Source organism: Spinacia oleracea, chromosome 1 (genome assembly GCF_020520425.1).
Source record: "Spinacia oleracea cultivar Varoflay chromosome 1, BTI_SOV_V1, whole genome shotgun sequence".
Lineage (NCBI taxonomy): Eukaryota > Viridiplantae > Streptophyta > Magnoliopsida > Caryophyllales > Amaranthaceae > Spinacia > Spinacia oleracea.
This window is the reverse complement of record NC_079487.1, coordinates 62,955,600-63,027,688: the sequence shown is the minus strand read 5'-3', so window position 1 is coordinate 63,027,688 and position 72,089 is coordinate 62,955,600. Positions and strand designations below refer to the sequence as shown.

General features: G+C 38.3%; 2 protein-coding genes and 1 long non-coding RNA gene across 3 annotated transcripts; 1 reads left to right on the top strand and 2 right to left on the bottom strand.

Moving 5' to 3' along the window:
• Positions 1-35,873: 35,873 nt before the first annotated feature.
• On the bottom strand, positions 35,874-37,497 carry LOC130465907 (uncharacterized). Its single transcript, XR_008925925.1, has 3 exons — positions 37,206-37,497; positions 36,830-36,891; positions 35,874-36,195 (listed from the first exon to the last, which is right to left on the bottom strand). It is a non-coding gene; the product is annotated as an uncharacterized lncRNA (long non-coding RNA).
• A 1,607-nt stretch (positions 37,498-39,104) lies between these two features.
• LOC130465399 (uncharacterized) lies at positions 39,105-40,283 on the bottom strand. Its single transcript, XM_056834142.1, has one exon. It carries the CDS (start codon positions 40,281-40,283, stop codon positions 39,105-39,107), a length of 1,179 nt encoding a protein of 392 aa, XP_056690120.1.
• A 19,408-nt stretch (positions 40,284-59,691) lies between these two features.
• Positions 59,692-62,430, top strand: LOC110804981 (cytokinin dehydrogenase 6). The gene is made up of 5 exons (XM_022010576.2): positions 59,692-60,460; positions 60,762-60,889; positions 61,105-61,365; positions 61,480-61,742; positions 61,862-62,430. The coding sequence occupies exons 1-5, from the start codon at positions 59,863-59,865 to the stop codon at positions 62,181-62,183; spliced, it is 1,572 nt and encodes a 523-aa protein (XP_021866268.1). The 5' UTR covers positions 59,692-59,862; the 3' UTR covers positions 62,184-62,430.
• Positions 62,431-72,089: the final 9,659 nt, after the last annotated feature.

Below are 72,089 nucleotides of genomic sequence, written 5' to 3'. Positions count from 1 at the left end.
TTGAATCAAAAGAATCGTCACACCCACGAGGGACAAGGTCACGCATTAGCCTCGCGCTTTTTCGACCCCCCTCACACCAGGCCCAGCAATGAATAGGCGCGCGCGGGCTTATGCTCTTGGGCTGCGAGGTAGCGCCTGCTTGTGTGGGCCGCAAGGCCTGCGCGGGTGCGTGCGTTCCTCGTGGTCGTGCAACACTCGTGTTCGTAACAAATCCTAATCCTATTGGAATTCGTGCATTGATTAAATCCTAATCCTAAAAGATTAAATTTATTATTTAGAGTTCTAATAGGATTCTAATTAATAAATCCATATCCTAGTAGGATTATAATTCCTTTCCATAAACTTTATAAATAGGTGCCTAGGGTCACATATTTACATAGATATTTGAATTATTCAAAAGGTAAGATTTTCAAGCAAAAATCAGCCAAACACTTGCAACCCAAATAGCCGAAAATCCTAGTAACCTTAAGGGTGATTCTAGTTGGTCAAGCTTAAGGCGGATCCGGACGTGCTGTGGACTATCTACGGAGGGACGACACTTGGAGTCCTAAAGACTTGTTCTTGTTCGGTTCGGGCGCAGCTAGGGAGGGCACGCTACAAAGTGTATGCATCTGAATTATGCTAAATGATTATGTGTAAATAATATGTTTCCTGGCTTAATGGTTTTTCCGCATGATTTATGTTTATTCATATGTATCATAACCTAACACTAGTCCTATTCACTGATAGTCCCTGAGGGTATGATCGCCCAAAACCAGCTGAGGCGGAAAAGTAAGAAGTATTTGAAGAAGGCACGAACCGGATGGTCCGAGTAGGCACTGGCATTGAAGGGACCCTATGCAAGAAAAATTTGGGCGTCTTACGAGAATTTAAAGACGTCTTCGCCTACACGGTGGAGGAAATTCCGGGAATAGACCCATCCATCATGACCCACCACCTGCACATCAAGCCGGAGTATAAACCCATCAAACAGAAACTAAGGCACCAAGGGGTTGAACGCAATGCCGCAGCCGCAACTGAGGTAAACAAGCTCCTAGAAGTTGGGTTTATCAAAGAACGCCAATACTCAGAGTGGTTGGCAAATGTGGTGCGGGTAAAGAAGCCAACATGCGCATGGAGGATGTGCGTCGACTTCACCGACCTCAACAAAGCCTGCCCAAAGGATGACCTTCCCCTTCTCAAGATTGATAGGTTGGTCGACTCAACAGCCGGCCACGCCTTATTCAGTTTCATGGATGCCAATGCAGGATACCACCAGATTCTTATGGCTGAAGAAGACCAGCCCCATACGACCTTCATCACTAGCCAGGGCGTCCATTGCTACAAAGTCATGCCCTTCGGGTTGAAAAACGCCGGAGCCACATATCAAAGATTCATCAACAAAATCTTCGAAGGGCAGCTAGGTAGAAACGTCGAAGCCTATGTCGATGATATGATCGTGAAATCAAAAGCCAAGGCGGACCATGTCACAGATTTGAGAGAGACCCTTTCAACACTTAGAAAATATGGCATGAAGCTCAACCCGCAAAAGTGTGTTTTTGGAGTCAAAGGGGGGAAATGCCTAGGCTTCTTGGTGGATGAACGAGGCATCGAAGCCAACCCCGATAAAATCCAAGCTATACTAGACATGCAATCCCCTCAAAACGTGAAACAAGTCCAAAGGCTAACTGGATGCATAGCAGCCCTGGGGCGTTTTCTCTCAAGGTCAGCAGACAAGGGCTTGTCATTTTTCAAAACTCTCAAGGGGAGTTCATTCCAATGGGATGCAGAAGCCTAGGTGGCCTTCTAGCAACTCAAGGATCATCTATCCGGCCTGCCAAAGCTTGTGTCCCCCCTACCAGGAGAGCCCCTATACTTGTACTTGGTCGTGTCTGAATATTCATTAAGTGCTATTTTGGAAGCTGAGTGAGAAAAGACCCAACACCCAGTGTACTTTGTCAGCCACGCCTACATAGGAGCCGAGTCCAGGTATTCTAACATGGAGACACTTGTGTTCGCCCTCGTAATGGCTAGCAGAAAGCTCAAACCCTACTTCTAAGCACACCCCATCAAGGTCCTCACAAGTAAGCCAACTCGGAAGATCATAGAGGGGAGAAATCACTCAAGCAGAATGACTGACTGGGATGATCAACTCGTCGACTTCGGATTAGAATACGAGCCAAGAAGGGCAATCAAAGGTCAAGCCCTGGCGGATTCACAACTCATTGTGTGGCAGATGACGGGGGAGTATGAGGCCAAGGAAGATAGCATGCAGATGTATCTAAACAAGGCCAAGAACATGAGCACCACACTTGCTGAGTTCAAAATTCAACATGTCCCAAGGGGAGAGAATACCCAGGCTGATGCCTTGGCAAGAATGGCTTGCTCGGCCGAAGGGCTCGCCCCTAGAACCATTATGCGGGAAGTGCTAAAGGAGCCAAGCATCAACGGGCCATCGGTCAATTACCTCGACCGATCCAACACTTGGATGGATCAGATAGTAGCCTACAAGAGAAGCCAGCAGCTGCCCGAAGATGAAAAAGAAGTAGCCCAAATAAAGAAACGTGCTGAATGGTTCGTATGGTATGAGCATAACCTATATAAGAATTCCTACATACACCCACTTCTCAAATGCATTACACCCGAGGATGGTGATTATGTGCTAAGGGAAATACACCAAGGGGCATGTGGAAGTTATTAAGGATCTCGAACCACCGCCAGAAAGACACTCAGAGCCGGATTCTACTGGCCTACTCTCCAAGCAGATGCGGAGAAGCTAGTACGTCATTGTGAAAAATGCCAGAAATACGCCCAAGTCCAGCATCTACCTTCCAACAAACTAACAGCCATCATTGCCACATTACCCTTCGATCAATGGGACATGGACCTCCTAGGCCCTTTCCCTGCTGCTACAGGACAAAGAATTTTTTTTTTGGTCGCCATTGACTACTTCACCAAATGGATTGAAGCCGAACCCCTTGCCTCAATCACAGACAAGCAAATTCAGAAGTTCATTTGGAGAAACATAATCACTCGCTTTGGTGTTCCCAGAGCCTTGAAATCTGACAATGGGAGGCAATTGCAAGCAGTTTGCCATACACACCTACTTCAGTGTTGTATCTCGACCATAGACAAATGGCCAAGCAGAGGCCGCAAACAAGATCATAGTCCATGGACTCAAGACTATGCTTGAGGGATCCAAAGGGACTTGGGTAGATGATCTTCCCGGAGTGCTCTGGTCTGCCCGAACCACAAACAACAACGCCACTGGCGATCCCCCTTCGAGCTGGTGTATGGAAGTGAAGCTGTCTTCCCTGTAGAAGTAGGTATTCCAAGTCCGAGAGTAACGTTCTATGACTACGAGGAGAACGAAATAAAGAAGAACCATAGCCTGGACTTCCTTTCTGAAATGAGGGGTGATGCCCTACTCAGGTCCATCGCCTAGAAAAGAAAGATGACAAGGCACTTCAATAGAAGGGTCAAGCATAAGCCCATCAGCCAAGGAGACTGGGTGCTGAGGAACATTGAATCAACAGGTAAACAATCCAACATGGGGAAGCTGGCTTCTAACTGGGAAGGAACCTACAAGGTAACCGAGCAAGTGAGGCCAGGAACATTTCGCCTCAAAACTCCTTAAGGCAAGGCCCTACCTCGTCCATGGAACGCCGACAACCTCAGATAGTTTAAAATATGTTTGATTTCCTAAGTATTTTTTCGCTTTTTCAAAAGTACTTAGCTTTCTTTATAGCTCGTAGCCACCGTTTTCAATGATGAGTATGGGGGCAAGATGCATGTAAGCTTGCCATAGAATAAATAAACATCCCATCATTGTAAACAAGTTTTCGAATTTTCAAGGCAATAGTAAAGAGCTCGGCTGATAAAATTACTTAGGAGATTTTTCATCTTTTCATAAGTGTTGTAAGTAGAAGCCAAACATTGGCAAGGCAAGCTCAGCGCACGTCAAAAAGAGAAGACAAGCCAGGTTCAAACAGATGAATTCACTCCTATTCTTAGAAATTTAATCTAATTCATTTCCAAGAATGGTGCATCATCGTTCGCCCAAGGATGGGGCTCATTAGTGAAGGAAATAATGCCCTTGGTCCAAGTATGCATTTAATGCTAAGTTTAATAAATGCGGTTCAGTATTAATTAATTATACAAGTTAATAATTCAGTGAGATCAAGTGAACTGTATGCCTAGCTAGAGGCAGCTTCAGTTCAAGTGGAATTAATAATATTAATCCACAGCTTACTCTTGACTGAACCCGTAGGGTCACACAAATAGTACGTAAACGGATCAAGTATTTAAGTGAATTAAATACTCCATTTATGGATATTCGGAATCGACGGAACTCGGTTCCAGTGGGAGCTGAAATTGTCAAAAGGAAAATTATGAATACTCCGGAAACGATGATATTGTGGGAAACGGAAATATGGATCGTATCGGAAATATAAATATTATCCAAGTCGTAGATGTTGCCGGAAATGGAAACATGGTACGTATCGGAAAATATTATCGGAAATGGAAATATTGTCGGAATCTGAAATATTGCCGGAAACGGAAATATTGTCGGAATTGGAAATAAATTCCTGAATCGGAAATATTAAATATTTGTTCGAAAAGGAAATTAATTCCGGAATCGAAAATATTAAATATTGTTCGAATCGGAAATGAATTCCGGAATCGGAAAATAAATCGGAAGGGCGGCATACGAAATAAACATCGGACGAGCTTGCTAGACGCAAGGCTCAGCACGAAGCCAGGCCCGCACCTAGCAAAGCCCGCGCAAGCGCAGCAAGCGAGCAGCAGAGCCCGCCAAGCAAGCAAGGCCCAGCCGAGCAATGAAGCAAGGCCAGGCCTAGAAAGCTCGGCAAGGCCAGCAGGCTGGCGCGCCCTTCGTGGGCCGCATACCAGCTGCTGGGCCGAGCCAACCAATCGCGCGCGGGCACACCCCTTGCGGGCTGTTCGTGCGTGTTGTTGTGTTCGTGCATGTTTCGAATCCTTAGGCATTTAGGATTTTTCCGATTAACAATTTTCCTGAAACTACTAGAATTAATTGTTAAGTTAAACACTAAAATTAATAGATTTAATTTAAGTCTAATTCTAATTAAATTAGATAAATTGAATCCTAATAGGTTTCTAGTTCCGATAATCCTACCCTATAAATAGGTGATGGAACTCACAATTTATATACATCAATTCTCAAGTATTCATATAGTTTTAAGGTTAAAACTAAGCTTAATAATTTGCCAAAAATTAAGTACGAATAACATAATACCTTAGGCTAAATTCTAGTTAATTGAATCTAAGGCGGATCCGAACGTGCTGTGGACTATTTACGGAGGGACGACACTTGGAGTCCTAAACTTGTTCTTGTTTGGTTCGTGAGCAGCTAGGGAAGGCACGCTACACATGTATGTATCCTAAATTATGCTAATTGGTTATGTAGAAATTAATTTGGATTCCTGGCTTTATGGTTTTTCCGCATGAAATATATGTTTTATATTTGTCATAACCAAACAGTGGTATCACGAGCATCTAATTAATTCCATAATCAATTATAGTTAACATGGTTAAATTTTATAAATTTGCAATGAATTAAAGGGGTGATTAATTTCGTTGATGATAATTAATTGCAAATTCGTGCGATTATTTAATTATATGTTCGCAGGATTTTCGCCAGTTTAGTCAATAATGGTCGGAATCTTTTAATTTTATAGTGAATTTCGCATGTAAACGATGTTTTAAACTTTTGACTAAAATCAAAGATTTGATGCCGAACCCAGATTCCCAAATTCGAAGCCTAACTATGACTTTTCGGAGGTTTCAGTTTTTCGAACGCAAAATTTATAATTTTTTGGATATTAAATTAAATATTTGCGAACCTTGCTTGTAAATCTTGAATCTATGATTGACCTACTGTATACGTTTAACAATTTTAATGCCTAAACTTGTTAATTATACAACCTAATTTGTAATTGTAATTAATTTGTTGAAATTCGAAAATTTAGAATTTGATTTGATTTTCATAATTAATTAGCAATTTAATTAGGAACCTATGATAACCCACCATAAAATTTGTTAAAATTGAAAAGTTTTAAAATTTTATGCCCTAGATTTGAATCCATGAAAATAAATATAATCGGAAATCAATTTGAATAATAAATTTTTGATTTTTTCCCAAATTTAATGAAATTAATATGATTTATTAATTCGTCAATTAAATTACAGTATAAAAATTATTATTTTTTATAAAACCGACCACCAATGTTGCACGCACGAAGCAAAGGAAGCTAAGTGTTACCCTTAAGGGTGTTGCATTGTGCGGGCATGCGACGACGAGCAAGGGAGCTCGTCGCCCATGCAGTACGAGGCGACGAGCAACAAGGCATGCGCCGCAGCAAGGTTGTTGTGCCGTGTGTGGCGTGTGGGCGTCGAGAACCAAAGGGCATCGATGCTACGAAGCGCCAGGCACGAGGCAAGGTAGCAGCATACGAGCAAGGGAGCTCGCATGCGCTGCGCATGCCACTGCTCAGCGCTGGCAGCATCCGCGAGCAAGCAAGCAGCCACAAGGGCAGCGAGCACAGCCTGCATCACTCGGCCACACGCAAGCAGGCCTGGGCGCTGCTTCGTGCACGCGGCCCATAGCGTTGCGGCAGGCTAGTGCTTGGGCGAGGCTTGGGCTTCGGCCTAAGGCCTTGCCTTAGTACGCAGGGGCCATTTTAATTTTGATTTTCGGTTGAGAAACGATTTTAATAAAATTTAAATTCGTAATTTAATTTTTTCTCGGAATTTAATTTTGAACAATTTAATTATTATGAATTTTATTTATACTAATTATTTTACTAAAATTAAAACCTTGATTAAATTTAAATTAATTAATTTAATTCAACTGAAAATAAATTAAAGGATTTAAATAATAATTTATATGAGCTTTAAATTTTAATTAAATTTGTAAGTTTCCTGTTAGACTAGGAAATACAATTTTATGTTTATAATTCGTAAAGCATGTAAATATTCTTGGTTTTAGTGGGAGCGTTTTAGTCATAAACTCTTGATTAGGTCTACACACCTTTAAGGTTAAACCAACTCGATTAGAATTAATAAGGATTGAATAATTCTTAGATTATTGGAATCCTTGATTAATTGATGCAAATATTTATGTGATGTATAATATGTTTTACTAACCAGCTATGTGGGCCATTCATTGATAAATGAATGTGTGAATGGTATATTGTAAATGTACTGTTATGCAGGTTACGGAAAGTGACTAGTATGGCCCAAATATGATAGAAAATATGGTATGCGTACCATTAATTTGAATGTAAAATTGGTTTAATGCACCAAAGTTTTTATTTAAATATGGTCTGCGTACCATCAAATAGTTGTAATTAGTTTAAATTACAGCATATCCTATTTGAAGAAAATGGCGTCTCCCATGGTGAAATTCAAGACGGAGTTTCCAATCCATTTTCAAGACGGACTTTGAAGTTGAAGCTTCAAGATGAAGTCGGGCCATACTAGATCACATTTATATCTTATGCATGTTTTAAGTTATTTATTTCTTTAAATATGTCTTAATTATGCATGAGATTATGGCTTGATTACGTTGCATGATTAAGGATTTTAGTTCACTTAAAATCTAACCAACATAGTTAGAGCCGTAAGTTCCAAACTTTAAAAATTGAGTTAAAAGATGTCATGCCAATAACACTTACTTTGATAACCTTTACATCAATCTTAGTAAAAGTTTTCCGCCATAGCGAGGTGTTACTTATTGATCCTAAAGGGGTAAGGTACACAAATACTTGTGAGTACATGTTAGTTTTGGTGAAACTCAACGATATAAGTAAGGAGTCCTTTTATGTCGTGGCAAATGAGATAGGTTTACCTAATAAGTTCTTAGACGTACCTATCAACCAAGAGTAGTTTCTAGACTATTAGCAAAGGCTTTGATTACCTAAAATATTTTAGAATTGAGTCTAAATACATAATGTGCTTAATTCTTCAATGATTTAAGGGTCTTAGAATCATTTTATTCACACCTGCCGAAACACATAACTTGAATAAAATGCTTAATAAATGATAAATTATGCATGTATGCTAGAATTTAAGTTTATTAAGAGAAAATGTGAATGGTTATTTATTTGTTTATTCTTTTTCAATTGTAGTTTTACTATGGTAAACAACAATTCATTCAACATCCGCTTAATTCTCGAAAAGGAGAAGTTGAACGGGAAAAACTTCCTTGACTGGTAAAGCAACGTGCAAATTGTTCATATGCAGGAAGAAAAGGAGTATGTCCTGGAAGAGGCGATGCCCAAAGCCGCTGGCGACGGGGTCACTCAGGCAGCCCTCAATCGTTGGATTGATGCCAACAAGGATGTAAAGTGTCTAATGCTTGCAACCATGAGTGCAGATCTACAGAAAGTGTTCATCAACTCAAACGCTTTCACGATCATCAGTGAGTTAAAGAACATGTTCCAAGATCTGGCACGAGTCGAAAGATTCGAGACTCATAGGCAAATTCTTGAGACCAAGCTTAAGAAAGCGAGCCCGTAAGTCCACATGTTCTCAAAATGATTGGACTCATTGAGAATATGAGTCGGCTGGATCAACAATTCTCTCAAGAAATGGCTATAGACACCATCCTCCATTCTCTCCATAGCGGGTATGATCAGTTCAAGCTGAACTACAGTATGAATAGTCTAGACAAAACGCTCACTGAGCTTCATGGTATGCTGAAGACCGCTGAAAAGACGCTCAAAAGTGATAAGCAAGATGTGCTTATGGTGCGTGGGGGCAAGTTCAAGAAATCTGGTAAGAAGAGGAATGTTAAGAAAGGTGGCAAGAAGGCCAGCCCAACTAAGCAAGTAGGAGGAACCAAGTCTGAAAAGAAGAAGGTGAGCCAACCCACTTCTGAATCTGAATGCTTCTACTGCAAGAAGAAGGGGCATTGGAAGAGAGATTGCTTGAAGCTTAAGGAAGATCAGAAGAACGGAACAATCGTTCCATCTTTAGGTATTTTCGTTATAGACTGTGTACTTGCTATTTCAACTTCTTGGGTATTAGATACAGGTTGTGGCTCACACTTATGTTCCAATTCACAGGGACTAAGAAGAAGTAGAAGGTTAAGCAAGGGTGACGTCGACCTACGAGTGGGAAATGGAGCACGGATTGCTGCATTTAGCTATAGGAACTTATTATTTGTCGTTGCCCTCTGGGCTAGTTTTGGAACTGGAAGAATGTTTCCATGTTCCAAGTCTTACTAAAAACATCATTTCTGTTTCTTGCTTAGATGCTAAGGGATTTTCCTTTTTAATAAAAGACAATAGTTGTTCGTTTTATTTTAAAGAGATGTTTTATGGATCGGCTAGATTAGTCAATGGACTATATTTATTAGATCACGACAAACAAGTTTATAACATAAATACCAAAAAGGCCAAAGAGAATGATTCAGATCTCACCTATATGTGGCATTGTCACTTAGGCCATATTAACATGAAGCGCATAGAAAGACTTCAATAGGAAGGAATTCTAGAACCATTTGACTTAGAGGATTATGGTAAGTGTGAATCATGTTTACTTGGCAAAATGACAAAACAACCTTTCTCTAATGTTGGAGAAAGAGCAACTGAACTATTGGGTTTAACCCATACAGATGTATGTGGACCAATGAGTACAAATGCTAGAGGTGGTTTCAGCTACTTTATCACTTTCACTGATGACTTCAGTAGATATTGTTATGTCTACCTAATGAAGCATAAGTCTGAATCCTTTGACAAATTCAAGGAATTTCAGAGTGAAGTAGAGAATCAATTAGGCAAGAAGATTAAAGCACTGCGGTCTGATAGAGGCGATCAATATCTGAGCTATGAATTTGATGACCATCTGAAAGAATGTGGAATTCTATCAGAATTGACTCCTCCTGGAACACCTCAATGGAACGGTGTGTCAAAACGGAGGAATAGAACCTTGCTAGACATTGTTAGATTAATGATGGGTCAGGCCGAACTTCCAATAGAATTTTGGGGACATGCACTAAACACAGCTGCACTCACTATAAATAGAGCTCCGTCTAAAGCTGTCGAAAAGACTCCATATGAGTTATGGTTTGGAAAGCCTCCAAATGTATATTTTTCTTAAGATTTGGGGTTGTGAAGTATACGTCAAACGATTAATTTCAGGCAAACTTCAACCAAAATCTGACATGTATCCTTGTGGGTCCAAAGGAAACAAAGGGGTATTACTTCTACAATACATCTGAGAACAAGGTGTTTGTTGCTCGAGATGGTATCTTTTTGGAAAGAGATCACATTTCCAAAATGATAAGTGGGAGAAAAGTATTCGAGATCCGAGTCGAACAACAACCTCTAGAGAATGCTCAAGATGACATTCATGTTGAAACTCAGAGATCTTTAGAAGTATCTGGTGAGAATCAGGAACCATCTAGAAATGTATCCCCGCGTAGATCACAGAGATATAGGTCTCAACCGGAAAGGTACTTAGGTATTTATTATTTATTATTTATTATTTATTACTCCCTCCATCCCAGAATACTTGACCTGTTTTCCTTATCGGGCCGTCCCTTAATACTTGACCTGTTTCTAAAAATGGAAATATTCTAACAATATTATATTATTTCTCACTCCACCCCTATTAACCCACCTACCCCCTACTCCATACAAAAAATAATTAAAAATTCAACCCCTACTCTCCCCCAACCCCACCTCTTAACCCATCTCCCACTAACTACATTAAAATAATACCCCACTATCAACTATTACCTATTAAATTAAATAAGTCAATTCAAGTCCCTTAAACTCTGTGCCGGTCAAACCGGGTCGAGTATTCCGGGACGGAGGGAGTATTTATTATTTATTATTTATTATTTATTATTTATTATTTATTATCTATTATCTATTATCTATTATCTATTATCTATTATCTATTATCTATTATCTATTATCTATTATCTATTATCTATTATCTATTATCTATTATCTATTATCTATTATCTATTATCTATTATCTATTATCTATTATCTATTATCTATTATCTATTATCTATTATCTATTATCTATTATCTATTATCTATTATCTATTATCTATTATCTATTATCTATTATCTATTATCTATTATCTATTATCTATTATCTATTATCTATTATCTATTATCTATTATCTATTATCTATTATCTATTATCTATTATCTATTATCTATTATCTATTATCTATTATCTATTATCTATTATCTATTATCTATTATCTATTATCTATTATCTATTATCTATTATCTATTATCTATTATCTATTATCTATTATCTATTATCTATTATTTATTATTTATTATTTAGGAAATAGCTGCTGGCCTTAAACGTTGCTTGGCCCATGGCGCCAAGCTTGCTTGGGCCTCAAGGCATCTGGCCGGTTGGCTTGCCTTGCAAGATGCCGGCCATCCCTGGCTTTTTAGGAATATTTGTTTTTGGTAAATTTTCTAGACTTTCCTAAAACCGTGCTAGGGTTTTGGCTCCTAGGGTTTTTCCCATTTCCTATAAATACATGGCCTATATTCATGAATAAACACATCAATTAAAATACAATTCAATACACTTTTCCTATCACCTAAAAGTGAGATCCCGAAATCATAAACCTTATATATATTATATCCTAGTTGGTACGATCTAAGGCGGATGCGAACGTACTGTGGAATTTCTACGGAGGAACGACGTTTGGCGTTCTAACTTGTTCTTGTTCGGTTCGGGAGCAGCTAGGGAAGGCACGCATCACAAAGTGTGTTCACTAATTATGGTAAATGATTATGTGCATTTAATTTCGATTCTGGCATATATGGTTTTTCCGCATGACATTGGATTGTTCATAACCTAACAGTGGTATCACGAGCCTTTAATTAATTGCATAATAATTTAAATTAATATGGATTAATCTTATAAATTTGCAAAGAATTAAAGGGTTGAATTAATCTGGTATAATTTATTGCAAATTCATGCGATTATTAATTAATTAATAAGTTCGCAGGATTTTCGGCAGTTTTGTCAATAATGATCGGAATCTTATGATTTTACAGTGAATTCCGCTTGTAAACGGCGTTTTAAAATTTTGACAAAAATATTAATTTTCAGCTGAACCCATAATTCTCAAAATCGAAGCCTAACTATTACTTTTCGGAGGTTTTAGTTTTTCGGATGCATAATTATAACTTTAATGATATTAAAAGTTAATATTTGCGAATCTTGTTTAATAATCTTGAGTTAATAAAAGACCTTGATTGGTATGTTTGAAAATTTTGATGGCATATTTGTATCTTGAAATATTGGAATGTTGATGGTAGTAGGTGCTAAGCCTTTTGAATTTGCATTGAAAATTGTTTGGTAGCCTCCTTGAACTTGAATTGTTCGAACTTGTAGAGCTTTTATAATTGGAACTTTGAATTTTATATTTGAATTTTGTACTAGGAATTGTTAATGTCTTGCTTGGCATAACCTTGCTCGGTCAGAGATTGTAGAAAATTAAATTTTGCATGCGGAGCCCTGAGTGGTTGCTTCACGAATATAGGCCTTGAGTGGTCTTTCTGAGAAATAGTACGCTTGGATAGCCTAGGCATTCATTTAGACTTGAATAACTGCCCAGGCATGGATAGCCTAGGCGTTGGTGTAGACTTGAACAAATGCTTATTCATGGATAACCTAGGTATTGGTGTAGACTCTGAGTAGTCCTTTGAATAGGGATCCGTAGTCTTAAGGCGGGCTTGGGCTAGCCGAGTTTGTCTGACCACTAAGGATATTATAAGTGCTTTGTATAGACTTAGGATAGTCTAGATTGAATTGAATTTCCTAGTCAGTCTTGTATATGAACCACCTTCCCCTAGGGATGTCGGGGTTTGAAACTGAGTGAGCTAGTATAAGATAGCCCCCGTATTGATTTTGGATGTTGACCTTGTACTTTTGAACATTTAGCATGACTCTTCGCCGTACAGGGAGGAAGATTGTTGACATCTCGGCCCTTCGAGCTACTGAGGAGGATGCCTATGACGGGGAGGTAGAGGAGGCTTTAGTTGAGGGGTTCGACTCTCGTATGAAGACTCGTTTTAACAACTAGGGCTGGAGATGGAGGACTTGGTCTTTAACCGGCCACACCACTTGATTGATTTTTGTACTGGACATGGACTTGATTGATTTTTGTACTGGACACCACTTGACATGGAATAAGAGCAAAATTAACCAATGAATTGCAAGATTCGAATTTGTACTTTGAAAATTGATTTGAACATTGATTGATTTTTAGATTGCATTGATTTTTATAATGCCTTAATTGAGGAGACTTGAATTTTTTAAATATTAAAGTGGTCGGGCCTCGGAATGAGGTTGGATACGTATCCCGTTAAGGAATCAGGCCGTACGTAGCTCTTGATATAAAGCTTCTTGAAATGCATTTGAATTAAACATAGAATTTCTTGAGTTGGTCCAAGTTCGTCAGAGAACAAAACTCGGACTCATTCTGTTATCTAAACTTCTCCCCTGGAGATGATCTTATTGACAATATACTGTCAAACCTAGTTGGGGTTGAATTTTTCCCTTGATCCATGACATTTTTGCGAAGGGATTTCAGGACAAGCTCGCATTCTTTGATGCTGCGAGTTTTGACTTTCTTGTTGAAGTGTCTGGAAACTCGGCGCTGATATACTTGAACATGATGAATGGCCTGGAGTCGGCGTTCATCTAGAAGGATTAGCTCATCGTATCTGGCTTGTACCCATGTAGCTTTTTTTTCTTTCAATAACTATTCTCTGAGAAGGTAGCTCAAGCTCAATAGGTTGTACGACTTCCAAGCACTGAATCCCCAGAGGTCTTCATCATTGTCATCATGCTTGATGAGGATTAGAGCTTTGTCAGCTCTCTTGGTTCTTGGATGGGATGCATTTAGGGGAATGATGTTTCCCTTGAATTCAATTCTAACCTTCTGATAAAGTGAATAGGGAATCGCTTTTAGATTATGAATCCAAGGTCGTCTGAGAAGGAGATTAAAGCTAACTTTGATGTTGAGCACTTGGAAGCTCACTTTGCGCTCAATAGGGTCGGTTCGTAATAGCAGAGTGAGGGTTCCCATGGCCTCACCACGATTATTATCTTATGCATGGACACCTTGAGATGAGCTAGAAAAGTCACTTTGAGTGAACCCCTGTAGACGCCTACATTTGTCCCCTAGGCCCGAAGCGGTGAGTTCAATGATGAAACTATAACCCTCTCGTCAATAAACCATTCTGATTAACTGAAGAATGACCTATTAGGTTTTGAATAATACAATAATATAATTCATGCGGAAAAACCATAAAGCCAGAATCCAAATTAATTGCCACATAGTCAATTAGCATAATTTAGGTTACATACAATGTGATGCGTGCCTTCCCTAGCTGCTCCCGGACCGAACAAGAACAAGTCTTTAGAGCCCCAAATGTTGCCCCTCCGTAGAAAGTCCACATCACAATAGGATCCGCCTTAGGTTCAACCAACTAGGATTTTACTTAAGGTTTTATGTATTCGGGTTAGGCTATTATGTTCTCCCTTGATCACAATATAAGTAAAGAATATTGTTTTTGATGTATATAATTATGAGGGCCTAGCCTCATATTTATAGGGTAGGAAATAAGGAGTTTGAGTCTTACTAGGAAAAGAAGTACCAACCCCACTAGGATTGAAATTCTTATCCAATTAGAATTGTAACAATAATTAAACTCATAAATAATCCAATTCTAGTAGGACTAGGAAAACTAATACTTAATCCCAAACTTACTTGCCAACTAAGTAATCAGACTTTTGTTGGATCCCAAAACAAAGAAATCAACGCAGCCACAATGGGCCACGCTGGCGCGCATGCCTGTCTAGGCCAAACCGTAGCCGCAGCTGGCCAAAGGCCCACCGCGCTGCAGTCTGGCCTTGGCGGGCTGCTGCTGCCTTGGCTTGCTGCTCGTGGCTTGGCGGGCTGCTCGCTGCTCGCTACAAATGCCTTGCCTTGATGCTCGTGGCCCACACCGCTCCAGGCCCATCGGCTGGGCGCTGGCGCTGGGCTTCGTGCTCAGTGCTATGTGCTTGGCCTTTTGCTAGACGAGCGATGGACCGGCTCGCTTGCCGGCTTGCTGCTCATCGAGCTTACGATTTGTTTTCGGAATCCGGAATCCATTTCCGTTTCGAAAAAAAATTACCTTACTGTTAATATTTCCGATTCCGTAAATAATTTCCTTTTTCGACAATATTTTCGATTCCGGTAATATTTCCATTTCCAGCAATATTTCTATTTCCGATAATATTTTCCAATACGAACCATGTTTCCGTTTCTGGCAACACCTACGACTTGGATAATATTTATATTTCTGTTATGAACCATATTTCCGTTTCCGGCAATATCTTCATTTCCAGAGTATTTCTTTACTTTGCCTTTTGATGATTTCATCTCCCACTGGAACCAAGATCCGTCATTTCCGAATGATCATAAATGGAGTACTTAATAAATAATATATTCACTTAAATACTTAATCCGTTCACGTACTATTTTGTGACCCTACAGGTTTAGTCAAGAGTAAGTTGTGGATTAATATTATTAATTCCGCTTGAACTGAAGCGGCCTCTAGCTAGGCATTCAGTTCACTTGATCTCACTGAATTTATTAATTTGTAAATTAAAACTGAACCGCATTTATTAGACTTAGCATTAAATGCAGACTTGGACCAAGGGCATTATTTCCTCCAGTCTCCCACTTGTCCTTAGGGACAAGTGTGCATTTCTTAATTCCTTTGTCGCTTGATGCCTGCTCATGAACATAAGGTAAGAGTAGTCATATTATGTACAGAGGTATTTCTCGGTTTCAGAGTTCAACTGATCAAATAAATAGATAATCATAGCCTATGATTTATCTGAGCACGGCCATGCATTTTTTAGTTTCTAGCTCTCCGAGTGGCCTTGTACAACTTTTGGCATCTCATCCCTATTTATGGGAGGACAATCCCAATCTTGTGATCTTGAGGTTAGACTTCGTTTGATAGGTGATTACCTGAGCGTTGCTGTTATATTCTCCTTTACGGTGCGATGCTTGACAACGTCAAAGTAACCAGTTCACAAACAAGTAATCTCAAATCACTCAGGTATTGAGGATTAGTGTCTAATAATGTAATGAAATTTACTTATGACAGATTTTCATCTCTTACAGTAAAGTTTCATAGGTCTGTCCGATACTAATCTTCTCAACTATGTATCTATGCAAATGATTGTGACATTGCCATGTCCACATAGTTCAAGAAACAGAACTACTAGTCATCTTGCATTCTAGTCGTCTAGAGTTCTCTATGCGTCCACCTTTATAGAAAACTTCCGACCAGGGACCATTTTTCAACTTTTGACATTCAAGTTCACTTGATAGACATTTCTTAGTCACAAGCCTGGTCCTGACAGTTTATCTTGAATATATTGTCAAATTGAAATGACTCATCATTTAATACTAAACCAAGATTAAATGAAATATGAAATTACATTTCATATATGATAGATGTTCAACCTAAATGTTTTACAACCTTGGGCCTCGAACCCATCTTTAAAATAATTAATGAAATTCAAAACTATGTTTAACTTCTAGTGCCACAATGTGAGTGTTGTATTTAACTTGTTTCATAGGTTTATTTATCATGCTTTGCCGATCTTAATATAATTTTCATCGAATGCCTTTCCAGATAGGATGATCAGATCTTTTAAGTATGTTTATTTTGTGATCTAATCTTTCTTGCTTCAAGAGTGGTTCTACGCATTTTGCAATTAAGAACCATCAAGCCAGCAGACATGTGATATACGAACTCTTTAACATAAACAACTCTGTTTCATTGCTTCTTAGGAAATAATTACTTTTACTTCCAGTGTATAAGTTGCTAGTGATGCTTTGTTTGGATTTATTTATCCAATCAGTTCATGGATATGTGGAAGACTTTCCATCTGTATCTCTGAACATAGAAATTAATGTTTAATTTCCCACGCAACAACTCATGGTCTTAAATCCATGTTGCCATTTCAAAACAATATGCACTGTAGCTCGTCCTTGCCAATGGTTAACTCCAAAGGGATCTTGCTTGATCCTTTGCCAGTATTTATGCGTGTAGCATCAAATTAGGCTAATCGATCTTAAAATAATTGAATGAATGAGTACTAATATGATATGTAATATTTTAATAATTAGAAATAGAACATAAAGGAATTGGATTATTTCCTTTATGAAATCCATGTAAGCTATGTTGGAGTGATAGGGTGATTCTTATTGAATGAGGAAATGACATGGAACTCTCTTGTGAGCGGGGAAATGACGCACCATTATTATAAAATTTCATCTTATGCCACTACTATAAAGAATCTTTTTTGTAAATTGTGTCATTTCGTAAGGGATTGGGACAATGTAACCACTGACTATGGACGGGGATAATATATGTTATCTTGTTTGTTATATGCTCCATTTTGTTGCATTTCATTGATAATCGGAAATAGATTCACCTAATTGTTTGGTTGTTTTCCAGGGCCTTTTCAACTCAATAGCGTATGGTCTTCACTCTTCTGTGAGGCGGGCTATTTATGAGAGACTGGATCTGTAAGTCAAGGACTTCTAGGGTGACTTTTTGTCATAAAGTTACTTCTCTTGCCCACCTGCTTCTGATGTCAGCAAGTCATTGCAGTGCAATGGCTTGTATAAATAATGGCTGGAGATTATATTTCAGTTGATATATTCCCACATTAAAGGGGTGTCTATTTTAGAGGGAAATGTGCAACTCCAGTACTCATAGAACTTATTTTACACACCTGTTTACTGCAGTCAGAGAGTGCTCAAGGAGATGTTGCTGCTATGGGAGGTAGAGGACGAGTAGCAGGTGGCCGCGGGTGGGGAATGAGAAGGCGATGAGCGTAATGAGAATTGAAGTCACTTGGGAGTTAGCTGAAGTTTTGATGGTGATGCTATCCTGTTTGTGCTATGTCGAGTTACATGTGGAAGGGAAATGTTTCAAGCGTATCCTGCTGAATGGAAGACAATCGTATGTATGCTCAACAAATTGGTGCTCTAGATAAAGTATTTTAATGAAGTTGTGCTTGCCTATATGTGTATTGTGCTTCCGATCTGGGCCATAATTAGATTTTGATTAGTCTGCATGATTTGAATATAATGATGAAGGGTTTGTACTGTGTTTGGGGAAGCTGTTTAGGAAGTGTTACGGGGTTTTGTCGTGAAGTAGTTTTGAAAATTTTGGTTTGTGTACGGATTAGTTGATGATTTATCATTATAAACACTCTTTATGTTCTTTTGGGCCTATGTTTATATACTTTAACTATTGCAACATAACAATAATTAGTAATCAAGAACTTGCCAACATTTCTGATTTTTTTTTGAAAAAGTACTGCTTATTTGAGGCGTTTTTAAGAAGTTAACTTTGCAAATACCATATTCATTTGAGGCGTCTTTAGGAAGAAATTATACTAAATACAATATTTCTTTGAGGTGTTTAATCAAAAAACGCCTCCAATAAATTATTGTTTTGAGGCGTTTTTTGGCGCCGCAAATGAATACCTATTCATTTGCTGCCATCCCATTTGCTGCTACGCTAAATACGCCGCTAATCTATAAAAGTGACGCCTCTATTAAATGTTTTTCTACTAGTGTACTGAGGATGAGCCTGAAGCTAATGATGAAGTGAATAGTGTGCTACAAAAAATTGATGAATATATGGAGTATGATTCTGATCCTAAAGAAGACATAGATGATCCTGAAGATCAAGATTTCACCCCAGAGCACTACAACGAAAGGAATGATCGTCGTAATGCCTTTAGCATTTGAGTATTGTAATAGTTAGTATTCATTTATTTTTGATTGAATAATAAAGTAGCAAAGCTACTATCTATGGTTTTAGTAATTCATTATACTATGGTTTAGCGAATAAAGTATGATCCAAAGGATGTAGAATTCTTTCATTGAAATAATAAAAGCTTTAGATTTCTCTTCGTTATCCTTAATTCTATGTTGCGTATTTAAGTTTAATGATTATCGCAAAGGGATTTAATGTTATTTCTTCAATGAAATTTTACATGTAGTGTAACACCCTAAAAATTCCTTGCTTTTTATAAAACATTTTCCAACTTAAAACGAAGGAATTACCATGATATTACCGCCACCGTGATAACGGTTAAGGCACCAGAATTACGCAGCGGAATTTAACTAACTTTCAAAACGGATTAAATAGTTAATGGTCATTAAAACAACTTGGAACCATCAAGGCCCAAAACAAAGTATTAAATAATTTAAAATCCATTAACTATAGTCTAAATAAATTAAGTAGTAGTCATGACTAGAAATTAAATAGAGTTTATAAAATACGGAAGAGAAAATAAACTCTCAAACACGAATCCCATGATAACTTCTCCCGCAAGTTATCTCTACAAACCTTTTTTATTAGAATCTACTCCCCAACAACGCAAATGCAATGATGGATCATCATAGGGTCATTAAGGCGAAGTACGGGGGCCACTGTGCGAATCACGACTCACTAGAAATCACACCCCGCTTGTTAACTGGCAATGTCAGGTTATCTCAATAGTATATTGAGAAGGAACAATGGGAGTAATATCACTTGAGTCCTATGCTTGATCACATGTCCTAAAGGATTAAAATGAAGTGTCATTGTTTGGTTGCTTGTATTTTGTGACTTGTTGTTGTGTCTTGAGCTCACCTTGTGCATAAAATACTAATTAACGTAAAGTGCAACCATAACGAGCTTCAAAACTCTTGGATATACCTTGAGTATGAACAATGGGGGAGTCTTGCCGGAAAACTTGTACTCCTTGAATAATACAAGACGTTGTTTCATTCTTTTTTTTAAGCGCGGGAATTCCGTCGGTATGGTCCGACAGTCGGTATGGCCCGATATTTATTAATTTGGTGTGTGGTTTTCTCCCAACACCTTTTCTTTTCCTTTTATGGATATTTTCTTTTACCCGTTCGTAGCTAATTCTTAATTAATCTGCGAGTCAAGAGTCGTGTCAAGTGTCGAGTCTTGTCTCCATGATTACTTGTTTATTTAATGGCTTTTGCATGTGTATTATTATATTGTTGAGTGAAGCATGATAGAATAGGATTTCATTCTAGCTTGTTCGTACTCAGGTTTCGCTGACTTCGTGCTTCATGTTTCCTTCAGTTATGGCCTTTGCCTTAATGACCCTTTGATGACCCATCATTGCACTTGGGTTGTTGTAGAGTCGATTTTGAATAACTGGTTTGAAGAGATAACTTGCGGGAGAAGTTATCATGGTATTGAGTTTGAGAAATTATTTTTTCTACCGCATTTATAAACTCTATATTTATTTTCAAGTCATAACTTCAGTTCTCCGAAACTAGAGGGAGGGTTCGGCCGAACATGGGGGAAGGTTCGATTGAACATCAACAAGATCAGGGGCTCCTCCAAACATGGGGTTCGACCGAAATTTTAGGCATGTTCGGCCGAACCTGAGGGAGTTCAGCCGAACCTTCAGCTTGGTTCGGCCGAACTTCTGGGCTTCGTTGCTTCACTGAGTCTGCTTTGTTTCGTCCGAACTTCTTTAAGGGTTCGACCGAACATCTTGAGCTCTTGACTTCATGACTCCTTTTTTCACTTCGAATTTCCTTGGTGGGATGCAAACTTCTGTAGAATTTCTCGTTTGCTTTACCTATATTATCCTACACATTAACACACCCGTGAAAAGAAAAAGCTTGCTGAAAAAGGAGAAAACCAAGGAAAAGGGACCTTTGTTGGGAGTAGCCGAGTCAACCAAGCAAGGAAAGGCGAGGGGAAGTAAAACGAACACAAAAGGGAGAAAAACAAACAAAATCAAGAAGAAAAAGAAGCAAAAATACTACCCTATGAGTGACATTAATGTTACTCATCAAACTCCCCCAAGCTAGGTTTTTTCTTGCCCTAAAGCAAAATAAAGAGAAATATGGGAGACAAAATGAGGCTTTATCCAAACAAACAAAAATGAGGAAGATCAAGGATGAGAATATACACTAACTCACTTTCGTAAGAATTAAAATTGCATTTAAGCACATGCAATAAGCTCTTTAAACCCCTAAGTCATTCTAGAGGGCGAATGAGATCTCGCAAGGGTTTTGTTCGAGTTTCACCCATAACTCAAATGAAAAGAGAAATAAATACAATTAAATTACACGATCGTGCCCAAGTCAACCCATCACGGAAATGGTCCACAAATTAAGACAATTGAGTGAATTTTCGGAAAATTTTCTCCAAACGTATGCCAAGATTAGGGGTAGAGGTGAGAATTAATCTTGATTCCTAGAGAAAACTACTATCGGCACTTTAACTTGGTACATTAGAGCACATCTAGCCATTGAAAAGGTTTTATAAGCTCTTCTTAGGCTAAAAGAATTCAAAATAATGGCCCACCTCCCCTAAATGCACGAATAAACCCCTTTTCCTTCCCTCATCTTAAGACATTTACCATTACAAGCTAAGCGTGGGAGGCATCCACAAATTGACCTCTTATTGGACTTTCTCTCTTTTTTTTTCTTTTTTTCTTTTCTTTCACGCCTTTTTTAACTGTTTTTGGCTCTTTTTTTTCCTTATTATGGGAATTTTTTTTCTCCTTACAATAGAAAACTTTATTTGAGCAAATAAAATGAATAGTGCACTTGTGGCTTATGATGCCACTTATTGAATAAAACAAAGATAGAACTAAAGTCACTTATGGAGTTTCACTTTGGCGGGAAAGATGAGTACCGTTAGGGGCTTACAGGACCACAAAAGGATTACTCTTATCCAATTATGAGCGAATTAGACCATTTTTAGGCTAGATAGTAATTGCATGTTTGAAGGCTAACTTTAGTGGAACAAGAAGCAATAGAGATTAAGAAACTCCTAAAGCACACTAACTCTAGCATACGTTTCTCCGAGAACGACTCCTACTAATTCCCACAAAGGTCTAGAAAGGGAACCACATTATATTTCATCATTGAGCGCCGTCCTTAGGCAATTTGACCGTTTATTCAGTAATAATAAAAGACCTTTATTTATTTATTTATTTATTTTTATATAGAAAAACTACGGAAGTTAAATAAGAAAAAGAAATCAACAAAAATTAAAAACCAAAATATTTTGTAATATTTTAAAAATTTTGATAAAGGAAATTGGAAAAAATTAAGAATAAAAATTAGGAAAGGAAACTAATGGTGAAAAATTGGTAGTCGATTTGGATTTTTAGAATTGGGAACGATCACCCACCAAGGGATATTAATGAAGCATATACCAACACAATCAAGCATGCACCAATCATATTCACATCAAGACAAAAACAAGCGAAAAATAACAACCAACACCAACCATCAAGGGCACCAACAACAAGCAATATCAACTACCAACAAAAGCTACCCCTTCCAACCCTACCACTTGCACCCAAATCAATCTTCCCCCGAGCTAACGCTTTGCTCTTCCTCGAGCAACATAGTCTAATCAAGATATAAATTTGGGGGAGGGGGGGGGGGGGGGGAAGGCTCAAGCATCATCTATATCGTTTTCACCATCCTCTTGTGAAGTAGGTTGGTAAGGATAATAGATGCCCGAAGGATCATAGGAACTAGCATAATTAGACGGGGTCGAGTTGAAATTATATTGGCCATCTACATCGGGGCCAAAGGCGGTGGTGTAAGGTGGCCAATAATATCTTGGGGAGGTGGGACACACCGGCATAGATGGTGCTTGGTATGTTCCCCAACATGTCCCCCAATTTTCAGATCGGGGCATGTAAGCATCGGGGCATGCTGGATCATACGCAAAGTCGGCACCGCCCGGCCTAGCCCAGTCATAGGGAGGGAGAGATGGAAATCTCTCCTAGGAGGGGACACGGCCACTATAATAAGGATATTTAAGTGGTGCGCCATCTTCCCCCCCCCCCAACGAGCTAGGAATGGGCCCTTCTTGGGGCGGGTGGTTGGGGTAGTTCAACTACGACTCAATGAGGTTGTTCCTCACGTTCACATCATAATTAGCCCTTGCATAGTACCCCCAATGATCTTGCCCGTGAAGGATAAAGGGAAAAACTAGGTCGCTGCTAGTCTTACCTAAATCAATCTAAATACCTAAATTAACCACTAGAAACAAGTAGAGTGGCAAGCAAGGGTCGATATCCACGGAGAATTACGGGTTTCGTAGCTAAAAGTGCTAACATAAGCTAGTTCGAAGAGGGGTTGTTTGTTGAAAAAAAGAATGCAAACTAAATGATTAAAACGGGAAACAATGATTAGAGGCACTAGGGGTTTGGGGTTCACCAAGGGGTACGTGCAATAGGGGATTAAGGATTTAAGAACTAACTAGACTTGCAAAGACAAATTGAAAAGGGAATCGATGTTTTAAAATACTCACAAGATAATGAATCATGCTCCTGCACTAACCCAAAACTAGAGAGTCAACCAAAAGAAATTCAACAGAAATCATGCAACGCAAGGATTTACATTTCCTTGCCTAGTCAATGCATCGTATTCCATTGACCAAGCAAAGTTACGTCTAACCAAGCAAGAAACGAGTAAACCCCACAACTAATGCGTTTAATTGCAAGAACTAATAAACTCTACCTTAAACCCCCAAACATGGAAACCCTAAGCTACACCGAAACCCCTAGATAGGAAACTACTCACTCATGGAGATGACCATAAGTTTCAACATGATGTATTAAATAGTATCATGTTTTAATTTCCAAATAGTCAAAGAATTTTACAATGAAGCTTCAATCTAAGATTAGGGAGAATCCTAATCACAAATGAGCAATCAATGAGTTCCTTACTTTCTCTCTCCAAAATAAATTATGACTATTTTTGTTCAAAACTAAGATAATAAAATTTTTTCCTAAAAAACTTTAAATAGTCCCGTGGAAAGAAGCCAGCGCTTGCAGTAGGTTCGCCAGAACTATGAAGGAGTTTGGCCAAACCTACCCTTCGGTTCGGCCAAACCTGTAGCATGTTCGTCCGAACTCGGCAAGGATCAGGAACTCTTCATAACTTCAGTTCTCCCACACTTGAGGTAGGGTTCGGCCAAACATGGGGGTAGGTTCGGCCGAATCTAAGGTGGGATCGACCAAACATCAACAAGATCAGGGGCTCCTCCAAGCTTGTGGTTCGACCGAAATTTTAGACATGTTCGGCCGAACCTGAGGGAGTTCGGCCGAACCTGCAGCTTGGTTCGGCCGAACTTCTGGGCTTCGTTGCTTCACTGTGTCTACTTTGGTTCGGTCAAACATTTTCAAGGGTTCGATCGAACATCTTGAGCTCTTGACTACATGACTCCTTTTTTTACTTTGAATTTTCCATGGTGGGATGCTAACTTCCATTGACTTTCCCGTCCATTTATCTATTTCCCTACGCATTAACATATCCGTGAAAATTAAAAGCTTGCCGAAAATGAGAAAAACAAGAAAAAGGGACAGTAATTGGGAGTAACCGAGTCAATTAAGCAAGGAAAGGCAAGGGGGACTAAAACAAACACAAAAGGGAGAAAAAAAAAAGAAAAATCAAGAAGAAAAAGAAGCAAAAATACTACACTAAGAGTGACATAAATGTCACTCATCAGCTTGACTAACTTTCTTGAATGGGAAAGGAAACTTATCAAAGTTTTGAAAGCTAACGACATGGACTATGTTGTCAAGCATCCTTTCCCTAGCTATTATGCAAAGGATATGACTCCAGAACGGCATAGAAGTTGGGCTATTCTTAAGTGCCTTGTCTCGGAACTCATCCTAGACTCTATTCCTTCAGAATGGAGAGAGAGGTTCAGTATTTATGAACCTTATGCACTCCTAAGGAAACTCAGAGATAGGTGTCGTGTGGATTATTAACCCAATGGTTATACTATTGGCAATAAGGTTGATGAATTGGCTGATTCAATGAGCAATCTCAAGCTCACTACTGCACTAGACACGTGTCTTAAGGTCGAACTTTATGAGGCATAGAAACATATTTTTAAGGCCAAGATGGATAAGAACACACGAATTAGGTCTCATGTGAACACAATGGTTGGACTGTTTAATCGCATTAAGATGCTTGGTGGTTCCATAAAAGAGCCAATAGATATAGCTTTTATGCTAAACTCTCTTCATAAGGACTACGAGAGATTCAAGATCCAATATCTCTTTAATCAGAAAGAGAACACACACAGTGAACTGCTAGAAATGCTTGTAGAGTACGAACTGTTCCTTGAAAAGCTTAAGTATGAACCATTGATTGTAAAATGCATGAAATTCAAGAAAGTAAGTAAGGGGGAGAGAGGAAAGGCTGCATGGATCTTTATCCACTGCAGGAGGGCAAGTGGTGCCTTCCAAGAGGAAGATGAAGTAGAATACTTCTACTTCTCAGCACAATTCTTCTATTGTGATGAAATTGGTCATTACAAGAGAGATTGCACAAAGAGAAAGGAAGATTAGAAGAACGGAAAAGTTGCTTCTACTTCAGGTATCCATGCTATACATGTAATCTTGCAAATTCTACTTCTTGTGTATTGGATACTGGTTGTGGCTCACACTTATGTTCCAATTCACAGGGACTAAGGAGAAGTAGAAGGCTTGATAAAGGCGAGATGGATCTACGCGTAAGAAATAGAGCACGGATTACTGCATTAGCCGTAGGATCTTATTTTTTATCTTTTCCTAGTGGTTTTGTTTTGGAACTTGATAACTGTTACTATGTTCCTAATATCACAAGATCAAACATAATTTCCGTTTCAAGTTTGGATTCAAAAGGTTTTAGTTTTCAATTTAAAGATAATAGTTGTTATTTTTCCTTGAATGACATGTTTTATGGTTCTGCACAACAAGAGAATGGTCTATATGTTCTTGATACAAACAAACTAATATTTAACATAAATACCAAAAAGGCTAAAACTGGTGATCAGGATCTCATATATATATGTGGCATTGTCGATTAGGCCAAATAAACATAAAGCGCATAGAACGACTTCTAAAGAAGGGACTTTTAGAATCATTCGACTTGGAGAAAATTGATCAATGCAAATCATGTTTACTTGGAAAAATGTCAAAGAAACCTTTCTCAATGATAGGAGAAAGAGCAAGCAAACTATTAGGACAAATACATACGGGCATTTGTGGGCCTATGAGATCGAAATTAGAGGTCATTTCAGTTACTTCATAACAATTACGGACAATTTTAGTAGATATGGCTATGTTTACTTAATGAAACACAAGTCTGAATCGTTTGAGAACTTCTGAGAATTTCAAAATGAAGTAGAGAACCAACTTAACAAGAAAACCAAAGCTCTAAGATCGGATTGAGGAGGTGAATATCTTATCCATGAGTTTGATCACCATCTTAAGGAATGTGGCATTCTTTCTGAATTGACTACTCCGAGGACACCTCAATGAAATGGTGTGTCGGAACGGAAAAATAAGCTGGACCTTACTCGATATGGTAAGGTCAATGATGGGTCAAGCCTAACTTACTTTACAAATTTGGGGACATGCGTTGAAAATAACATCACTCACACTGAATTTATTTCCGTCAAAAGCTATTAAAAATACTCCATATGAATTACGGACTAGGAAACTGCCAAAGTTGTATTTTCTCAAAATTTTGGTTTACGAAGCATATGTCAAGCGATTAATTTCGGACAAGCTAGCACCAAAATATGAAAAATGTTTCTTCGTTGGTTCTCCAAAAGAAACTAATGGTATTACTTCTACAATAAGTCAGAGAATAAAGTATTCGTTTCTCGTGACGTTGTCTTTTTGAAAAGAAATCACATTTCCAAAATCACAAGTTGGAGAATAATAGACCTCGAAGAGATTCGAGGTGAAAAACGAATCGAGAACTCTTTGGAAGAAGTACAAGATGAATAACCTCCAAGGCCTTTGGAAAAGTTAGTGGGTGTAGTTCCTTAAGACGTTATTGCCCCTTGTAGATCACATAGAACAAAGGTTCAGCCGGACAGATGGACTGGTGTCCTCTTTGAAGGGAATAATGCCCTTGGTCCAAGTCTGCATTTAATTCATTTAATGCTAAGTCTAATAAATGCGGTTCAGTATTAATAGCAAGTTAATTATTTAGTGAGATCAAGTGATCTGAATGCCTAGCTAGAGGCCGCTTCAGTTAAAGTGGAATTAATGTCATTAATACCATATCTTACTCTTGACTAAACCCGTAGGGTCATACAAATAGTACGTTAACGAAACAAGTATTTAGGTGAATATTATATTCAGCAAATACTCTAATTATGGATATTCGGAAATGACGGATGTTGGTTTCAATGGGAGCTAAGCAAACTGCCAAAAGGAAAAGAAAGAATATTTGCCGGAAATGAAGATATTACCGGAAACGGAAATACGGTTCATAACGGAAATATAAATATCATCGAAGTCGAAGATATTGCTGGAAACGAAAATATGGTTAGTGTCGGAAATATTATCGGAAATAGAAATATTACCGGAATAAGAAATATTCCAGGAAACGAAAATATTTTCAAAATCGGAAATATTGTCGGAATCGGAAATATTACCGGAAATATGACATTCCAATGCTGGAGTCTGTAAAGACTTGGCTTGGAAAGTGTTTCTCAATGAAACACTTAGGAGAGGCACAATACATTTTGGATTGGACTAAGCCAAAGTAATTTTATTGATAAGGTGGTGTAGACACCTACTTTTGTCCCCATTACCGAAAATGAAAGGTTCGATGATGAGAACATAAATCTCCACTTGGCAACGCATCTCCTATAAAATAACGAATCTCAATCACCCTTTCATTTCAGCCAAAACTGCTATTTATAAAAACCTGCTAAGAATAGTAACTGCCGTAAAAGGTAGTTGTTAAAAGTGGCAAAGTCATAAAAGATAGAAACCTGTCAGAATTAGGTGTTGCACTCCAACATAAATCCTAAAAGAGATAGAATTTGCATTCCTGGTATAATTCGAAAATAAGAGTTACGTATTAATTAAATTCCTAACGAACCTATAGTTCGTAACGGGCCCAGACGCATTCCGTCATAAGTTAATACGCACTAAAATACTCGGATAAATCTCAAAAGCTCCGTATTCTAAGAGTCCAAATCTGACATAGAACTCGGCCCAGATCCCATTTTCAACGCCTGGATCTGGGCGCTGAAAATGCCTGGGGCCGTTTTATCTCCGGGTTCTTTTTGGATTCGTATCTTAAAATCTATCTTTCCACACACCCTTTTCCTATAAATACAGCCTAAAATCGACGTGAAAAAGACACAATTCCATAACCTGAGTATTGACTCTAGCCTTAAGCCTAAGCCTCACGCTGCGAAATTGATCCGGCGTTCTGTCGCAATCGACCCAAAAGTCGAACAGAACGCGTCCTGCCCCTTGTAGCTTGATGAATTAAGCCTAAATACTGGAACATTGCTTAGAAACCCGAGATTCGTTAAATAAAAGGAGAAATACCAAAGCCAAGTGGTTAGTTTTCTAAGAACCACAACGCACCTCTCAAGGATGCGTTGTAATGTGTCCCTCATATGATTTAATCGCTTTTATCACCCTTTTATAAAATTGTCAAACTATTAACTTGATTGATCTATCACGCCTAATAAGATAATACCTTGGACAATTGAATTATCATGCTAGGTACCTTAAATCAATCTAAATAAGATAGTCACGATCGATTTAGTGTTATGTGTTACATATTGCTAAAATCAATTCAGAATAGTTTAATAGTTTAACGCATGTCCCTTCAATTATTTATGCTAAGCTAGTAAGGATAACCTGCCTCTGGAGTATTATCGATGAGCACTCCTCTCGGTAGCTACAGTCCCCCGAACTCTCAATCTCTGCCCTGCGGGTGTACGTTGAGCGATCCCCACACCAGGGATCACAAGGGAACCTATGGTCGTCGTGGTCGAACATAATTGCACTCCCTTTATGTCACGATAACCGGGTTTTGTCAGTTTTTTTTCTCATTGTCGTTAAAAACTAAATGGCGACTCCTATATTACTAGTCGATTGGGTGTAACTCAAAGGAAATCCAATTACACTTGATCTGACAACGTCACGCCCACGAGGGACGAGGTCACGCATTAGCCTCGTGCTTTTTCGACCCCCTCACAGTGGCGACTCCGCTAGGGATGTTAATGAAATACTCGTGCTCGTAGGTAATCAAAATAGCCGTAGGGTGAAACGATCCTACCCCGCGTTTATTTCCCTATCAAGTTGGGACAACCTGAAAATCAGCATATTAATGTGAACGGACAGAACCGCATAACGAATCTTGGCTCCCTTGGCGTGTTTCATCTCGGGAGTTGGGAATAAGGATACCCATCGCCACCCGGGGGGTGCATACGCTTCGAATGTTATCCACTCGGCACTTTCGCTAGTAGTACACCTGTCCCAAACCCAGTCGCTCGCCCACTAGGTCCCTCTCATTGGTGCATACCCCCTTGGCTTACATCGTGATTGGTCTCTTGGGACGAAATTCGCTCGTGAATGCACTACCTCGACCGGGGCATGTGTTGGATCGACGATAGAAGAGGTACCAAGCCGGCGCAAATATTACCCATAGAAGCCTATCATAAACTACGTGACATATTATTTTGCTTCATGTTGTAATGTTAGTTATGTGTAGCGAATTATGTGGTTGTGTGTGACAAATGATACTAGAAAACCAACGACCCTAAAAATTGCCCAAACATTCATAAACACCAATTGGCCAAAGAGTTATACCAAAATACGTGTTCCATAGCCCCGGGCGATCGCCACAAAAATAAGCGACGCCTAGGACAGCCTGTAACGGATCCCACAAAGCTGCACAACGCGTAAAGGACGTTATTAGACGAGCACGCAAAATTAAGTCGTATATACGAAAAAAGGATACGCGAACAGAATACGAGTACCAGTCAGGGACGCATTTTCAGCGCCCCTGGCTGGGCGCCAATCATTTTCAACTCCCAGAGTTGGGCGCTGAAGTTGCTGCCTGGCCTTTTGGTCAGGCACAGCAGCCTCGATACCCGCGCATAAAGTATACGTAGCAAAAAAAAATTCGTAACAAATTTGCTACGAGGACGTATGGAAAAAGGCACTCGGTTCTAAGAACGACTTATAAAATAAACAACTCCGTGTGTCGTCATTAGGCCTCCTATGATGACAATGTTCGGCACCAAAACCGAGCATGCTAATTAAAATAACTTTGAAAGTCACACGGGCAAATGTTTCGAAAATCCAAAGAATGACCAAAAGAAGAGCCAAAAGTGTACCAACAAAAGTGAGAATAGAAAACCAGTAGAAAGAGTCAGAAGTCTAGACTAAGTAATGCTTAACTTTGGGCCTAAACTTTAGCTTGTCTTATGCATAGGGCTGGTTTTGCCACTTGGCGTCGATCTGAAAATCAAAGGTTTGTGCGTCTCGAAGCTACATCACCAACACAAGGTCTAGTAACTCCAAGCTCCATCCGTCATTCCCCCTTTCAAGGATCTCCGCCTCTCCAACCTCGATTCGCACCCTCAAACACTTCCATGGAAGAATTACGAGACCAAATGGTCCAAATGACCCAACTTATGAATCAATTGAAAATGGAAAACTAATCCTTAGCAGCTGCGTAAGCCAAAAATGACCTCGATAACGAGAAGAAGATCGAAAAAATGGTTCTGCAGCAAACCATGGGGAGCAAGCATTTCTCCCTCGATCCTAAACCTTTTCTCGGCAAACTACCGGAAAAGTTCAGCTCATCTGACTTACCAAAGCTCAAAGCCACGGACAATCCCCGTGATCATCTCTTGAGCTTTGTGAATGCCATGAACTTGAAAGGTGTGGACAAGTCCATGTGTTTGCCTGCTTTTCCTTTGTCCTTGGAACCTGTGCCACTCAAATGGTACTACCACCAGGACCCTAAGCTCTTCCCCACTTGGGAGGACTTTGTCAATGTCTTCGTCAAGCAATACTCGTCAAACATGGATTTTCAAGTCACCATGCGCGAGTTGAAAGTCCTCTTCCAAAAGAAAAATGAAGGTTTCACGACCTATTTTGCTAGATGGAGAGACCAAGCGGCCCAACTAATCAATAGGCCTCCTGAAACTGAACTGGTCCAAAAATTCATTGACAACCTAGACCCAGCTTATAAACAAAACCTTAGGTACTTGGGCCTTGATACCTTCAAAAGGGTTTATGATGTAGGAATAAAGATCGAGGATGACCTCGCAAAAAAAATACAAAGCAAGCCTGCATACAAAAGTAACACCTACAACAGAGGCCACACGCCTCAAACCCAAGAGGTCCACGCCGTAGAAGAAACCCCAACCCGAAGGAGCCCTGGAAGGTGGACCCGAGATCGAAAGTTTGCCCCACTCGGGTCGACTCTGGTACAAGCCTTCCAAAGACTAACCAATCAAGGAAAGCTAAGGCCCATAGGGCCCCACACACGACCCTTCATTCAAAAACAAATATTGGGTCGAGGGCACCTATTGCAAATTCCATCAAGGAAATGGGCATGATACTGAAAACTGCTGGAATCTAAAAAACATGATCCAGGATATGATAGAGGATGAAGTAATACCTCTCCCTAACATTGGCAAACCCAACAAAAATAAGAGCCCACTCGGTTCTTGAAACATCTCTCTCGATCAACCAGAAAATAAGAACTTTGACCCTACGGTGTATATTACGCCTCAAGGTGCACCACTCGCCATGGTCCCTAGGGATCAAATCGAGAGAGAAGTGTGCGGTGTGTGGGATGATGATGCTGAAGATGTCTACCTGTCTCAAGTATCGGGCCAGGACCTCTTTACTGAAACTTGGCCCGGGTATGCTCCCATCGACACCACCCCTCAAGAGTCCGAAGTTGACAATCTCACTCGGTCCGGAAGGGTATACCAACAGGATATTCGCCCACCTCCCGGGGACGACATCCCAGTCAGACAGACTCCTGAAAAAATACGGCACACCACCGTCGCAGAAGTCATCGAAAATCCTCTCTTGAAGCAACTAAAAAGAACTAAAGCCGAGATTACCATCTGGGATCTCATGTGCACTTCAAAGGAACATCGTGAAAAACTTATTCGCTAACTTGACCTCATCTCAGTCCCTACGGATATCACACCTGACTCGTTGGTTAACCACGTCACAAGAGATGTTGAGGAAAAAGCAATAATTTTTACTGACAAAGACTTACCTAAAGAAGGAGGCGCCCACAAGAAGGCCCTCTATCTAGTGGTTGGATGCAAAGGACAAAACATCCCTCTAGCACTCGTAGATAACGGTTCAGCGGTAAATGTTTGCCCATTGCGAACCGCCCATTGCTTGGGGCTAGGAAGCGATGACTTCCAAACCTCCACACAAGGGGTACGAGCTTATGATAACTCTCGAAGGCCTATGTTGGGAAAAATCAACCTCACAATACAAACCGGGCCTGTGGCACGTACCACGGAGTTTCAAATAATCGACATCAAGCCCACTTTCAACCTCCTCTTAGGACGCCCTTGGCTCCACGACTTAGGAGGTGTGGCTTCTACCTTGCACCAAATGGTTAAACTTAACCATAACGGGGTAATTCTAGAAATACGTGCCCCTCCTCTCGACGTCAGTTGTACTATGGTTGGAACGGCCGAAACTGCAGAAGACCTTTACGGTTTTCAAGTGGATGAAGCCATCCAAGTCATTGAGGACTATAATTTAGCATTTCTATATCCGCGTGCATCCCGGGTCATCCCTAAAATATTGCTAGCTCAAGGCTATTTCCCGGGAACTCCATTGGGCATAAGGAAGAAGAACTACATGTTCCATCCCTTACCCAACAAATCTACTCCCTTTGGCCTAGGCTATGAGCCAACGGAGGAAGATATTGCTGACCACTTGTCTAGGCTACGCCTTAAGCCAGCCAAGACAAAACAAAGCCCCCTTCTTCCCCCATATCAAAGAACCCTTAACGGTATGTTTGTCCGGGAAGGAGAAGAACACCCATGCTGTGACTTCCCTGAACCCTTCGTTCAGGATGGCCTGCTAAAACCCGGATTTGAAATTTTCCATGATTGTCATACTTTGGATGAGGCACCCCACCTCACCAAGACTGAAACAGCTGAAATATTGGACAACCAAGATCTATGGACATTGTTTAACGAATCGAGGCCTATGGAGGACGAGACTGTGATAACTACCCTAGCTCTACAAGATGAAGGTTTCGATCCAAATCGGTTAATCGCTCCTACATTAACACTAGAAGAGGCCGAGAACGGATGGGTGAAGACATGTCAGTGGGTCGACTCAAAGGGAATAGAGTTCAAAATGAGTACAGGCGAAGGACCAAGGTTCTACGAGACTAAACCCAAGGCTTGAGCCGTAGAGAGCACTTTAGCAAAACGCCTAGTAGTTCTTTAGATGATAGAAAGAATAAAGCTTTAGATATGGTCCTAAGAACCCTTAGAATATTGATTAATTCAGTGTGTTTTCCTTACTTTCCAAATTAATAAAGGCGTAAATTTTCTCCTAAAATATTATTCTAACGGTAAATAAAGAACTAATCATACTTGCAAATATAAAAATCAAAAAATGTAAGGAAGCGGCCCACTTTAGGCCCAATAGCAAGGCCCACTCGGTCTTGAATCGTGACATCGAAACCAATCCCCGAAAATCCACAAAATAAACCACACCATCCCCTTCATATTTCCAAGACATAAAGGTCAAACCCGTGCAACCCAAAGAAACAAAAAAAAAAATCAAACAATGCAAATGTTGCTCAACAAAAAAAATTCATAAAACATGAACCCATCATCCCCATCATTAACAACACGCACTTCAACCCACCCAAAAAGCCTAGGCAAAGATCTTCATATCTTTCGCACTCTGACTCCATTTTCAAAGCCGTTTCAAGTCACGAAGAGAAAAAATTAATCCAGACGAAAATGCGTCTAACGCTAACAGCCCAAAAAGCTTCCGAAATAGTGTCAAAATTGATTCATGACGAATAAAAAGTAAAATGAAACAAAGAAAAAGAAATAAACGCAAGAACATGTGAAGCAACGCGCCAAGAAATCTCCCCAGGAATCATTTTCAACGCCTAGAGCTGGGCGCCGAAATCTTTAACGCCCCAGCCTGGGCGCTGAATCTCTCTGCTTGCCAAACATTGCCCAGAAGTGCTCGTCATTTTATCCGCACATACAAGGAAAAATAACGAACACTTGGGGGGGTACAGCACGTATTCAGATATACGTACCAAAAAACACATGAAAAGGTTTTTGTGCAAATACATGTACTCAAAAAAATAAAACAAATTTTGGCTTACGGCAAAGCAGCAGATTAAAATAATAATAAAGTTCACTTATTCTACCGTTTCGAATAATATGTTTCCATCTCAGAACATACTTATCAAATTCGGCATCCTAGAATTTATTCTAGCAAGAACTACGCGCGACCTGATTCTAAGTTAAAGTTATTTAACAAGGATACATAGGCAATCCTATTTATGGATTCGGTCCAATCAAAAAAAAAAAAAATATAATGTACATAAATGTTGGAAATGAGCAAAAAAAGAGAGAAGCAAAAGGAAAACAAGAAAAATAAAATCACGCCTTTATTAATATTTAAAAATAAATAAGAAGGAAAACAAAAAAGTGCTAAGGAATGAAAAACAAACACAACTGAAATAAATAAAGGGCACCTACACCCTAACAAGAACTACACTACTCGAGTTCTTCCGGATCATCAAATAAAGTTTTGTAGAGGGCAATGTTCGCAGGGTCCACCTCCACAGGCTTCTGCGATGTCCCTATATCAATCTCCATAAGAACAGGCTCCTTGACACTAACTTCCAAGGATGCCAAGGCCTCAGAAACATTTTCAGTTTGAACAGCTATAGCCCGCTCAGCCTCAAGGGCACAAACAATGGTAGGGGAAGGATTATCAACATCAATTGGATTAGCCACTGGTTCTACTAGGGGCTGAACTTTCCTAACCCATACATTATTCCGGCGACAATCTCCGCGAGAGCTTGCATTTCTTTTGTGAACGGCAGGCCCCTTCGTGTTAGGCACCTTTTTAGGCCTAGAACTGGAACGGGGAGGAACTTCCTTTCGCTTTCGATCAGGACGAGCTTTTACAGCCTTAATACCATGGTCGCGAGGATTAGCAGTATCACGGCTCTCATACTTAGCCCTACCTCGAGGTATCAAAAGCTCAGCCGGCTCTTCATTTCGAGCCTTAGTTCTCACAGCCTTATCATCGGACTTCATCCACAACTTGTAGTTTTCGGAAAGACCCACAAAGCCATCTCTAGCCACGGTCCAACGCGGGAGGCCACCATAATACTTAGCCCACGCTTGAACCCGTGCTTCGGAAAAGACCGCTACTTTAGGTGGTACCGTATCGGAAAACGGGATGGTCTGCCTTAAGCCGTATTGTCGCATGACTCGGTAAGGAAATATGTAAACGGGCCGAGATAGCCCCAACAAAGAAACATAAACTAATGCCTCGGAACCCCCCGTCATATTAGTCAAACCCCACCACGGTACCACCCACTTAATAGAGCATATGCCATGAGTAAAATAGGAGGCCAACTCGGCCTCGTCCTGGCCTTGGTGCAAATACTTTCGGTTACCCAAGGCTATAGGGCGATAATGTTTAGGATCAGCAGGAGCTTCTAGGAGCCTAAGTCGTTCAATGAGCCAAATCTGCAAAAAAACGGGTACGATCAGAAAAATAATAATAAACGAAAGTCCTGCCTGGGGCGCACTTTCAACGCCCAGGACCAGACGCCAGAAATTCCGACCCCCAGCCCGGGGCGCTGAAAATCAGCTCCAGGGAGGGGGCTGTCGAGGCAAACGAAAAAAAGAAAAGAAAAAGAAAATATATGAGTATTACTTTTGTAACGCCCCGACTTCTAAACACCATTAATTAGGTTAATTATCTTTAATTTGCAGCGGAAACCCTAATTTAGTCGGAGCGTCACTTGCCGTATTTCCCTCGTGGAAAATACAAGGCGACATAACCTTTTTCAATTACTAAATAAACTTTAATAATAAATACTTTTAGCATTTGGTTAATATTAGTATTAAAATCTAACTCAAATCATGAGATCAAACTTAGAGTTTAATTAATACATCCCTTTATTACTAATGACATAATTGTCTCTACTAAACATCGATCGTGAATTTGATGGTTGCATCCTCACTCTAAGGCATCCCATGATCTTCTTCGTACCTAAAACAAAAGCAACATCGTGAGCCGAGGCCCAGTAACATACTACCCTAACAGTGTAAACTCATTTCAATTCATTTTATTTACTTTGCAATCAGGGAGAATAGAACATAGTAAAACATTTTCATAAATGCAATAAAACATCATTTATAACTTGAAACCTTGATAGTTCCCATTATCTTTCTTAAAACCTTCTTTTTACTTGGTAACTGACAGGTTAGCCTTGCGGGACGTCTCCCACCTTGCGATAGTCCTCAAGGAGCACTCTCCCTTGTTGGACATACGCCCGTACCTAAATAGTTTCTCTTTTAGCTTGCGGTAACCCTCAAGGAGCACTCTCCCTTGTTGGGTGTCCCGCGGTACGGCGGTACGTGCACGACCTAGAAATAGTAACCCCACTAACTGCCAGAACCGGTTACACTTTTATTTATCATGTTTCGTATCTTATTCGTAACTCATAAACATCATTCTTATAAAATCATTCACAAACACATTTAAATATCATCATTCATAAAACACACTTATAAACATATTTCATATCCCACAATCCTATAAAAACATATCATTATAAACATATTTCATAATCTCATAAAACACATTTCATAAGGGGATTGTGGGTGTTAGCAATAGATGTTACCTCAACCGTAGTTTATACTTCCTGTTCGATGGATCGTTATTCCTGAGCTCCGAGTTCGATTTCTTTCACAATATTAAATCATTCAATTAAACGATTAATATTTTAAAATTAATACTTTATAATAAGTTTATAAATAATTGAATTTACGAATTATAATTTCATAGTTTTAACGAAAATGTTATTATTAATCAAAATTTCAATCTAAATTCATATTTCATAAATCGATTTTATACGAATATTATTTAAACCAAAACTCTGCCGAAATATATTTATAATATTATCATTAAGAATTTATTTAATTGAAATGTTTAAGTAACCGTTTATTTTTACAAAATAATTAGATTGGTAAATAATTGGGCAAAATAACAAAACTCACTTTGGGAATTTGGGCCAAGGGAATGTGGGCTTAACTTGAGCAACAAAACAAAGTTCCAATTACTGGAACTCGTTTCCTTTGAGGGAAACAGAACACGAAGGAACAGGGGAAGCAGGGGAGGAGGGCACGCGGAGGAGCAGGGAGGAAAAGAGGGAGGTGGTGACCGGAGGTATGGGCGGCGCAAAGGCACGGAACCAGGCCGGAGAGGAGGCGACAGTGATGTGGTTTTGCGGTGGCGGAACTGCAAGGAAAAAGGGAAGGGGGTGGTCGAACGAAACAGAGGAAAAAGTAGGGGGAGGGGTATTTCTGGTCGAACTCGGGGCGGCGCAGCAGCCTATCGCCGGGGATTGTGAGGTGGAGGTAGGTTTAGAAGGTGATGTGGTGGCCGGAGTGTGGTCGTTGTGTGGCGTGGGTGGTGCGGTAGATGCGAAGGAGCAAGGCAGGGGAGGGGAGTTGCGGGGCTGCGAGGAGAGGAGGGCAATAAGGGGTGGCTTCAGTGGTGGTGGATGCTCGAGGTGATGCTAGGCAGCCGTGATAGTGGTGATTGACAGGGGTTTTGGTGGCGGCAGCCACCGATGATGGTGGTGGTGGTTTCAACTGAATTGAATTTGAAATTGGTTTGGTTATTGAAATTGGAGTTGATTGTATGAAGAATTGGGGCAGATTGTTGCTTTAATTTATAGTTTTAAGTAGAGTGAAAGAGAAGCTGGAGTGCTTGGGGAGCAAGGCATGAACAAGGACTGAAATGAGGGAAGAGAGGAATGAAGAAATTTCTTCATTCTTGCACGTGAAGAGAAGGAAGAGAAGAGAAGTGGAAATTGTGTTTCTTAGGGGTATTTCGGTCATTTCACAAAATTAGGCAAATTTCTGAATTTTAATTGCTATTTTAGGAAATTACTAAATATATAAATGTTTAATTAAAACAAAGTCTCGTAAAATATATCGTTAACGAAAAATAAATAAATTTTCGTTTATAAATTTATCATTTAAAATAAACCGTAAAAACGTTTAAAATAACGAAATTTTTAAATTATTTCTAATAATTGAAACGAAATTACGTTAATAAAATATTATTAATTTTTAATAAACGAGTTTAAAAGTTTCGGGGTATTACATTCCTACCCCCTTAGAAAAAGTTTCGTCCTCGAAACTTGAATTGATCGTTGAAAGTTGAAAATATTTGAATAAAAGTACCAAGATCTCACAATTTCATTCCAATTCCGACATTGTCTAGCCTACATTCCGCCATCTTCTTTAATGACTCTGCTTCAACTCAAGACCTAGAATCGAAGAGTAAAGAATACAAAAGGGGCAAAATTATATATCGACCCTTAATCGTCATTAAGGTCAATTACATTCTGCCAGCATCTTTCGTACCTCCACTTTACTTCATAAAATAGGATCGAGGAGCAGAGAACATAAAAGGGGCAAACTTGTTAGCTTAGACTAGGCTCCCATTTTACTTTGTGATATCTTGTTTGAAAATATTTTTCTTACCAAAAATAGTAATATTTAATGCAAAATTTATGACTTTGAAAATGAGAATAAATATTTATCTAACAATTGCAATACTCAAATAATTCGTAAAAGTCATTTATTATAACAATCTCATACTCTGAGCTCAGGAGAACCTCCATCGAAGACGACTTTCATACGTAACGATTTGTTATTACCAATACAATCATGTCAGCATAAACATAATTCATAAAGCATATCTTAAACACATAATTCTTTAATTGAAAATTTCATACATAAGCATAACATTCATATAACTAATGATGGTAATACATCTTAGTTTGATACTTGATTAACGCATATTACTTTCAAAATTTCCATCATTTAGTTTAGACTATTTCTTCTAGATGTTCGATCACGCGTTTTCAAAAGATCATTCATTCTTTACTCCATAGTAGCGAAGTCGTCATTGTCATTTGCGTCATCGCCTTTTCCTTGCATTAAAAACACTCTTCCATTCGAAGTTGCTCCACGTGGGGGATTACGGTTGAAATTTGTAGTGCCACCATTTCCTTTGTTTTCATCGTTTCTCCTATCACCTTGCTCTCGATGTATTTGCGGACAATCTCTGATTTGGTGATCTTTGCTACCACATTTGAAGCAATCTCGCGTACCAATTCGACATTCTTTCTCAGTATGGTTCCATCTTCCACACTTGGCGCATCCACGATTCTTGTTGAAGCTTTGGTTTCCGTTATTCCCTCCTTGATAGCTGACATTGACATTTTGTTTCTTATTGTTCGGTTGATTTTCTTCGAAGCTCCCTTTTCGTTTTCCATATGTTTCTTCTCGAAGCTTGATAATTCTTTCGACGTTAATTGCTCGATCGTACAACTCTTGGAAAGTGGAAATTCTAGAACTCGAAAGACGATCACGGATCTCAATGCTTAATCCTCCTTCAAATCGATTCATCCTTTGCCTATCAGTAGTCACCAGGTCAGGGGCAAATCGAGCAAGCTCATTGAATTTCACTGCATATTCCAGAACATTCTTCTTTCCTTGACTCAATTTGATAAATTCCGATTCCATTTGCAGTTGCAGAGAATAGGGATAAAATTGTTCCCGCATAGCTTTCGTCAGTTTTTCCCAACCAAAACCAGGCTCATTTTGGATTCCTTTAACACTTTTCCACCACAGGTTGGCTTGTCCTTTCAAGTAAAAGACAGCATAGTTGACCTTCCATTTCTCGGGGCATTGAGTTGCATCAAATAATTTCTCCATATCGCTAATCCATTCCTCAAATTCAGTAGGGTCTGGTTTGCCATCATAGGTAGGGGGTTTATGAGAAGCGAACTTCTTGAACATGTTGGAGCATTCTTCTTGCTCTGACCTTGGCTTTTGACGATTTCCTTGCAGAAGTTCCGACATTATCAATCTCATTAAATCCATTCGATTATCGCTTGTTTCTCCTGGAGTGTCCCCGAAAATGGGATCCTTGCGCAATTCTTCAATTCTTTCTTGCATTCCTCCCAGCGCTAATGCAGATTTGTGATTACCATTGCCATCGTTAACATCGTTATCGTTTCTAGTGCCGTCAATAGGAATATTTCCGCTTGAAGTCATCGCCGATCTGATCGCAAGGATACAACACTTCAGATAATCTTTTCTTCTTGAAATTAGACTAAGAAATTCTGCAAATCATAATAAAGAAAACATTCCCGTTGCGTTCCCCGTCCTATCACTCACACTCATTTCATTTTAACTTAGCATGATTTTAACTTATTCTTTTTACTCATTCCTTAAAATTCTTGCTTAAAACCTAGTAAATTTTTATTTCGTGCAAAACCCGTAAAGTTTAGCACTTATGGTCGCAGAACCTTGGCTCTGAATACCAAACTGTAACGCCCCGACTTCTAAACACCATTAATTAGGTTAATTATCTTTAATTTGCAGCGGAAACCCTAATTTAGTCGGAGCGTCACTTGCCGTATTTCCCTCGTGGAAAATACAAGGCGACATAACCTTTTTCAATTACTAAATAAACTTTAATAATAAATACTTTTAGCATTTGGTTAATATTAGTATTAAAATCTAACTCAAATCATGAGATCAAACTTAGAGTTTAATTAATACATCCCTTTATTACTAATGACATAATTGTCTCTACTAAACATCGATCGTGAATTTGATGGTTGCATCCTCACTCTAAGGCATCCCATGATCTTCATCGTACCTAAAACAAAAGCAACATCGTGAGCCGAGGCCCAGTAACATACTACCCTAACAGTGTAAACTCATTTCAATTCATTTTATTTACTTTGCAATCAGGGAGAATAGAACATAGTAAAACATTTTCATAAATGCAATAAAACATCATTTATAACTTGAAACCTTGATAGTTCCCATTATCTTTCTTAAAACCTTCTTTTTACTTGGTAACTGACAGGTTAGCCTTGCGGGACGTCTCCCACCTTGCGATAGTCCTCAAGGAGCACTCTCCCTTGTTGGACATACGCCCGTACCTAAATAGTTTCTCTTTTAGCTTGCGGTAACCCTCAAGGAGCACTCTCCCTTGTTGGGTGTCCCGCGGTACGGCGGTACGTGCACGACCTAGAAATAGTAACCCCACTAACTGCCAGAACCGGTTACACTTTTATTTATCATGTTTCGTATCTTATTCGTAACTCATAAACATCATTCTTATAAAATCATTCACAAACACATTTAAATATCATCATTCATAAAACACACTTATAAACATATTTCATATCCCACAATCCTATAAAAACATATCATTATAAACATATTTCATAATCTCATAAAACACATTTCATAAGGGGATTGTGGGTGTTAGCAATAGATGTTACCTCAACCGTAGTTTATACTTCCTGTTCGATGGATCGTTATTCCTGAGCTCCGAGTTCGATTTCTTTCACAATATTAAATCATTCAATTAAACGATTAATATTTTAAAATTAATACTTTATAATAAGTTTATAAATAATTGAATTTACGAATTATAATTTCATAGTTTTAACGAAAATGTTATTATTAATCAAAATTTCAATCTAAATTCATATTTCATAAATCGATTTTATACGAATATTATTTAAACCAAAACTCTGCCGAAATATATTTATAATATTATCATTAAGAATTTATTTAATTGAAATGTTTAAGTAACCGTTTATTTTTACAAAATAATTAGATTGGTAAATAATTGGGCAAAATAACAAAACTCACTTTGGGAATTTGGGCCAAGGGAATGTGGGCTTAACTTGAGCAACAAAACAAAGTTCCAATTACTGGAACTCGTTTCCTTTGAGGGAAACAGAACACGAAGGAACAGGGGAAGCAGGGGAGGAGGGCACGCGGAGGAGCAGGGAGGAAAAGAGGGAGGTGGTGACCGGAGGTATGGGCGGCGCAAAGGCACGGAACCAGGCCGGAGAGGAGGCGACAGTGATGTGGTTTTGCGGTGGCGGAACTGCAAGGAAAAAGGGAAGGGGGTGGTCGAACGAAACAGAGGAAAAAGTAGGGGGAGGGGTATTTCTGGTCGAACCCGGGGCGGCGCAGCAGCCTATCGCCGGGGATTGTGAGGTGGAGGTAGGTTTAGAAGGTGATGTGGTGGCCGGAGTGTGGTCGTTGTGTGGCGTGGGTGGTGCGGTAGATGCGAAGGAGCAAGGCAGGGGAGGGGAGTTGCGGGGCTGCGAGGAGAGGAGGGCAATAAGGGGTGGCTTCAGTGGTGGTGGATGCTCGAGGTGATGCTAGGCAGCCGTGATAGTGGTGATTGACAGGGGTTTTGGTGGCGGCAGCCACCGATGATGGTGGTGGTGGTTTCAACTGAATTGAATTTGAAATTGGTTTGGTTATTGAAATTGGAGTTGATTGTATGAAGAATTGGGGCAGATTGTTGCTTTAATTTATAGTTTTAAGTAGAGTGAAAGAGAAGCTGGAGTGCTTGGGGAGCAAGGCATGAACAAGGACTGAAATGAGGGAAGAGAGGAATGAAGAAATTTCTTCATTCTTGCACGTGAAGAGAAGGAAGAGAAGAGAAGTGGAAATTGTGTTTCTTAGGGGTATTTCGGTCATTTCACAAAATTAGGCAAATTTCTGAATTTTAATTGCTATTTTAGGAAATTACTAAATATATAAATGTTTAATTAAAACAAAGTCTCGTAAAATATATCGTTAACGAAAAATAAATAAATTTTCGTTTATAAATTTATCATTTAAAATAAACCGTAAAAACGTTTAAAATAACGAAATTTTTAAATTATTTCTAATAATTGAAACGAAATTACGTTAATAAAATATTATTAATTTTTAATAAACGAGTTTAAAAGTTTCGGGGTATTACAACTTTGCGCGAATAAACGATCGATTACCTGCAGCAATAGGGGGCTCCCCCTAAAAATTTCAGACTTGGCATCCTTTTTCAACTCATCCGCACTCAGTAAGGTCTCGGCAACAACCAACGGCATAATGGAATAGCAACTTTCCATCTGGCTGATCAAGGGGATCAACCTTATGTCACCAAACTCGCCATTGTTATTCGACAGTAAATAATGGTTCAACAAGCAGAATACAAGTGCTCGAATATTCAATTTCTGTTCGGTCATATTTTTACTAGGTCTAAAGTGATGCTTTACAAGCTTTGCCAAATTAACCTTATCACCCACAACGATCTCAGCGAGCATGTTAGCATCTAGTCCTAGGAAAGCCCTTATGGTTGTTTTACCCTCTTCAACAGTGCCAGGGGTAGCAGGAGTAGCATTGGTAGGATAACCAAGGATCGCGGAAAATTCATCTGGCAAAGGGCATACTTCATTGCCCCGAAAGACAAAAACATGGTGATCAGAATCCCAAAAGTCTAGGGCCGCATATAGAAAGTTATAATCAATATTAATTTGTTGTAAGCCTAAGAATGCCTCTAAGTGGTATCCTTTCAACAAAGCCTTTTCTGTGGGATTAATGGCTCTTAGCCAGCGCCTAACAACTCGTTGGAGGGAGAAAGGAGGAATCGACATGGCAAGATCAGGGAAGAATAAAAGCTAAGCAATTGCAAAAGAGAGGAAGATTGAGAGTGGTGAAAAAGAAAGACGTACTTGACCCCTATATATACACGAAAGCATCAAGTGACATCCTGATCCCATTCGGAAACGCGTTAAGAAATCCGGGAACTGCCAACATAGAATTTCCAGCGCCCAAGGCTGGGCGCCGGAATTTTAAACGCCTGGCCATGGGCGCCGGAAATGTAGCCTAAGGTCCGGATCCTTCAAAACGCGGAGCAGGAAAGGACTTAAAACCGTGTTAGTAGACACGAGGCCCTGTTGTAATCAAGATCAAGCCCAAAGCACCTTTAGAGCCCGAATAGTGAAAACAAATGTTAAAGCTTGTCGAAACTTAGACTCATATCAATAAAAAAATATGTCTACATTTTTCAAGGCAATATAGAAAAAATAAAAATCAAGGTCATTCTTCGAAACACAAAAACAAAAAAATCAAGTTGTTGGTTTCTCAAATTAAAAAGCGTTTATTTGTCAAAAAGGTCAATCCGGGCCGAAGTAAGCTCGACGTATTAATTATTGAAATGAAGCAAAACTTTGTCGCCCGGAAAATGAAGTCGCACTCCACGACTTCATCAAAGTAGCATACCACTACAAAGATCGCTCGCACTTACGAGCACGATCCCGGCCAAACGCGATCAAGGACATTACAAAATGCGTATCCCCAAGGAACTTCTTTGACAAGAAATGACCGTCAAGCACGAGTGCTTGGGGGATCGAAAGAAAATATATATTTCAAAAGAGAGTATGAAAAGTTAAAGCAATATTCCCAGACTACGTTGTACGAAGTCCCGTGTTTGGGTAATCTCAAAAGATAAAACCGGATTACGACCTTAAGACAAAGGTCGTCGTTGATACTTATACATAGTCCCCTAATCAAGGACCCAGGTAGTGGAAAAATTGAGCCGTAAAGACTAGCTCAAAACTATGAAAGATGATGACCACGAGACAATGGTCCGTCTAAGCACGTTGTCAATCCACATTCAAGTTGCAACTAAATCCGAGCATCCCTCGAAAGAATTCGCTCTTACAAAAATGAATAAAAAGAAATTCTCAAAAGAAATCACAAGAACAAATAGGGACTTTCCCACCTCAATCGGGCAAGATCGCGGCACATACCACGCGAGTCCCAAATCGAAAAGACGAATTCAGGTTCGCTCACCTCCAGCGGGCGGGGCGTCCACCCTTAGCGGACAGGGCTCGCCCACCTTCAGCAGGCGGGGTCTGCGTCACTAACCGCGCAGGTCCTCAGTTTTCGAAAATGAAAAGAAAATAAATTCTTCAAAAACAAAAACAGGCTCGCCATCTTCAGCCGGTGGGGTCTACGTCACAAACCGCGTAGGTCCTTATTTTCAAAACATCGAAACAGATTCGTCCACTTCTATCGGATGGGGCGTCCACCCTCAGCGGACAGGCTCGCCCACCTTCAGCGGGCGGGGTCTGCGCCACTAACCGCGCAGGTCCTTAGTCGCTGCCGCGATAACTTTTCCTGGTTTATCTTTTTCCAAAAATTAAAAGATGGTTTATCTTTTTCCAAAAATCAAAAGATGGTTTATCTTTTTCCAAAAATCAAAAGATGGTTTCCCTTTTCCAAAAACCATAGGATGGTTTCCCTTTTCCAAAAATCAAAGGATGGTTTCCCTTTTCCAAAAATCAAAGGATGGTTTCCCTTTTCCAAAAAACAAAGGATTGGTTTTCCGTTTTTCCGAAAAAGAGCGATGTGTTGGATTTTCCTTCGTTTTACGTCCTATAAAAACAAGGGGATTTTCTCGTTTAGCTAACCCTGAAAATGAGAATCTTGAAAATGTTTTACCTCTTGATTAGGCTTGGCCAGGCCTAGTTACACTTTATAGCTTTGATTTCGAAAACATCTTTAGATACTTCCAACGACAAAGTGAGGGAGTTTCTATACTATCAGTTAACAAATTCCAATGATGCGTGAGGAATGTGTTAACACTTCAAGTGATGACCCTTAAGTCAAATGTTATCACTCGGGGGCTCGTGAGACCCTCGCAAAATAGGTCACATACACCATGGCTTGTAGGACGCACTCCGTCTAGTACTTTGACCATCGTCTCATCTCGAGACTCAGTCAAAGTGGGGGCTAACTGTAGACACCTACTTTTGTCCCCATTCCCGAAAGGGAAGGTTCGATGACGAGAACATAAATCTCCACTTGGCAACGCATCTCCTATAAAATAACGAATCTCAATCACCCTTTCATTTCAGCCAAAACTGCTATTTATAGAAACCTGCTAAGAATAGTAACTGGCGTAAAAGGTAGTTGTTAAAAGTGGCAAAGTCATAAAAGATAGAAAACTGTCAGAATTAGGTGTTGCACTCCAATATAAATCCTAAAAGAGATAGAATTTGCATTCTTGGTATAATTCGAAAATAAGAGTTACGTATTACTCCCTCCGTCCCGGAATACTCGACCCGGTTTGACCGGCATAGAGTTTAAGGGACTTGAATTGACTTATTTAATTTAATAGGTAGTAGTTGATAGTGGGGTATTATTTTAATCTAGTTAGTGGGAAATGTGTTAAGAGGTGGGGTTGGGGGAGAGTAGGGGTTGAATTTTTAATTATTTTTTGTATGGAGTAGGGGGTAGGTGGGTTAATAGGGGTGGAGTGAGAAATAATATAATATTGTTAGAGTATTCCCATTTTTAGAAATAGGTCAAGTATTAAGGGACGGCCCGATAAGGAAAACAGGTCAAGTATTCCGGGACGGGGGGAGTAATTAAATTCCTAACGAACCTAGAGTTCGTAACGGGCCCAGACGCATTCCGTCATAACTTAATACACACTAAAAGACTCGGATAAATCTCAAAAGCTCCGTATTCTAAGAGTCCAAATCTGAAATAGAACTCGGCCCAGATCCCATTTTCAACGCCTGGATCTGGGCGCCGAAATCTTCGGCGCCCAAGCCTGGGCGCTGAAAATGCCTGGGGCCGTTTTATCTCCGGATTCTTTTTGGATTCGTATCTTAAAATCTATCTTTCCACACACCCTTTTCCTATAAATACAGCCTAAAACCGACGTGAAAAAGACAAAATTCCATAACCTAAGTATTGACTCTAGCCTTAAGCCTAAGCCTCACGCTGCGAAATTGATCCGGCGTTCTGTCGCAATCGACCCAAAAGTTGAACAGAACGCGTCCTGCCCCTTGTAGCTTGATGAATTATGCCTAAATACTGGAACATTTCTTAGAAACCCGAGATTCGTTAAATAAAAGGAGAAATAGCAAAGCCAAGTGGTTAGTTTTCTAAGAACCACAACGCACCTCTCAAGGGTGCGTTGTAATGTGTCCCTCATATGATTTAATCGCTTTTATCACCCTTTTATAAAATTGTCAAACTATTAACTTGATTGATCTATCACGCCTAATAGGATAATACCTTGGACAATTGAATTATCATGCTAGGTACCTTAAATCAATCTAAATAAGATAATCATGATCGATTTAGTGTTATGTGTTGCATAAGAATAGTTTAATAGTTTAACGCATGTCCCTTCAATTATTTATGCTGAGCTAGTAAGGATAACCTGCCTCCGGAGTATTATCGATAAGCACTCCTCTCGGTAGCTACAGTCCCCCGAAATCTCAATCTCTGCCCTGCGGGTGTACGTTCAGCGATCCCCACACCAGGGATCACAAGGGAACCTATGGCCGTCGTGGTCGAACATAATTGCACTCCCTTTATGTCACGATAACCGGGTTTTGTCAGATTTTCTCATTGTCGTTAAAAACTGAATGGCGACTCCTATATTACTAGTCGATTGGGTGTAAACTCACAGGAAATCTAATTACACTTGATCTGATAACGTCACGCCCACGAGGGATGAGGTCACGCATTAGCCTCGTGCTTTTTCGACCCCCTCAGAGGTGGTAGCTTCGTTCAATATGATAGAATCCAAGAGAGATCATTTACCCATGACACATGGCATATATCTAAGAAAGACTCAGTGTCCTAAAATATCTGATGAGCATAGAAAGATGAGTACGATTTCATATGCTTCGGATTTTGGATCTATCATGTATGCCGTACAAGGCCGCATTGGACTGCTGACAAGAATATCCTAAAGTACCTGAAAATGACAAAGGGTCAATTTCTTGTCTATGGTGGAACTTATTATTTGATTGTTAAGGGCTATACGGACGCAAGCTTTCAAACCGACATAGATGGTTTCAGATCACAGTTTGGTTTTATGTTCTGCCTTAATGGCGGAGCAGTAAGCTGGAAAAGTGCTTAAGAAAAGCACTATTGTGGATCCGACAACTGAAGTCGAGTACATAGCCGCCTCAGAAGAAGCAAAGGAACCTGTTTGGATTCAGAATTTCATAGAACAACTTGAGGTTGTCCCCTCCGTAAAGGGACCAATGCCTTTATATTGTGATAATTGTGGAGCCATTGCTCAGACAAAGGAGCATATGAGCCATCAGAAAGTCAAACACGTACTTCGGAGATTTCACATACTTCGAGAAATTATTGAACAGAAAGAAATCGAGATTTGCAAGGTTGGGACTTATAACAACGTCGTGGATCCATTGACCAAACCGTTTCCACAAGTGATCGAAGCACAACGCATATAAAGCAACCATGGGAATGAAGAATATTGGAGAATGGATTTGATTTCTTAGGTTTTTTTAAAACATTTGTTGGATATATGTTTTAAAAAATTGGTTTAACCAATTAATATTATGAAATTCTATTTTCATATTCATTTAATTTTGGTTTAGCATTAAATGATAAAGTCCAAGTGATTTAAAAAATTCAAATGGGATATCAAGATTTGGATTCTTTGGTAAAAAAAATGCCCATAAGTGAACGTGAAGTCACAAAAGGATCCCTTATTTAGGTGATTGAATGGTTGGACAAACAATGACTAATGAAGATTATATTGCAATTAGATTTAAAGTTCAGTTTCTTGAACTAGATGGGACTTGGATGTCATAAATCTTTTGCATAGATACTTATTGGAATTCATATCGGATTGACCATAAAAATACTATAAGAGATTAAAGTCATGTCATAAGTCGCTCTCATTAATGGTGATTAGAACCATTCCTCAAAACATGAGTAATTATGATTACTTGTTTAAAGATTAGTTCTTTTTGATGCTTGCTAAACGTCACACTGTAAAAGGAGACTATAAAAGCAGTATTCAGGCTTACTATGAATCAAAATAAGTCTTTCATAGATTACAACATTGGATTGGCCTCCTATTGTGATAGGATATGGTGTTGTTGTGTAACAAGGCCTCTCTGAGAGTTAGATACTTTGAAAATGCATTGCCGTGCTCAAAATGGTTAAGGCTTAACATTCTGTATAAGTTTAACAGTTGAACAATGGATGGCTTGGATCTTACATTATGATCAACAAGTAACACTAAGTGACAAAAGAATGCGAATGCACACTTGTCTAGAGGACAAATGGGATACTGAAGGAAACGTGTCTTTCACCCAAGATGCATTTGTCTAATACCAAGGTTCAGATTAATTACGACTAATTATCAGTAAGATCAAGTGATAGAAAAAGCTAGTAGAAGAAATGTTTCCGATCACTAAGTTCTAATCCTTATTAGGCTCACAACGTACTATTGACTGAACCTACAAGGTCACAACAATGACATAAAACAGCGTCGGATTAAATGAATTGGAAATTCATTTAATGGCTTTTCGGGAAATTAGTTCTGAAAACGTAAATATACGATGAGACGTGAGATTGTATTAGTATATCGTATTGTGTATATTCGTAAGCTACGCGAAACAAATAATCATATCTAACGACGTTGGATCGTCAAAGTACTATACGATGAGCATTGACAGAAAGGCCATCGGAACGCATACGAGGAGCAGCCCACGAGCCGGAGCGCACAAGAGCAAGGCCCATGGGCGCAGCGCACATGGAAAAGCAGCGTTGGCCCAAGGTCTGATGTTGTGGCGCGCACGGCATGCTACGAGCAAGCAACAACAGTGCTGGCCTAGGGCGCGGCCCACAGCCCAGCTAATGTGTGCGTGCTCTCGTGTGCGCATGGGGTTGTTGGTCGTCCTTGTGCTTCCAAACCTTGGGTGGTTAGAAAGTTTAAGTAAATAGGTTATTTGAATAAACTTTCTCTATACCGTTTTCCATAGAACATACACACTCAGCCCTAGAGACACATAGAACACTAATTCTCTATGTGCCTCCGAGTTGAACATTTCCCAAAAAGCTAAACACCCTTGTGGAAGATCTAAGCTATCGGAATCAAGGTGGAACTGAACGTGTCGATGGATGATTGTAGAGGAACTACAAGTGGAGTTCTCGTTCGTGTTTGTAGAGAAAGTGGGAGTACGCACATCTAACGTATGTATTACTTAATCTATACTTTTACGTGAATCCTGGTTTCAGGATTATTTCCGCTATGTTAATTTGATTGACATTAAATCGCAACATCATGAATATGTCGTGGGTGTCATTAGGAGATTTTAATGAAGTTTAATTCTCGCACGAAAAGTTTGGTGGTTATCCTATAAAACAATATAAGGCTGATGCTTATATAAATTGTATGTAAAATTATTGTTTGTCAGATTTAGGTTTCTCAGGCCAAAAACTTGCTTGGACTAACAAACGTCGTATTGGCCAATAATGGAACGTCTAGATAAGGCTTGGGCCTTAGTTGACTGGTCGAAGCTTATTCCTACCGCTTTCTTGAAAGTGTTACCTCACTTAACTTCAAATCATTGTCCAATTCTGCTAAACCTGAGCAATCAAAATAACCTTGAAAACCCTAAACCTTTTCGGAACCTATGTGGTGTTTAGATTTGTATTTTGATAATCTAATGGTGAATGAATGGGCTAAATCTGAAAAACAATTCTTTGATAAAGTAAATGCTATGTCTACTATTTTGGCTACTTGGAATAAAAACTCTTTTGGTAATGTTATTAAAAAGAAAGCCATAATCCTTTCCAGGATTGAGGGTATACAAAAATCCCAAGGCTCAAATGGTTTTTTGTTTTTCTCTTTGATCTTGAAAAATCTTTGCAAGGGAGATCTTCTTGATATCCTTCATCAAGAGGAAACTTTTTGGATGATGAAAGGGAGAGAAATTTGGTTGTTATAAGGGGATATAAATACTTCTTTTTTCCATAAGGCAGTGATTGTGAGAAGAAAGTCTAATTGAATCATTTCTTTAATTTCAGATGTGGGGGAGAGTATTTCGACCCTAAATTGTTGTCTGATCACACAAGATTATGTTTTCAGAAGTTGTTTACTTCCTCCTTTTTGTCATCGAATGTTAAATGGGAACACTTTCCCTTTTGATAAACTAAAATCTAGTTTAGGTTTGTCTGTTAGTGAAATTCCGTTTGAATGTGATATTTGGAACGCCTTGTCCGAAATGGGATCCTTTAAGGCCCCGAGCACCGAAGGCTAAGACTCTTTATTTTACAAGAAATTTTGGGATACCATCAAAGGGGACTTAATTCTGTTCGTCCAAAGTGCTTTCCAAAAAAGTTGTGTGCCCGTCGAGATCAATGAGACCATTATTGCCCTTATCCCTAAGAATGAGGATCCCTCTTCCATCACTCAATTTCGACCTATAAGTATTTGCAATACCATTTATAAAATTATCATAGCTAATAGGCTAAGGGTTTCCCTTCCTCGTAGAATCTTCCCGAACCAAAATAGTTTTATTCCAGGTAGAGGGACTGAAACCAATGTGATCATTGCAAATGAGATTCTTCGTTCCATGAGAGCTAAGAAGGGACATAAATAGTGGTTTTTTCTCCAATTTGACCTTGAAAAAGCCTATGAAAAGTGGGAGTGGAGCTCCATTATTAGTTATTTGGTGAGATATGGCGTGGATCGCAATTCTGTTATGCTCATTATGAGTTACATTTCATCAGTCTCTTCGTTGGTTTTGGTTAATGGCATTCTTACTGACTCTTTTGTTCCTACTAGAGGTATTCGTCAAGGGGACCCCCTTTCCCCTTATATTTTTATTATATGCATGCATGGAAATCTTGTCCTTAATGATTCATGAGGCAACTGAGAAGTTACTTTGGACTCCTTTTAGTATAGGTAGGAAGAGGGTTCCTATTTCTCACCTTCTATTTGAAGATGATATGATGTTGTTTGGGGAATCTCTGTTGGTACCATCTCGAGTCTTAGAAATATTCTTGACACTTTTTGTGAGGTTATGGGTCAAACCATGAGTATTGATAAGAGTAAAGCGTTGTTCTCTAGGAATATTTTGGTTGGGGATAGAGCTTTATTTTGTGATGCTATGAATATCCAAGAGGAAAATGATATCAACCCTTACCTGCGATTTCCTCTCTCGGGGACTAGACCTGCCAAGGCTTGTGTTAAGTTCCTTATGAATAAGATCAACGGGAAGCTTGGTTCTTGAAAATCCAAGTTTCTAACCAAAACAGGTATGTTGGGCCTCATCTCTTCTACTCCCAATACTGTGTCTAAGTATTATATGCAATGTATACTCCTCCCCGAATCAATTATCAAGGCCATTAATAGTTGTTTGGCTAGATTTTTCTGGGAGAAAGGGGTAGATAATAAGGGATTACATCTGACTAATTGGGAGACCATTTCTAAAACAAAAAAGGAGGGGGGGGGGTTGGTTATTAGGTGTTTTAGTGCCTTAAACAGAGCGTATATTTTCAAGTTGTGGTGGACAATGATCCACCAAGGTGACAATCTTGCTGCTAAGGTTCTTAAGGATAAGTATTCTAAATCTAGCAACATGTTTAGGGCTTTCTCCAATGGGTCGCACCTTTCGAAGGCTATGGGAAAATTGTGGGATTTATTTTTGGGGAATATCTCTTAGGGGATTGGGGGTGGCTTCTTTGTTAACCTTTCGAAAGAAAATTGGATGGGAGAGGGGTCTGTTAGACAGCTCATCCATGGTCCTTTAAAAGAATTGAAAACTGATTATGCAGTGAGTACTTGCATAAACAATGGGGTATGGATTTTTCTTCCCTTTCTTTCATTTTTCCCGAGTGTGTGGATAAGGTGTGTAGGTCTGTCCCCCTTCCCAACTAGTTGCTCAATCAAGAAGACTTCATGTTTTCAAAACTCACATCTAATGGTATGTTCGATTTCCAAAAACCTTTGATTATTGTGAAACAAATCCCACTTTGTGGGGAGATTTCTTGGAACTGGATTTGGAAAACGGACATATTCCCAAAGATTTGGTTATTCATTTAGCTTGCTTTTCATGATAGATTACCCCATCGATGCACTCTTTTTGTGAGGAATCTTTGTCTATCTAATATTTGTGCTTTGTGTAAAGAAGCCCCTGAGAACACTCTCCATATTCTTATGGATTGTCCATGAGCTAAAGAAATTCGGTACCTTCTTGGGGTAGATGACGCTTTCTTTACACCATTTTTCAACCATGGTTTCAATTGATTAACTCCAAGCCCACGGCTTCCTCTCAACATATTATCTTACCTTGAAAAACTCTTTTCCCTTTTGTCCTTTGGGCCATTTGGAAAAGGAGGAACAACAACTTCATTTTCTCCCAAATACTTTACAACCCCGGAAAAATGGGTTTTGGATGCCAAAACTCTTGCTTGGGAGCATCATACATCCAGAAACTACACCTTTCCCACCAACCAGCCTACTACCTTCACCCTCCACCTCCTCCCAATAGGCTCAAGTTTAACTGTGACACTTCGTTTGTTGTGAGAAATGCATCAACTAGTATTGTAGGTGTGTGCAGATACAAGGATGGGGATTGGATCATTAGTTTTCAACAAAAATGCCTCAACCAATCTGCCCTCATGGGCGAGCTTCAAGCTATTTTGTGGGGACTGCTCATTATTGAGGACAAGGGTTGGAGCAGTGTCATTGTTCACTCACACTCCAAACAAGCTGTAAACAGAATTTTGCAAGAACATACTATACAGGGTGCTTGTGAGACAATGCAGGGACCTTTATTTGAGGATGCATGAGATTAAGCTTGAGTTTGCAGCAAGGAAAACTAACCAAGTAGCGGATAGGCTAGCAAGAATGTGTCTTATGGATGTAATAAATAATTATGTTGTAGTTATTTATTAACAAGTCCCGGAGTTTGTTTCGAATGTTGTGATGGAGGATAGACCTCCATGAACTTTGTGTAAATTTTAACTCTCTTTTATTCTAATGTCCAAAACTTGCATAAAAAATAAAAAAGTAAAAACCTAGCATGATGCTTCTTTAGTAAAAGTAAATCGAAAAATGATAAAGGTGGCAAACAATGATGGCATGACATGTTTATGTGTCATGATTTAAATTGGAAACTAAAATATTTAATTTATATAACATATTATACATGTTACAAAAAAGGTAGGAAAATCTTAATTTTACAAATTGAATAATGTAATTTTTTATTTCAAAAATATTTATGATTTGTATAGGAATATTTGTTTTCTTTTTTGTACTGACTACCTTATTTACATAATTTTATAGTAAAAATATTATATTGATTGTAAAAATATTTTGATGATGCATGACCTACGTGGCTCCTGTATGTACCATATAGAATCCAACACATAAGATTGCCACAACTTGCGACTTTTATAATTACCCAACATAAATTTGGTTTTGCCACAAAAAAGTACACAGCATGTTTATTCAGTAAGTTGGTAATAACGGTATTACTAATGGCAAATCTGTGCAATAGACGTTCTGACGAATTTTATTTATCATGCATTCATGCCAAATACTTCGTATAAAGTTAAACGAAATACAAGAATGACGAATTTTATTTTGTAATACAATCAGCTGCGAATTTTGGCATCTGCAACTCTTTCAAAGCTGAGATCATGGCACTAATAAAGAGTCTGGAATTGGCTAAGGACTTGGATATTAAGCAATTAATCGTCCAAATGGACAACCTAGCATGTGTACTGATTATGCAAAGCAGAGAAGCTGGGAGTGGGGAATGCTCTAATCTGATTACTCGCTGCCTCAAGCTATTAGAAGATCAAGAATGGTCGGTGAAACTTTCACATGTGTATAGAGAAGGAAATCGGACGGCTGATTGGCTTGCTAACCATGGAGTCTCCCAACACATTCGAATCCAAATTTTTTCTTTTCCTCCTGTTGAACTTGGTAGAATTCTAATTGAGGATGCTAGAGGCGTGGCCTTTCCACGTCTAATTCCTTAGTAATGTTAGCTTAGTTGTTTGTTTGTTTTGCGTTGTTTTCTTTTTCTTTGGAATTCATTCCTCATTTGGATCAAAAAAAAAATCTACTCATTAATTTCAAAGGACTCATATCACCTATAGTGCAGTAATGAACAATCGTCCATTTCCTCTAAAAATTGAGTATGTTGTCCCCGTAACAACAGAGTATGTACTCTACAGCTTTACTCCGAAATTGTTACAGTTATGCTATACTCCGTACTTTGTACAACTTCGATCGTAACAATTAACAAAGCAACAAGTAATGACAAAAACAGTTGTGTGGATGCTGCTTAAAACGTAACATTAGCAAAATTATTGCATAAATGAATAAAAATGAGACTTGATATTGTCTAGTGGTTGACTGGTTGGGATTTAAGACTTCATATCAAAATTAAATAAAAGGATAGACAGATGATGAGACTTAAAATAGGCTACGTTTTTCTTCAAAATGTCCAATCCTACAAATTAAGGGCCACAAAAATGAAGAATACGGGCACCCTAATAACACTAGCCCATTTGATCTTCACATGTCCCATGGACCCATCTTGTACCTCCTCGATTGCTCTTTCTCGTCAAATTTACATTTCGATTAGCTACTCTTTTATACATTTTCGTGCTCTATATATCAAATCTTTCGATTTGATTTGCACACACAATATCCAACACCTACCCAAATTCAAGGCATTTCTGATTCACCGCGACAATACCAGTCTTAAAAGTGAAGTACTATGTCAAGAGTCAAACTTGGATGAGATACTTTTCAATTGTTCAGATTTGATCAAGTCTATTGAGGTATGAGTAGTTCTTATAACCAAACGGGTGTAAAAAACGATTAAGAACAAATCCGCAAATACAATATTGAACAAATAGCAAAAACAATAAAAAAAGACACAGGATAAAATTTAGATATCCTCTCAAATATTATCGTATTTTAAGTTCCTGCAAAATAACACAATATCTCTTCAATTGATGATTTCTCTCACCAATGTATTTTCCCTCTTTTATTTTCTAGTTAGGCTTGAACCCCTTTTATAGGATAAACTAGAAGAAACTCACGTTGACTAGAATTATACTTGTTTCTCAAATCTAAATAATTCTAGGGATTGTTACATACCAAAATATATCTAGTTTCCTAATTAAAATTCTAATTAAACTAGAAAACAAGATATTAAACCAAACAAGTCCTTTTCGTATTCTTTTCGGCTTAACTAAGTTGTGTTTAATTCCTAACAAACCTTCCCTTAAACTCAACATAGTCTCTTCGCGAACCAACGAACAACTTTCAGAGCTTGTCTTCCCTTGAGCCAAAATTTGTCCCTCAATACCTCCTTCAAGTATGAAGAGATTTTGTTTATTTAGCCGTCCCTTTAAGATCACACTCCTAGCCTTGGTGACCTCCAAACGACCTCCCTCAATATGAATAGCACAATCTAAGTCATCCAAACGACCCAAAGATATGAGATTGCGATCAAGTCCCGAAATATACCTTAGCTCTCGTAATTTTTTAGTCTTCCCATCATGTGTCTTGATCTCAACCTCACTTATACCCTCAACTCATGGTCGTCTCTGAAAATTCGGAGGCCCGGTTTTTTTTTCTTTTTTAATGTGGATGCCCTTTACTTAATAAAATGATTAGTAACATTAAAAAACAAAAACAAAAATGTACATACTGGGAGTTGATCTCACAACTTATGAAATATTAAGAGAAGATTGTACAATTGATCAACAAATCAATTAAGTATATTCTATTTGCACGATTTACTATATAACAAATAATTGGGCTATGTAAGTTACCACTAATTTTTTTGGACCCCGAAAAATTTGGAGCCTTATGCTGGAGGTCCTGTTAGACCTCCCTATAAATGGCCACGCCTCAACCTTAGCCTCTTCCCCGTTAGGCAAGGTAACACACAACCCATCACTTTGTTTATAAGAAATAAACCGCTCCTTCCTACAACAAATATATTGTGAGCATCCCGAATCCAAAATCCAACCCTCTTTTGGATCATTACTCTCCTCCACCATTAGAGCCATATCCTCATCAATTGCAATAGTAGCGACACCTCTAACCCTATCATTCCTCAACACCATCAAGTGTTCCTTGTAGTTAGGACACTTTGATGGTATATGTCATACCTCGTCACAATACCAACACTTGGTGTTGGAGTTTGTATTGCTCGCCTTCTTCTTGCCTTTCCGGTTATAGCTACTACCCTCCGCTACTAATCCTGCTCCTCAATGGATTGATGACGATCCCCCTTGATTCATGAACCTATCCGCCTCGAATAACGCCACCGCAGTATCGTCCAAACCAATTGTTGTCTTCCTTACCAGTAAACTAGTTATCACAGAGTTATAACTTTTAGGGAAAGATGTCAACAATAAAATTTCCTTGTTCTCCTCCTTGATTTTTACATCTAAACTCGTCAATTGGGTGATCAAGCTATTAAACTTATTTAGATGATCTTGTACTGCGACGTCTTCCTCCATCTCAGGTGAATAAATGTCATTTTTCAATAACAACTTGTTGGCCAATGACTTAGATGCGTACATCGTAATCTATTTTTCCCTCAACTCTTTTGGATTATTATCCTCTAGAACGTTGTACTTGATCTCCGGTGCAAGAGCCAGTCTGATCGTACTAGTAGCCCGTAGTTGCATATCCTCCCACTTGTCCTTGTCCACCAAATCGGGTTTCTTATCCTCCAAAGTCTTGCGAAAACCTTGATGTATAAGAATATCCTTAATTGTACTTTACCACAACGAGAAATTCATCTTCCCGTTAAAAGGTTCTACCTTGTACTTATTCCCGAAATCATCCATGGCTAAACCCAGCTCTTGATACCAGTTTGTTATAACCAAGCGCGTGCCACAAACGACTAGGAACAAACTCGTAAATACAATATAGAAGAAATAGTAAAAACAATAATAAAAGACTCAAGTGTTTGTGAGAAAATTAAGATTTACTCCCCTCGAATATTATCGTATTATTAAGTTTCTGGAAAATAACACAATAACCCCTTAATTGATGATTTCTCTTACCAATGTATTTTTCCTCTTTTATTTTCTAGGTATGCCTAAACCCCCTTTATAAGCAAAACTAGAAACCCACGTCTACTAGAATTATACTTGTTCCCCAAGTCTAAATAATTCTAGAGATTGTTACATACCAAAATATATCTAGTTAGCTAATTAAAAAAATGTAATTAAACTAGGAAACAAGATATTAAACCAAACAATCATGTTTCGTATTTTTGTTGACTTAACTAAGTTGTGTTTAATTCCTAACAGTCTTATTACCGCCGTTCCCTGAAAAATCTTTGCGTTTAATATTTAAACGATAATTAAGGAAATTTGATGATCATATGATGGTTGGGGTAATAAGTGGGGAAATGAGTAGTTTTAAATTGTCTAACCATTTAAGTGAGTGAAAATTAGTAACTAAACATTGTAAGTGGATAAATTGGGGTGGACTGCCATAATAAAATTGCAAATTGTTTATGTGGTACTTATATTCCATAAACGGAATAATGTAGAGTGTATAAAAACTTCTAGGAATAGGGTAAAGCGAAAAACGTAAATAATTTTAAAAAGCATAGGTGTTATTAGATTAAGTGACTTTCGTTTCAGATTTAGGTGTCGGGTTTTTTCGGGTTGGTTCATTGTGGAAAACAAATCCATTTTAATTGTAATTGACTTTATTCGGGACCGTCTCAGATCATCTAATTTTGATTTTGAGACGAGTTGGTTTCTGGTTATCTGTTTTTTTTTTTTGTATATTACCCCGTAAATGGATACCACATTTCTTACTCAATTTTAATGTACTTAAAAGTTTTATTAGTTATTTGTGGGACATGTTACGGACTATTACATATACCAACAAATAAAACACATTCTTTGTTTGGGGCTGCGGCCCTCTTCATCAACAAAAACATTAAACAAAAACAAATAAAGACAATTCTTAATTTAATTCTGACGAAGTATAGTAGAAGGTGTATATGTATATACTGTATTGATATTATCTTCAATCAATATACTGTTGGGACATTCTTCATTATTCCTAAACAAGAGAGTTTTGCACAATATTTTTTTTTTTTTTTGCAAGGTAAGATGAATAGCCCTACCGGATCGGAACCCCGTACGGGTCAACCCGTCCGGGTTAACAGGCTAGACACTTTGAGAGTGGGGGGCCTCAAAGTGCCCCTAGTGGGGATTGAACCCCCAACCTTTTGGTTGGAAGGTGGAATCTTTTCCACTAGGCCAAGACACTTGATTTGTTTTGCTCAATGAGACCATTGATATTGATTATAAATAGTCAGTAATATTATAAATCAATCTGCTAATTAATCACTGGTGATAAAGGAAAGGCCATTGTGATGGCTACTGTTTGGAAAAAGTGTGGCTTGTTGATTTGGTGAATATTTTTATTTTGTTGTGGCCTTTTTCTGTTTGATGAAATTGCACATTGGATATCATTTTTATCAAATATAACTATGGATCTGAGCCATATCGAATAAAAGAAAAGAGATTTCGCTACACAAAATTAAAAGGGGTTCTGTTATGCAATCGCAGAGAAGTATCCTATTTAGGATTAAAAGTGTACATCTTTTAAAAAAATAAGAAAAATCAATAGCGGCACTAGAGGATGCTCATATGTGACATTTCACGGGACTTAGCTTTAACAATCTTACACGAAAAAGCGACCAACAAAAAAAAATCGTATAATAAAATTTAACTCTCCCACCAAAGTAGTAGACAGTCGCCATACGGTTTCTTACCCCCGTGTAAGAAAGAAAGTGTAAGTTGACTGAGCCACCCAACATCACACCCCTATAAATTCCCTTCACTTTCTTTGAATCTCTCACTCTAAATCTTGATATATAACAAAGAGCTTTCATCTTGCATTCTCTAAACAACCCAAAAACAGCAAGTTTTCGATACAGCAGTCGTAAAAGAAACAAACAAAATGAACCCTCAGGTTCAGCTTGCTAAATATAGTAGTTACCATAAGATATGGTTAATTATCTTGTTCATAAGCATTACTTTGGTCACTCCTCTTCCCTTAGAAAATCTTCCACTCGAAGGCCAATTCAGCTTCGAGGAAATTAACCATGCAGCTCGCGATTTTGGCAACCGATATCAACTGCCTCCCTTGGCAGTTCTTCATCCAAAGTCAGTTTCTGACATAGCCAAAACTATAAAGCATGTATGGAAAATGGGTCAGGGTTCTGACCTTACAGTCGCAGCAAGAGGCTGTGGCCATTCTCTTCAAGGCCAATCCCAAGCCCATCAAGGTGTCGTGATCAACATGAGATCTCTTCGACTTCATCCAATACAAGTAGTAGTCCAAAATGGAGTAGTCCAGCCTTATGTTGATGTTTATGGAGGTGAACTGTGGATCAACATCCTGCATGAATGTCTGAAATATGGCTTGACACCTAAATCTTGGACAGATTATCTTCATCTATCAGTTGGAGGTACTTTGTCCAATGCTGGGGTTAGTGGACAAGCTTTTCGCCACGGCCCGCAGATTAGTAATGTCCACCAGCTTGAGGTTGTTACAGGTGTGTGTTTGAATCCCCAAACTCCAATCATCCTTCATCACAAAAACAAAAATGATGTTAAACTGTTTTCTTTTTCTTAGATAATATATTTCTTTAAGAAAAAGTAAAGAGTGCACTTGTAACAAAAACATTGGCAAACACATTAGATAATTTGTTTGAACTTTATCCTACATAATTATTGCCTTAAATTGGATTAAAAAGGTATTTAATCAACTATGTCCTCTATTTGCAGCTTGACCCCTGTTATCCTGAAATAGAAATAAGCCCACCACTAATAATAATTTCTTGTATAATAATGCAGGTAAAGGGGAAGTAGTCAACTGTTCCAAGAAACAAAATGCTGAACTCTTTCACAGTGTTCTTGGAGGACTTGGACAGTTTGGTATCATTACTCGAGCCAGAATTTCTCTAGAACCTGCTCCCCAAATGGTAAAGCTCAGCTGTTACATTATGATTAGAGGGTAATATACAACAGTTCAGAGTTTAACTTACTAAATTTCCGAAGTTGCATAATATGTTGGGACGACATAAAATTGAAATGAGGCCTATAATTTAACCATGGACGAAGTTGTTCATGTATGAAGACTGACTCCTTTTCTCCCTAATATTTATCTAGCTAACCAACAGAAACTCTGGCGAAACAGGTGAAATGGATCAGAGTTCTGTATTCAGATTTTGACACATTTGTCAGAGAACAAGAACAGCTGACAGTAGCAAAGGCAACATTTGATTACATTGAAGGTTTTGTAATAATAAACAGAACTGGCCTCCTAAATAACTGGAGAACGTCTTTTGACCCACAAGATCCAGTTCAAGCCAGTCAATTTAGTTCAGATGGGAAAACACTTTTCTGCTTAGAATTGGCAAAATATTTTAAGCATGACGAAGCTGATCTTGCAGACCAGGTAAATACTAAATAAGCCTTTCGATTTGGTACTAGTTAGTATAATTTTTAAGTAACATACTCCTAGATAATATGACTACTTATTCTGCCTTAAATCTAATTTCTCTTAATGCAGGAAATCAAGCTCATGCTTTCGCAACTAAGCTATATCTCATCTACTCTTTTCATAGCACAAGTCTCATATGTGGACTTCTTAGATAGAGTTCATGTGTCTGAGATAAAACTGCGGTCAAAAGGATTATGGGAAGTACCACACCCATGGCTCAATCTCCTAATCCCTAAGAGCAGCATTCACAGGTTCGCGGAGCAAGTGTTTGGAAACATACTCAAGGACACAAGCAATGGTCCCATTCTCATATACCCCGTTAACAAATCCAAGTACAGCACAATATTTTAACTCCTTAAACATTCAAGTGAACTGATTGCCTATTATCTGACTCAAAATTACAACATGATTATAAGTATGGTTTGTTATGTTTTTTTGATTTTTTCCCTAGGTGGGACAACAGAACCTCGGTCGTTATTCCAGAAGAAGATGTGTTTTACCTAGTGGGATTTCTATCCTCTGCAGTTCCTTCTTCGACAGGAAGTGACGGCTTAGACCATATCTTGAGTCAGAACAAAAGGATTCTAGATTTCTGCGAATCGGGCCGACTTGGTGTGAAGCAGTATCTGCCCCACTACAGCACACAACAAGAGTGGAAAGCACACTTTGGTCCAAGGTGGGAAGTCTTCAAACAAAGGAAATCTACTTATGATCCTTTGGCGATTCTTGCACCAGGACAAAGAATTTTTCAAAAGTCTTTACCCATCTCATGACACATTTTAAAAGGCTACATTATAAACTTTATAAAAGCAGAATTTCGACGGATGAAATAGAGATGTTTCATAAGTAAGCATTATAATTAAGATATAGTAACTGTAATTATCAGAGTGACTTGTGATTAGTGGTTTAAATTGATCTGCAATGTATGTAGCCACAAATATACATCAAAGGGGTCGTCTAGGGGCCCTTTCAAGTTTGAGGCATACTAATCATTAAACCAACCTATTTTTCTTGACTTCATGCAACGTTGTTTACAAACTTAGTTGAAACTTTAATAAAATTAGATAGTGGTGAAGCTTATACGTTACTATCTTGAAAAGCATAAACCATCTGCAAGCTATGTTACTCAGACACACTAACTTGGATGGGACGCCAATATGTGTTCAAGTGTTGGACTCTGCTATTTTACCAAAATTTTCCATTACTCTAGTCCAATATCAGGTGTCAAGTATTCTCCACACACCCTTTTGCCGGAGGGTAAAGTATAGGACACCAGTAATTGAGGTAAAATGAAAACTTAGTGTGCAAATACAATTCTAAAACCAATGTAGATCTGAATTTCATGTGCGATTACCTGATTTCAGTTACTGGTCATCCTACATACTTATAATGGCAAACGAGTGATGAGTCGTTTGGTTCAGTGTCAGCTTGGTATGCGATTTGGGTACAATTAGGGTTTGGATCGACATCGACAACTCGGTTATCAGTCAGTTTTGACATATCTAAAATCGTTGATTTTTCTTTTCTGATGTGCTGAGTCAGATTCATAGAAAAGTTAGGAGACTGTTAATATTTCTGCTTTAATTCATGGACTCCTTAGCTCCATAATTTCTATGGACCTATCCTTTTAAAGTTGCAAACTTAGTGTTCTTTCACATCCTTCTGTTGGAAACTCACAGAATGAAGCAACTCATAATAAAAGTAGGTTCTACTAAACTACCTTTAACTTTCTCATAATGTGGTACCAATGCCTTAATTAGGTTTGTACAAAGTAACCGAAAAACACCCTAATTAAAGTGAAACCAAAACTATAGAGGCACTGGGGCAGAGAAGACCCAAAAAAGCCAAGGATTTGCAGTACCCTGAATAGCTCCAAATGTTCATGCAGTTGTAAATTTTATATCTGAGAACAGATACGTACCTGTCAAAATTAGTAATTTTTTCACATTTTTGTACTTGAGAGTCGAAATATTGAAGAAACTCATAAATCATATCAGCAAAGTCCAGCATAACTACAACTAAACATCTAAAGCCAAGGGATTTTGAAACAAAAAGAAATTTGATAAGAAAATTGACAGTTAAGATAAACTAACTATAGCTGATTTTATTACTATCATCAGTAATTGAGTGTGGCAGTTGATCATGTTACAAGAAATAAATTGCAGTAACCACACTAATGAATGCAGTGGTTGATGTTACTAGAAATAAACTCAAGTATAGTACTGAGTATACTAAACATGGAAACATATCCATATAAAGAAAAAGTGAAGTTGGCAATATGGAGCTATGTATTTTAAAGCCATTTCTGTACAAATGTTAAACAGTAGTACCACATTGATCGTTCAAGTTGCAGTGACTTGCAAGTTCATTGCGATGCGAAGGCTAGGACAAATAAAGTCATAATTCGGGACACCTTCATACGAAAATCGTTTGACCCACCTATCAAGATGCTCTGGTAAACCTACATTCATGCAATAAAGTAGAGATTCAGTACCTAAGTGAATAAGGACCTTTGCTTTAGAGTTTTAGTGAAAGGTTGTAAATGGTCTATCTGACAAGAGAAGGGAAGTCACTCGTGCTGCTCTAGTACCTAACAGAAGGAGGAAAGATAATGGAAAAGGAGGCGCGGTAAGAAACAGTTTTTTGATTAATGTTAGAATGATAAAAATGGAATTGGATTGTATAGAAACAAAGAACAACAAAAGCACAAGGCATAAACCAAATGTTGATATGATGAGTCAAGTTATTGATGCTGAACCAAAAGAACAAGAAACAAATAGGTTAGAGAATAATAATCAGTGTGAATGCTAAATGCACCGAATAATGTAGATATTGTAAGTAAAATTTTAGACCATAACTTGATATGTTCATGGGAGGCCAGAGGATTTGTCACTTCTTTGCATGACAATGGCATATCCTCTGTTGCAAAAACTTATCTACATTCCAAATAGCAAATCTTTCTTTCTCAACAGAATAAGATAAAGGAGGTTGTACGATATTCTCCATTATCAGAAAAGTAACTATTGATCAAGGTGAACTAAACTAAAGATGACACACAAGTCATTTCAGGATTTCCATGGTACAACCAAACTTGTTTAAATTTTTTTTTTGGTTGTTATTGCTCGTTGTAAGTCATATTTATTTGATGAGTCTTTCAGATCAATTTCAACCATGGTTTGAGCAGATCTCTTCAAGTTGAATATATGAAAAATTCCAAATTGGTCAATAAATCAATTCAATCCCTGGTTTTTGTGGTACATTGGGTATATGTAAATGCTACTAAAGATTTTTGATTCGGAACAAAAAGTTTCAGATACGGTTTAAGTTTGAGCAATACACACAAAAACGAATCAGTAGCTCTGTATAGTTATGCACTCTTTGAAGAATGATGACCATAAAAAAATATCAATATTGACTAAGTTGCTAAACGTACAGTGCTATAACTGCTTGTGTACTTATCTCGCTATCCGCATATCACTCTGCTTATTCAAAATAGGTAGTACAAATTTATACTATCAAGCTAGACTGTTGTACCACTAAGTTGCATCATTGAGTAAAAACAAGTGGTGTGGCATACTACTTGACCCTACTCTTATGGTCAGTGGCTTCTGCCTTCTTGTTGAACACAGAAGCTTCATCTTCAACCTAAACAACAAATTTATTACTTCAATTCTTTATAACCATCCATACTTTGTCAAAATGATGGTAATCACCATGGTTTTTCCTAAACAACCAATTTATATATTTGAGATGCAAAAAGAATTCATTTATGCGTTCTATTCACATGATTTTCACTTATTTGATTCCAGAACATATCTTTATCAATTATAGTTTATTTTAATAGTAAATTAAAAGTATCTTTTGTTTGGTACTCCATTTGAATTAAGATTGAGATAAAATTATACCTTATTAACTCTCCTATCCTTATCCTCCTCCTTTTTATTAAGAGTAACTAGTGTGTGGCCGGGGCGTTGCTCCGGGTTTTACTTTTAGTCGGGTTTACGTTTTCCAAAAATATGCCCAATTTTAAAAGATTGTATTTTACATTTATATGTGAAAATATGACAAACATTGTAGCTAGTTGAGATGGTAGGAAGTGAAACTTTTAATCCATGAGGTTCGATGCTCGATCCTTGCTACATGCTTTTTTGGTTGTCAATAACATACCATGATGCTTATTAGTGGTGACATGGCGTAATACGGAGGGAGTCTACGTGACACATATACGTTTTCACAAACGCCTTTTAATATATTAGTATAGACTAGTACTCTATGCATGCGATGCGTACCGATACTTTTAAAAATCTGACTTGATATAGTCCTGTATACATGCTCTGTGCTTAAAAGTTTTCACATTTGCTAAAACATGTAAGAAATTTATTTAAGACCTAAAAAAAAATAAACATATTTACATGCAACAAAATCTTTTAGGAATTAATGTAATAATAAATTAACTAAAATAAAGGTAAAAGATTGTATTTTTTACTTGTTTATTATTTTTGCCTTTTTTTTGTCGCAAAGTGTTTGTAAAGCCACATAAAATTAGGGTGATTAAGAGTAAATATTTTGTAATACAAATATGTGAGATTGAAGGAATGAATTCCATTTTTTTTTTTAACTGCTTTAATACCTTACTAGTATAGGCCCGTGCCAATGCACGGAATTTCTATAAAATTAGAAAGTAAATAAAATAATGCATTAGATTTAAAATTGTTACTCTATACATTATTACTCCCTCCGCCCCGGAATACTTGCACCGCTTTCCTTATAAAGCCGTCCCGGATTACTTGCACCGTTTCTATAAATGGTAAAATTTTATTAATATTATATCAACCACCCCTTTCACATTTCACTTTGTGGTCCTATGCACCATCCCCCTACCCCTTACCCCCTTTAAAAAGTTGACACATATCCCTATTAAAAAAATACCTCAATATCAACTACCATCTAATTAAATAATAAGTCAATTACTTTGTATTAAACTCCGTGCTGGACAAACCTGTTCAAGTATTCCGTGACGAAGGGAGTATTGTAATAACACAAATAGGGAGTAATTATGAAATTAATAAATCAGGATATATGTATGTTGGTCTACATGAGATTTTTTCTTTAATGATGTAATTAGACAATTAAAATGTTGGTAGATGCCTATGTAAATTAATTATAAAATATAGCGTAAGTTATAAATTGTATTGTTTAACCATTTAACTGAAGTACCTACTCTTTTTTTTATTAAACTGATTAAATATACATCAAATGTAGAATTAAAAAATGACGTTTTCTAAATTTGTTATGATTAGAATTAATTTTCAATTCATTTCATAATTTTTGAAGTTTTGTTTTGAAATAGTTGGTCATTATATCATTTTAAAGATATACAACACTGTTTTTCCCCCCTTATTTATTTGATACAAAATTTTCTATTTCCTTTTTTGTAAATGGTTATTTTTCCTTTTATTGCTAATATGAATTCTCCTTTTTTTTTCTTGCTTGATTAGTGCTTGATTGAAGCATTAAAGTTGTGAATTGATTAGTTGCCTCTTGAATGGGTATGACGTGGCCATTGACGTAGCATAGGTGAGAAGGGAGTATTGAGGATTTGCTCACCTCTCAATAACCATCATTCTGCTTTAATAAAATAGATTTCATGTTTGTTAGAGGAATTCAATTAATTTTTTGTTGACTCTTGGTAGCCACGTGCATTGGATTTGCAATATAACATTAAATAATCATTTTTAAAATTATTACAATTAAGTTTTTAATTAATTAAATTAAATTATAAGTTTATCAAGGTTATTATAGTTTATTCCATAGGGGGCCACCAAAAGGGCATTTACTAAAATAAACTCAAGATTTCCCTTATATATTAGAGATATTGTGTTTTTATCACCAACTTCTTATCTCTTATCCCTATCCATCCTCTTGTCCTCATCCCCTTAAACAAGCATTAGATATCTTTTGTATCCCAACCACTAATGTGGAGATTTTCATCCAAAACAAAAAATCCCTTTAGTAACATTTTTTTACTTATGTTAACTGAACATTATCTTGACATATGGTTTTTCTAAAGAAGATAGGTGGAAGTTAGCAACAAAACTACTGAGAATATTGGTGTGCAATACCCCATGTCAACTAGACTAAGTCACATGTTAATATTCGTGTAGCTTTATTCTTTTCTTTTTTGTTATTTGCATAGGATCCCTCACCTTGATTGATCCATGGTTGATGTTGTTTTGTTACTATCTGTTCTTATCCTTTTGTACAACTAAGGATTGGTAGAATAGGGTTTAAGTTTCCGCCCTTGTATATATAGTCTAGGCAGGACTTTGTGATGTTTTGTAACAAACAGATTATTGAAAGCTTTACTATTGAAATACAAATTGAAACCCGGAAGAATTCTTCTGATAGAAAACCAAGATCAAGTCTTGAAAACTTCTTTATGGTATTGGAGCAGGAAGTTTGAAAGATCCCAGAAAGAAGAATTTTTTTCTAAATACTTGTTCTTGATAAACCAGAAACAAAAAAAGTCTAAGCTTTCCTTTTTCAAAACATTAAAGGCACCAGCAAATGAAACCCCCACACTAAACCCTTACAAAGATCACCACTTTATTGATGTGAATGAAAGCGCTTCTACACCACCGGGAAGCATCATCTTTGAAGGAAACAACATCTTAAACTGGAGCAGAAGTATCAAGATTTCTCTTGGTGCTAAGAACAAACTGCCTTCATAGAAGGAAAACATCCAAACCGGCCTGCAGGTGCAGATGAAATACAGAAATGGATTAGATGTGACTACATGGTCAGATCTTGGTTGCTTGCAGTTATGAAGCCTGAGATAGATGGAAGTTTGGTGACAATGCAGCCCACAAAAAGGCTTTCGAAAGAGATTCTGGAGAGATATGGTCAAACAAATGCACCTCGACTCTTTCAACTTAAAAAAGAACTTTGGGAAGTAGAACAAAAAAAACTCCTGTGTGAGTGATTACTATTATAAGTTAAAGGGTTATGGGACCTAATATCTAAACTGGAAGGAATGTCTGGTGTTCAAGTGGTGCCATAGCATTGCAAAGAAAATACTTGACCTGCAAGCAACTAACATGTTGATTACGTTCATGATGGGACTTAACTCGGGGTATGCTCAACAAAAAACCAAGTTCTTGGGCACATAACCATTGATGCTTGTCAATACGGCATACAATCTGGTTCTCCAGTTTGAAGGAGAAAAGCAGTTGAGATGAGAAATGGCTCTTGGTAGTTAAGTGAGTGCCTTGGCTGTGAACAGAAAAGACACTACCCTTGGTCCTCATATTAACTTTCAGAAGAAGGATTACAAAAAATGATACTTTAGAAGATTGAGAAGGAGGCAAAGAAACGTGATTACTGTGGTATGAAGGGATGCTTGAGGGGTGAGTGCTTCAAGATAGTGGGATATCCTAATTGATTTAAGAGTGGCCCAAAATGAAAGAGTAATACAGGTGTAGGGGGTTTTTTTGAGTGTTTTGGATTCGTTTCATTCTTATTTCGGATACTTGTATTTCGAATTTTGTAAATACAAGTTTTGGGACCTTGACATGTCCCAAGTTGAACATGCCAAGAACACAAACTTGGTCACCAAAAATCAAGAAACCCAACACTTGGTTTCGGCTTGATCTCCTCAATCGCACCCCAAAAGGGGAGTCGAATTCTAAGGTTGGATCTAATGATTGAATATTGAATTAGAATTTAGAAAATAGGAAACCCATATTAAAGGAAATAATATAGAAATTGACCCCTACGATTTTTTAACATTCGATTTCGACGGAGTCGCCACCAAACAAGTTTTCGGGTCCGGTTTGGAAAGACCAAATTTTACTCGGGATAAGGCTAGGACTTGAATCCGATTGGAACACGGGTAAGGGAACGAGACCTTTACTTGAGTAAATTTTGCAAGATGGTTGTGACAAGACAAGTATCATTTTCGTAGTTAATCTTATCATGACACTACTTTTAGGTGGGTGAGCTTGCATATTTAGGACGTTAAAATTGCTATATTTTTACGGTAATCACTTTGCTTTAAGTCCAATTTAGTGAGCCTAACCCGGTTGTCCAAAAATTATCTTTGTTAAGCATGAGTAAAACTTGTATTTTGTTTGATTTAGTTTGTTGGGTAATGAAAGCAATAAACAAGTAAAGCATCATCACAATATAAAATAGAGTGCGGAATTTGAAAAGATTATACATCACCACCTAGAAAATGACTAGGTGTAAACTACATTTGCTAGAAGGACTAGGAGAGTAACATAGCATGAATAGTAAGTGTGGAAATGAAAGGTGAAACATTTAAAGGTGCGGAATTGAAATGAGCAATAAAATAAGCAATGAAGCATTGAACTTGTATGATAGAAATTGAATAACTTGAATATTGAAAATCCGATTGAGGAACACTTGCTCAAAAGTTATTTGGCTCCCACGAATCCAATTGTGTAAATAAGCTCTCTTTATGAGTTGCTCATTAAAAAGTATCATCGATTTTGTATATGAATATTGAAATAAAGAATGGATATTGAACTTATACATTGAATATTGAAGATAGAACTTGAAATTAGGAAGCTATGTTCATAAAGATTAAGATTTTTATGTAAAAGACTTCACCTTTAATAAGAACCTATATTTGAAATTGATTCTAGTTTAAAGGAAATGGTTTCCACTTAAACATACTTGAATATTATGCATAGAAATTGTGTATTTGAACATAGAAGATTGGATGTTCATATGTTCTAGTTTAGAAAAGGGTTTGCACTTTTCTAAACATCCTTGAACTTGTACAAAGTTATAATTTTTGGAAGATTTGAATGATGAATATCTTAAGGAATACTTTCAAAAGTGAAAGCCTCAACTTATTAATCATGTTTTTATTGAAAATAATCCTTTAAGAATTAGAACTTGGAACTTGTAAAGGGAGTTTGGAAGATCATTTGATGGGGGTTTCAAGTATGAAAACCCCTCAAAGATTTCTCGTTTGAAGCATTTCCTTGTTCAAGTGAGTATGAACATCACATGAACATCATAGGATTATAGAAAAAGCTAGCTTGAAGATTAAAGTATAAAAATTAGAAATAATAGGACTCATAGGGACTCAGATTACCTAGATTTGCTACGTTGATGCTTCTAAGTTTTTATCCCAATTGCTTTTGTATTTAGAAATTGTGAGAATTTTTAGAAAGCTTGAAGTTTTGAGAGGATTTATTTGTTCTAAATTGATTTTTGCATTATGACGTTAAGCCTAAATGTCAGTTTTCTGCCTCTAATATCTAAGAAAATGGAGGGAGGGGGGGTTTATGGGAAAAGTAGTGGGAAACCGCCAAAAGTCCTGTGCCTGGCATTGATGCCTTGCTGGCGCCTGGCGCAGCGGATACTGCCAAGAAAGGATGATGACACTGTCTTTTCTAAGCCCGTTAGCAGTGTAATTTGCACTATTTTGTACGCATCGCTTTGCGATTTTTGCACTGTTGAACTCTGTTTTACGGGTCGAAGCCCGAGATGCTCGGTTTCATGGGTCGACGCCCGAATTTGGATTTCTTAATGTGATTTGACTGGAAACATGATTCGGAGACCAATGGTGGTATCCTTTTTGAGAGTTTGTGCTTGGATTTTGGATTTGTGTTTAGAAATTGTAATATGTATTAAGTTCCGGGATGGGAACGAACTTTGGAATTGGATTTTGGATGATTGGACTGGGAATAATTTCATTATACTTTAGCCATTGGGACTTCCACTCGGAGTTGCATCAACCTTGAAGCTAAGCTAATGATTTCATCATCGGCCCTAAGGGGAGACACAAATTAGGTGTCTAAAGAAGCCCCCACTTTGACTGAGCGACGGTGAGGAAAGAGCAAGTCAATGTTTTCGAATTGGGACGGAGAACGGTCAAGATGTTCTGCAATCAAGACCAGTCTTTGTACTTTAGTACCTGCATAAAACAAGTGTTAGAAAACGGTCGAGTCTACCTCCGGACTGGCTTGATGACTCTATCTTTTACGGTTGGAACACTTTCCTCCCTTTGCTTGGAACAAAGCTTAGCATAAAAAAATTTGAATTTTTGAATACCCTGGTTTAAGTCCGTTGGGTTTTTAAACTTTTCTTGAAATTCCATTTAAGGTTTACTCGGCTTGATCCAATGGGGAATGGAATTGAAATATCCACTCTGGAAAAGTTTGAACCCTTGACATATTATTTGACATTCCCGGAGCTTGAATCCGCTGGGAGTGCTTTGCTTGATTTCGTATATTTTTCGGCGTTCGGATACTCGAGATATTTATCTGTCATGGTTGTTGAAACAGATGTATACTCGTATTTTCCAAAAAGGACTTTGATTTGATGTTTGATGCCTGACATAGAAAATCGTAGCAGCAAAGTACGTATTATCAGCACGGAGGATCGTATGAGTCAGAGAAATGTTTCTCCCTCTGGTAGATATGATGAAGGGCTCTTGATTTTGTATGTAGAATTAGAAAAATGTTAAAATTTTGACCACCTTTTTCTTTGGGGGGGGGGGGGGGGGGAGTTTACCCATACTTAGGGGATTGCTATGTTGGAAAATTTTGATGGCACATTTGTATTTTGAAATGTGGGAATGTTGATAGTAGTAGGTGCTACTTTCTTGTACTTGTCTTGGAAATTGTTTGGTAGCCATATGAACT

What these genes read in the sequence shown, in the direction of transcription:
- LOC110804981 (XM_022010576.2), top strand. Translation starts at nt 59,863, where the DNA reads ATGAACCCTCAGGTTCAGCTTGCTAAATATAGTAGTTACCATAAGATA. An exon ending in AAGCTGATCTTGCAGACCAG is followed by an intron (nt 61,366 to 61,479) that starts GTAAATACTAAA and finishes CTCTTAATGCAG; the next exon opens with GAAATCAAGCTCATGCTTTC. An exon ending in TACCCCGTTAACAAATCCAA is followed by an intron (nt 61,743 to 61,861) that starts GTACAGCACAAT and finishes TTTTTTCCCTAG; the next exon opens with GTGGGACAACAGAACCTCGG.
- LOC130465399 (XM_056834142.1), bottom strand. Translation starts at nt 40,283, where the DNA reads ATGACTTCAAGCGGAAATATTCCTATTGACGGCACTAGAAACGATAAC.